Source organism: Petaurus breviceps, unplaced genomic scaffold, assembly GCF_028583685.1.
Source record: "Petaurus breviceps papuanus isolate PSGF00001 unplaced genomic scaffold, PetGlider_PUasm1.0 79, whole genome shotgun sequence".
Taxonomy (NCBI): Eukaryota; Metazoa; Chordata; class Mammalia; order Diprotodontia; family Petauridae; genus Petaurus; species Petaurus breviceps.
In genome coordinates, this window is record NW_027186523.1 from 6,158,811 (window position 1) to 6,230,899 (window position 72,089).

Genomic DNA, 72,089 nt, shown 5'->3' on the forward strand with positions numbered 1-72,089 from the left:
TAGGAAATTATTGATAAGAAAAGTGTAATTCCTATGAAGTCCCAAAAATACCTTACATTTTAGAGATGATAAAACTTGAAATATTTCTACTTCAAGACAATAAAACTTTTTACCTACCTGGAAAAAAAAAAAACAATACTAGCAAAAGACTCTTTACTGAAATCTGAGGTGCTGGGACTTTCTAGTCTCATCCATTAGTGGCTATAAAAGAAATAGGTTGGGGGCAGCTAGGTGGTGCAGTGAGTAGAGCATTGACCCTGGAATCAGGAGGACCCAAGTTCAAATTCCACCTCAGACACTTGACCCTTAACTAAATGTGGCCCTGGGCAAGTCACTTAACCCCAATTGCCTTGTCTTTCCCCCTCTAAAAAAAGAAGAAATAGGTTGAATTTAGATTGTACCACTTACCTTGATCTCTTTTTGAACAATTAAACATTATTTTTTAATACTCTTAAACCCTCCTTTCACAGTGCAAAGCTACTTGTCCAAAGTCATGGTATCAGTCTTCCATGATAATTAATGACTATTTCCATTCTTGTTTTTAATTCTAACTAATACATATTGATGTTTTTTGTGATTTTTATTTTTACCCAAAAATATAATGGCAGCATTTTGTAACAAGGAATCCCTCCCTTGGGGCTACACTCTGCTGTAAATATATGTGCCCACAATTAAGTTTTTGAGCACATATTTTGATATAAGTGGGAAGTTGGGATGGGCTGATCTTAAGCCCGAATAATGACTAATTTTTAATCCTTTTTTTAACTGATGTCTTTTTGGAACTCTTCTTTAAAAAAAATTTTTAAAGTAATAAAACAATTGGCTAACACGCATGAACTAACTCATTCAGTTTTTAAATTACGGATCATATCCGTATTAACATTATAATGACTCTGTACTACAGATTGACATGGTACACCGTCACAACCCTGAAGGAATCTTTCTTGGTGCACCTCGACGCATCCTTGAAGCAACTCAACATGGACTGGAGAGAAGGCACTTGGAAGCAAATCTGAATGTACACTAATAAAACAATTGACTTTGGGGGATTGGTTGGAGGGGGGTGCCAATATTTGATATTTTAACTTTTAACATTGGATTTTAAAATAACGAAATTGTCAGATTACTAAAAATTAATTAATAAAATGTGCTTGTGACTGCCAAACAAAAGCATGAAAGTGCAGAGTATAGCCCTCCACTCTCATTCATTCTCATGATATAGTGTGTACCATGTATTGCAGAACACATGACATCAGATTTTTTAAGGTCATATAGCATAAGGTAGAATGAGCCTTCCATTTCTTTGCTTTTGTTGACTGTTAGTGCATAAAGTTTTAGAGTTTTTCACTTTGTTTCATTTTTTAAGAACTATTGATTATCAGAAACTTATTTTTGTACTTCTGGGACATCACAGGAATCATTTTCTTGACAATAATTTAAGCTGATTTATCAAATAATGTGTGTTGAGGGATAATTAATGAAAAGTTAAAAATCATTGTTTCAGGATTCTTAGGTTGCTTCTCAATTTCATAAGGTCACAATTAAATCAAGTATTTCTTCCATTGAGCTTCAAGGTCAGGTGTGTCGTGCATTTTAAATGAAGTAGAAGTCCTACATCATAAAGATTATAAGGGATTGAAGAATTCATTGTGTTGTAGGGACTGTTATAACTTTTTCCCTTATCTTTAAAATCAATATTAAAAGCAGAGGCATTGCCTTTCACGCCTATTAAAAGGTCTGTGGCATTTTCTTTAAAGCTTTAAGTATTTATTTATAGATGATAAGTTTTTACTGCCATCTTGAGCCTCTAAAGTTATTCTTAACTCCTGTAATTTTAAGTTTGGTGTGAAGAGCTTGATACCTTTCTGTGACAATTCACTGTTACTAAGTGCTCAAGTTATATTAGCATTCAGTTGTGTTTAGAAGTGGGACAATTTGACTGGGGTTTGGAAATGTACTCTACATAAATTTTCCTTGTAATGGAATTTGCTGTGGCAGAATTTGGAATTATCTTTCATGCTTCTATTTGGAAGCTAAAGTATTTCCCTCACATGGGCTCACCTTAAATTCAGAGTAGGTAGGTTTGATGAAACGAACCCAAGAGTTAGTTACATAAATGTCAGTTTGATTGCTGCTGTTGCTTTTCTGCTTCTACTTCCTTGTGAATGTTACTTCATTTTTATCATAGAAGTACTTCTAGGAGCAGCTAGGTGGCACAATGAATAGAGCACCGGCCCTGGAGTCAGGAGGACCTGAATTCAAATTCGACCTCAGACATTTAACACTTACTAGCCGTGTGACCTTGGGCAAGTTGACTTAACCCCAATTGCCCTCCAAAAAAGCAAAATAAAAGTTTGTCATGAAGTCATAATCAAAACCATCAATACACTTTTTTATATATAACTTTTCCCACCAAACTAATAGATAAACTTAGCCTACGTTTCCAGTTGGCCAAAAAAGTTCTATGGTTGAGAATACTACAGATGTACTCATTTTCCCTATGTGTTCTATCATTTACTACAGTGGCCAACATTTATATGGTACTTTATTGTTATAAAATATTTATTAAATAAATCATTTCATTTGAGCTTCACAGCTCCGGGAGATGGCAATAAAAACATTCTCACTTTATAGAAAAGAGAAAATTAAAACTCAGGTTTTTAATAATAGCAGCTGACATGTAGCTGTGTAAGGTTTACAAAACACCTTATGTACATTGTGTGTACACAAAGTATATTTACGTAGGTATTCATTAGAGTCTCCTAAAAACTTAGCTACTTTAGGTAATATCCTTATTTTATAAATGAGGATTTAAAGCAGAGGTTAAATAACTTGAGCCCCCTACCTCCCCAGTTATACAGCTACAAAGTGTGAGAGCTAACACTTAAACTAGAATTTATTATTCCAAGGCCAGTATTATTTCTTTTATACTACATTGCCTTTTGTAGTCGACATATGGATCTTTAGGACCTTCGCTTTAATTCCCAGTATAGTTAAAAGTGTAGCTTATTTTAGAAGATAAATTATAATTTTATTTTGGTTAACATTTTTAGTAAAATATTCCTTGATGCCAATCAAAGATTTTAGTACATCAGAGTTATTCATAAGGAAAATGAATTATATCTGAAATGATGGCTCTTTCATTTTTTAAGATATTTTGAACTAATTTGCTTAAATATGATTGTGACAGCACAAATTTACAAGCTTTGAATTATGAAAAAATAATTGCAGAGAAAATCATACTTAGGGTAAAAGTAGGAGGTAGAATCTATTTCAAGTATTTCTTACTTTTTCAATGAAATTAGTCCATTATGATATTATAAAAAAAGAAAAAACAGATTTGGTCTTCTTTTATGGAAATAACAATGTAAAGAGTATAAACAATGAAAATGTAATTCTTTAACCACTTTTTTTTTCAACTGATTGAGTATGAGTTTAAGTAAGTTTTGCTGTTTTTCTTCCATTAAAGTATATGCATTTTAACCTGACAGTCCTATAAACAAATATGTTTGGCACCTTTTGGGATATAAATTTAGTATGGCAACAAAAGTAGGGGGAAGCTCTGGAAACATTTTAGATTAACTGAAGAAATAATATTCTAATATGATATTCTTTCTCCCTGCTTCCCGTCTTATTTTTAAGGAATTACAAGTACATGTGGACCAGATTACCGAAATGGCAGCAGTAATGAGGAAAGCTATTGAAATTGACGAGCAGCAGGGTTGCAAGGAGCAGGAACGAATTTTTCAGCTTGAAGTAAGTTTTAAATTCTGAGTCTAGCTGAAATAGCCAGTGCTAAATAAAAACTTTTGTCAGAGAGCAGGTGGCACCTCTTTGGCTTTTGAAAATGGCAGCCATGTTTTAGCTAGTAATGAAACCCAGTTGGTGTTTGGGGTGAATAGTTCTTTTTAAATCTGAACAATTTACGGGTGTTCTTCTGCCAGCTATTTAGAAATGTGTTTTTGTACTCAAATATGAAATGTTCATAATTCTCATATGGATGATGGTGGTATACATTAAATACCATTAAACGTAGATCCTCCTCATTATATAAAAAGTTTATAAAATTCTCCTGTTCCAGGTTTGGGCCAGTAATCATTTGACAGACTAGTAGTAGTAATTAGTGATAACTGATTTAAAAACCACCCCTGTTTAATTTCACTAAATCACTGTACTTCATACTTTTTAATTTTCTTACATCATTTTTATAAATTCTTCACAAATAGGCACATTATTTCTAAATCTAATTACATTCTTCAGTGGGATATAAATGCTTTGGGCACTTAGTTTGTAGCTACAGAAATATGAGCCATTGTTCTCGAATTCAGGGGAATAAGTGTCTCGTGGGAAAAAATCATTTTGAAACTAGTATAGTATTTGATTACAGATGGCTAAGTATAGTTTGTCTCTTTAATGAATAGCTATGTTCTTTATGCCACTAAAGCATAAAATAAGACTAACAAAGAAATGGTATAAGTTAATCATGAAAGATTAAAATAAAATTCCTTTAAAAATAATCCTGAGGGGCGTCCAGGTGGCTGAATGAGTAAGAGCACCAGCCCCAGAGTCGGGATGACCTAGGATCGAATCCAGGCTCTGATACTTAGCACCACACCCAGAAATAACTGGCCGTTTAACCTTGAGCAAGTTACTTAACCCTGATTGCTTAAAAATAAATAATTAAATGAAAGTTTTAAAAAATAATAATAATCTTGACTAGAAAGTTGAAGTCAAAAGTTAACCACCAAATCCTGCACTATAGTAACCAACATTCCTTTTACTAAAACTACAAACTACTCAACAGTCCTTCTTTTCGAGCATTTGTGAGGGATTTTGAGGGAAGCAAAAAAGAATGGTTTCTTTCTACTTACTATACTGTAGCATAGTATAAAGAAAAAGATTGGTAATTCTAAAACAGGCTGTAGTCCCAGGATAGGGTCATACAAGTGTGTGACCTCCTTGAAACTCAGGTTTTTCTCTAAAAAATGAGGGGGGGTGGATTATATAATCTTTAAGTTCCTTTTCAAATCTAAAACTAATGTCACTTAAAGAATATGGCACCATGGAAAAGGAAGTAAAAACTACGGCAGGTAGTTCACATTCTCCTGCCCCAGAAAAATACATTTTCCTGCGGAAGGCTGATAGCTGTATTTATTCTGTAGTATACTCTTTTTATGTGGGATAGTTTGGCACAGTGGATAGCAAAGCTGACCTTGGAATCAGAAGAGAAGTGGCTTTATTTACATAGAATCATGGGAGATGGAAGGGACCTTTGAAGGCATCAAGTCCAGTCCTGACATTTATATTTGAGGAAACTAAATCCTAAAAATATTTATTGATGTCTTCTGGTTACATAGCCATGGATGGATAACTTAACATATCAGGGCTGAAAGCAGCTCTTTAAAACTCTTAAGTTATAGGCATGTTATTAACCTGCATTGGTGGAGGAAGTTTACATAACAATATACCTCTACTGATGAAATCACAAATACATACATATTTTTACAGTTGTGAAATGTTTTTGGTTGGTTACTGATACATCATGTTTCCTTTTTTTCCCCCCAGAAAGTATGTGTGGTATTTGATTTTATTATTTATATTCTTATAGCAAGAAAACAAAGGCTTGAGAGAAATCCTTCAAATAACTCGAGAATCATTCCTGAGCCTCAAGAAAGACGATGCATCAGAGAGTACATCTTTGTCAGCATTGGTAACCAACAGTGATTTGAGCCTGAGGAAGAGCTAAAGAACGTGGAAAATCACAGAGCTTCTATTGCACAGCTCCTAATAAGGAACCAGGGTTTACTTAAAAAGTTGTTAATGAATTGAATACCAGAAAAATCACAATCTTAAATCAGCCCTTCATTTCATTCTTTTTATATTATGTATAGTACACTGGCAAATGACATTTTAAAAAGATATTAGCAGAAGATCAATATTTGGTTGTCATTGACTTTATTATTCCTCTTAAAATTTTTAATGGGAAAGTGGAAACTTTAAGCCATTGTTATTAGGTAAACAAATAAAAGTTCTCACATATAGAAACTACTGATTGTACTAGGCCCCTGCCACACTGTTATTTTTCTTAACATTTTTTATCCAAATATTAAATATATATGAAGTTCTACATAGAATTTATGCAGTTATACCATTTTTTTTAATCCACATTTTCTTAGATTGGACTTAAAAAAAGAAAATGTGTCCATTCCTAAATTTGATCTCTATTTGATATGAAGGCTAGCAAATGGTGTTATATTTTACATCAACTAGGCCTACCTTTACATGTAAGAAATGCCTTTCAAAGATGTCAAGATTATTTTTTAAAAAACTTAAAAGATTGCCGATGTTTTGATTTTGTGGCATAGGCCATAAATTGGATATGTGTTTGTTCTTCAAGCCTAGATCCTGAGAGGTGCTTTTGTTTTTAGCCAGCAACATACCATAGGTGATCATGACATTTTGGGTAATAACTGTCTATAACTTACTGAAGGTGAAGAAATGTAGAAACTGTCTTTTCAGTAATGAAAAAGAAAGCTATACTACTTTCTGAGAAAGAAAACCATATAGAAGACAACATTATTCAGTAGGTTGAACTACTACTTTAGAGGGGGAATAGGTTAGGTTTGGATTCCTGAATAAATATTAATTTGGTCAGGTTTTCTGGTTGATTTTAGGAATATTAACCTATCCATTACCCAGCTGTCCCAGTTGGAAGGCCTTATATAGGAAGCCAGGAATAAAAGAGATTGGATGTAGGCAAAAAAAAAAAACCGAACCAATGTATTTATTTTAACCTTGTTAATAGTAAATGTCAACTTTCATCTGGTTTATAAAAAAAAAGCTTTATTCCTTATAAATGCTTGTTTTTCTTATAACATGCCAACAGGAGCAAAGAAACTATAATTGTAGGTCTCTCTGAATCTGCCTTTGAACTTTGAACTTTGGCCGTCATACTGAAACAGATATTTGGGAATAGTTCATTTTCTTGGGTTTTACATAAACTGCAAGTTATTTACTACCACTCTGTGAATTTTCAAAACAGAAAACCAAGTAAAGAAGTAATTGAAGTAGACAGTAAAGTAGAAACTAAATTTTCTCAAACTAGCAGATTACAAATTCCATTTAGATCATCTGTTGAAGAATATACTATTCGTATAGCAGAATCTGTTAGTGTGCAAAGACACACATATTGCTAAGAGTAAAAAGCAACAACTATTTACTCAAACTTACCTTCCCCAAAATTGGGTATTTTTTTTTTAATTTAAAATAAAACCTTATTCCAGAGGCCTTAGTGAAGATTTTTAATAAAAAAGAGGTTTTTTCCTTAAAATTGTTTGGTAACTGTCTTCTATCTTACTCTGAATAAGAAACAGTACTTGACTTGGTGGCAGATTTCTCTAGATAATTTTGATTTCATCCCATTTAACTTAATAAAATAAAACAAGCTGCACTGTTAAGATTTAGTATGTGGCAATCTTGAGGCAGCTATTATTAAAAAATGCTTGATGAGTATTTTTGTAAATAAAATTGTGATTTAATTTATCTCTTCTTGCCCGTCATAGATATATTGTGTTTTTGAGACTTAATTTTAGGGTTTTGCAGAGTTTCATTTTGTGTAATAAGTTTTTGTCATATACGCATTATTTTTGTAATCCAGAAGCTTGAAATGTGTATTTGAAATGTGTACTGTATAATTTTATCAATAAAGATGATTGATAAAATTAATATTTTTCCAAGAAGGTAAAAAATTTTACAAATGCATAATTTTTCTTGTTCTCAAAGGTTTGTCAGTCACATACATGTGTATAGTCCTACAGTTCATTAAAGGCTTTCCTCACAACAAATTTCTTAAGTGGATATAGATGATCCTGAGGTTAGGTGCCAACAGCTACACACTTCATAGTTAAAAGTATCATAGAAGTATAACTCACACCCTGGTCTACTGACGCAAAATCCATTGCTTTGTTGATCAACAAGGGTTAAGCACCCATTATGTGCCAGTTATTGTCCTAGGGATACAAGTACAAACAATGAAACAGTCCCTGCTTGCAATAAGCTTACGTTCTCAAGGTGGAGAAAATGAGTACATGTGTATGTTGATGAATAGAAGTAAATGCCAAGAATACAAGGTAGGTTGGGTAAGAGGGCAGTAGCAACCAGGGAAATTAGGAAAGGCTACCTGCAGGAAAGTGGCACCCAAGATGCATCTTAAGAGAGGGATTCTGGGGAGGGCATTCCAGACATAAGATCTGGCCAGAGCAATGGCACAGAGATCTTGTTAGAAACAGAGAGGACAGATCATATAGTGCAACAGGGGAAGTAAATTCTAAAAGGCCAGAGAGATCAGCTGGGGCAAAGTTGTATAGACTTTGCAGAACTAAAGAGAGGAATTTCATTTCTAAAATGAATAGAGCACTGGAGTCTTTCCAGGAGTTTCTGGGACTCTATTTCCCAATGAACCAGCCCCTACCTAGAATATTTTCCAGGCAGAAAAAAGGCATGTTAGAAGGAGAGACTGCCCATTCCCATAGGTATCCTAAAAGTACCAATAAAGCAGGTTTACATGCTTATAAGCAGTCATGGTGTGAAAAAGCAGAAAGCTTTCTTGATGAAAAGGAAAAAGAATCCTCTTTCTGGTTACCTGGATTACACAGTTGACCTCTTTCAGCCTCAAACCAGACCCATGTTCTAAGTATGCAACAAGATACCCCAAGTTAAGCAGCTAGGTACATGCTACTGAACCTTCTGAAAGTGGGTGTTTAATAAATTTTTACTGATTGTTTTTAGCACCCTCACACTAAAGTGCATTTTAACCTGCTGTCCCCAAACTGAATTGTATTAATAGCGTCTGACAGCCAAACAGACCCTATTTTAAAACAATGCCAAACTTGACAGTATTTTCAAGGTCAAGTTGTGTCACTTAAAGACATATTGTAAAAAAAATGTACTTGGCCTATAATATTCTTCCTTTGCCCTCAACATCAATCAATGGTAGCAAAGATTTAGTATTTATCAAAAAAACTAAATTCATTTATGATGGGACAGAAGCCAGTTTTTCCACTATAGATGAAAACAGGCAAAAAAAATATATATTTACCAATTTACTTAGAAATACCTTAAGTGCTATTTGCACAAATTGGAATAAAGAAGGAATTCTAAAGACCTCTTTTAGAGCATACTGTGTTACTATGGACAGTACTATATGTACTTAAAATTTAAATACATTTTCTAATTCATACTTTCCATGAAGGGAGTAAGAATCCAGATATCAAATTTCACAGTTAAGGAACATGCTTTATTCTCATTTTCTTCCAAAGTTAGAAACACAGATAAGGTAAACAGCCTAGAGAAAAATTTTCAGAAACACGTATTTATTATAAAAAGATATACAAATTTCTGATTTTGATTGCTCACAAAATATGGCAATTTGAAAGTTAAACAAAATGTGTTTTCTTCCTTGAGAGCCTTAAACTTACAATCCCTAGGTAACAACAAACCTTGACTTTACAAATAAATATAAGTGGAAATGCATCCCTTAGGCATAGGCCCTTAAAGTAAAAAAGAGGAGGGGTAGGAGGAGGGTTTTTCTAGTGTAAAGTGTTATCAGTGAGCCATAAAAGGTTGCAGAATTTTATATTTGAAGTTCATTTAAACCCAAAAGGCCATAGGAATGGGATGATGTTGGACAGTAGTGGCAATTAGTAAAAAAAAACTTTTAAAAAATTTTTTCCAAGACTATTTTTAAAGGTAAAAATTAAAAACTACCCAATGAATAAACAAATTCCAACTATCACAACAACGATACTAAGAAAACTGCTGAAAGCTACACTGCTTCAAGCACCAGTGGTTAACCCATATATAATCTTGTGTAAGAAATTACAACTAACTTGAGATTCATACTGCTGAGCCAGTCTCCTGTCCATTATTATGGCAGAACTGGGACAAGAGGCCTGTTGGAGTTAGCAGTACAAGGTACAGTGCCTTCTTGTGGTGGGGAAAAAAATGGTTCCCAGACTACAAAGGAATAAAACTGAAAGTTGGTTATGTCCCAACACTAATGATCTTCATTAAAAATCAGGCACATCTTTAGAGTGTCATTGCATTTTACCCTCCCCTCCACTAAATTCACTTTCAACCACCCCGGTAACAGAAGCCTTGAGCAAGAGACTGTCAGGCAAGTTTTTTTATATTCGTGCCAACACCGGCTAACAAGAGTCAAAATGTAAAAAATACTTGATTTTGATTTTGCAAGAAAGGGAATGAAAGCTAATGAGTGTAAGTTCTTTTCTAAAAGAAAAACACAACCCACATACTCTCAAAAAACGTTTGTTTGAAGTTTTTAGTGTTATGTTGGAAATGCCCATAAAAAGGCAACACCGGCCATTTATTTGGATTTTGAAAACTAAGTCTGCCACAAAGCTTCATTGGATGTATAAATTTTTTACCTCTTTTCAGCAGTTGAAACATCAGATGTGTTTGTTCTATTTTAAACCAAAAAAGAAAGGTTGCCTTTTCCATGATACAGTCTAATGAGAAAGAGTAGAAAGGTCTAATGAGAGAGAACATATTAGGCAGCTTCTGATAATTAAATGAATCATTCCTCATCCTATATAGTCTCTAAAATTTTCAAAGAACACTCAGTATACTTTAGGTATACTGACGGTGGGTAGACCCTTAACTCCCTTCAGCAACCACAAATAAAGATTGTCTAAGATTTGCATAAACCACCACCATAATTAGACAAATTAAAAGAGAAACATCTTAAGGGGCTGGGAGAAATATTAAGGGAATTCAAGAATGAAATGACAATGGGCCTTAGCATACATTTCTCCACTCCATATCCCTACCAGCCCATATGCTTTTCCTTCCTTATTATCTATATTTATTGGATAAGTTGAACATTAAACTCAAAGTTCTCTTTTCAAATAATTTAAAACGGGAAAACTTACCATCAACAGACATTTCCTGCCATCTCACTCACCCCACACCACCCCTGCCTCCATAGACACCCTCCCCCTCAACAATGTCTAGACAAAAATGCTGCCTCTCTGAACACTGCTTTATCATGAGAATGTCCTGAAGGCACATCAAACTTTGCTAACAAGCACAGGGAGCCTAACACAGTATCCAAGCAACACATAGCATCTGACCTTCAGACACTCTGGACTTCCTAAGCAATCAAAGCATAGCACCATAATTGACAAGCACTGCTTCCAATGTTCATGCCGATTTGGTCCTTTGGATAAAAGGGAAACAATGACAGGGCTTCCCCTCCATCACAGCAGCAGAGGCGTTCTTTCTCCTGCTGTCTCCTCCCCTTTAAATAGTTGCTTCAACTGTGTTAACTTGCTATAGAGTCTCTCTCTCAGTGGACGAACGTGGTAGCTGGGATCCAGAATGTTCGTGACTCTGCGTTCCCTTTCTCGTTTCCACATTTTATATGGGTGGGGAGGGAAAAATGGTTGCCCCCTCTCTCTCCGGATCTGTAATGTAACTGCACTCACTGCCAACATTCCCCAGATAGCCAGAATAACAAAGTCTACAAAATAAGAGAGATGTACAGTTGAAATTTATATTTTAAAATTAAACAGATTTAAATTCAGTTTTCTCATCTGTAAAATGAGGATAATAATTGCACTTACCTCCCAGGTTCAAATGGATGAAATGAGATAATTATAAAGCCCTTAGTTCAGTGTCTACCTAGCATATAGTACTCACTATATAAATATTAATTATGATCATTATTATGTGTTAATCGATTAATCTCTTAATATACTGCTACTATGATGATCAATCACACTTAAAGGACGTTTTGCATACACTGAAGGCAAATGCTAGATGCCACCCTTTTCCCAGCCACCTTTATTGGTACCTGACTGGATGGGAGTATAGGTCCCCGTCACTGACATGAATAGGCCTTTCTTGCCCCTTCTGAGTAGTTAAAAAGAGACAAAATGTAACTAATTCACTTTAATATTTGTTGTTATAATTTCTTATAATTTGAAGTGAATGAATTACATGGAGGTATGACTAGAATGGGGGTGGAAGAAAAGGTTTACAATATGGATGCTGCTTCAAAAGTGATTTATGGAATACCTATTATAGTCTCTGTTCAATTCCCTTTCATTTTTAAATCTCCCCATTCCAGTTCTCAGGCCCTTCCAAAGGCAAGCCAGGGAAGAGGGAGGGTTAGATAAAGAAATAACTGGGGTGCCCTAGAAAATCAGATAGATCCTAATTGTGCCTATATCCTGTAGCATAGAGGAGCCAAAGAGAAGAAATAAAATAGCTAATAACTAATATTTACATAGCACTTTAAGGTTAGCAAAGTACTTTACAAATACCTCACGTAAACTTAACAACTCTAAGAGGTAGGTACTATTATTATCACCATTTTTACAGATGAGGAAACTGAGACAAACAGATTTTAAATGACTTGCCTGGGGTCATACAACTAGTAATTGAGGCAGGATTTGAATTTGGGTCTTCCCGATTTCTAACTCCAGAACTCTAGCCAGTATTTTCTTGATGTGTATTCATTTCAGTTGTATCCAACTCTTCATGACCCCATTTTGGCAAAGACAGTGGAATGGCAACATTCCCTTCTCCAGTTCTTTTTTACAGATTAGGAAACTCAGACAGAGTTAAGTGACTTGCCCAGGGTCACACAGCTAGTTGTCTGAGGTGGGATTTGAACCATGTCATGAGGATGAGTCTTCCTAATTCCAGACCCAGTTCTCTATCTACTGCAATATCTAGCTGCCCTTAATACAGACCAGCCAGTATACCATCTATCTATTCCTGTGGTCTAACATTTAACACCACGAGTAAATCAAGGGAGCCCACAGAAAAATAAGTCAGGCAGTTCCTATGCTCAGAAACACCATAAGTGCTTAATTCAACAAAAATGCACTAAGCATCTACTCTGTGTTGTACACACTCAGAGCTCTACAGGGAGCTGTTTTTATCTCTTCCTTGAGTTGATTAGATCTTAATTCTAGGGGGTGGAAGAAGTGGGGTGCAAAAACCCATTCAATATTATGAAATTTTACTCAAACTGGAACCCATCACATGAATTTAAACCCTTTCCTCCCCAATGCCAAAAGTTACTGTTAACAACAAGCTTTAAGGTCAAGAGTTTTGCAAACCTTAATGTGGAGGCAACTAGATGGCACAGTGAATAGAACACTGGCCCTGGAGACAGGAGGACTCAAGTTCAAATCTGGCCTCAGACACTTGAACCACTTACTAGCTGTGTGACCTTGGGAAAAATCACTTAACCCCAATTGCCTTGCCTTCCTCATAAAATAAAATAAAAAATCTTAATGTGCACTGTTGTATATACAGGCTGTGTTTGAAGGTGAAGGAATTTCACCTCATTGAGTGCTTTCTTGTAGATAGTTTTGAGCTAGCTGGAAACATATACTTGAACTTAAAACTACCTTAAGACTTTCGGGGACAACCTGCATTATCAGTGCATCGGCATTCCCAACTGGTCGCACTATTAGTCCTTTGGTTTATATACTTACCATTAGTTTGAAAAGGCACATTGGTGTAAGCTTTGTTGAAATTGGTGTTGACTGCTCTCTTAAGAACATTCAAAGTGATATATGAAAGGCTGGTATAAAAATAGCTGTCAATGGCTACGACCACAGAGTAGGAGCCGGTAATCCCACAAGTCAGTATGTTCAGCTGCAAGAGATGATGTGAAAAAGTCTTACACTCCAATCTCCAAAAGAATGCTGATCTCAGTCAAATGTTACTGCAAGTTAAAGGAAAAATCCTTGCCTAACCTATCAAGGGTTGCCTGTAGAAAAGCTGTGAGACTTCAGGAAGGGTTACTGTCACCGTGACAGACAGCAAAAATATTTTATCTACTTTATAAATTGCTTGCATTCTCATATGAGATCCATACTTGCTTGGGCATATTCAGGCATCAATTAATTTAATAAATATTTATTCTGAATAAGCCTTACTCTAAGATGATATTAACCTTGATGGAGGATTTCAATTTCCAGGCAATTCCTATGTGGTATGTTGACTCTTTACCCCTTTTAACAAATTACTTATTAAGTTATATGGTACTTTAAGGCTTACAACGCTACCTCCTTCCAGCAGTGCTGTGAGGTGGGTCATAAAAGCGTATATCCATTTTATAGGTGAGGAAACAAGAGACAGGTCAAAATGATTTAGCTACAATCATACACCAAGTGCCTTCTCCAATACGTCAAAGTGAAAAAGGTCAAACTTTTCATTATGTTACTAAGCCACAAAATATCACAGAATTGGAAGGTCCTCCAAGGCCATCAAGTCTGACCTATACTTCCCCAAAAATTGTTGTTCATTCATGTCCAACTCTTCTTGACCCACTGGGGGTTTTCTTGGCAAAGACACTGAAGTGGTTCATCATTTCCTTCTCCAGCTCATTTTAGTGTCTGAGGCCAGATTAGATTTCAGGAAAATGAGTCTTCCTGACTCCAGGCCCAGCCTTCTGTCCACTGTGCCATTTAGCTGCCCCCAAAATTACCTCAACAAAAATGTTTGAAAAGTGGCTATTAAAAGGGTAACCTACAATGACCCAAGGCAGCCGTTCCAGTATGGAAAACACACACACACACAGAGTCAATTAGTCTCTATAATCACAACAGTCTCTTTGGTTTCCTTTTGTATCTTCAAAAATGTTCCCCTTACTTTTTTAAACAAGTATTTATTACTTTAGTACACAAAACATCGATGTTTAGAACCACACAATGAGTAAAAATCATCATGACATACTTACAATTCTTAGGCAACCTATGAAAACTACCGGAATCGAAATAGTCATACAAGAAAAAGTCACCCAGAACACAGCATCATCGTGAAAAATCTTCAAGTCTCCTGGAAAAGAAAAATAAAAAATCATTAGTCACAAGTAGTCCACATGAAATATAATCTTTTCAACATAAAGGAAACAAACATACTTTAGCTCCTTATACACTGTTGCAAATGAAAGTTATGGACCTCGGATTTACAGTGTTTAGAACGGCATAAAAATCTGAAAAGGCAATAAATTATTTCTTTATCTTATGAGATCTACATGTACATGATTATATACACACATTATATGTCTATGTGTATAAAAATATATATACATACACACACATATGTCACTAAGTGATGCTATTAAGTAACTGGTATTATACTTAGCTATCAACTCTCACTAAAATGGGTCTCATATACAACATTAACAGAATAAAAGTATATTCCAAGAACAGCCTACAGTGAAAACTGTGTTCAAACCAAATCCCCATACATGAGTCGATGGAATATGTGTCTATAGAATAAGACCGAGCTCCTAAAGGTCACAAGAAATATCCTTTTTTTGGAGGAAGCAGAAGCAGCAGCAAGAAGGTAAGGCAGCACAGAAGACAACAAGCCATTTCCTTTTGTGTTCAAAGGGAAAAGGACAATAGTATTAAACATTGGGGCAGTTAGGTGGCACAGTAATAGAGCACTGGCCCTAGAGTCAGGGGGTCCTGAGTTCAAACCTGGCCTCAGACTTAACACTTACTAGCCGTGTGACCTTGGGCAAGTCACTTAGCCTTCCCCCTTCAAAATGCAAAAAAAAATTGTAAAAATTTAAAATAAGTTTTTTTAATTTAAAAAATAGTATTAAACATTCCTCTCCAGGGTCTTTTTAGATGTCCTAAGTACATAAGAAACTACCCATCCCCTAAATTTCAACTGAAATGCCTTTCTTCCAGGGAGTCATCCTTTAATTTCTCACCTTGGTAACAGCCACCACACTCCCCACCCCTTTACTCTCACAACATAATAATACACATTCATAAAAATGTTATCTACATGTGTGTGTTCTGCCCTTATTAGATTATAAATGCTTAGCACAGTACTCTCTTGCCAGTAAGTATTTAATGTCTGATGAACTGAAATTTTTTACATAAACAACAAAAGCAGCCCACATAAATTTTGAGGTTTTTTTTAAACAGGCTCTCTGTGTTCAGAACCGCTGGTAGAAATGCTACAAAATATAATACATGATACTTGCTCTCAATGAGCTTAACAAAATAAAGCCATCTCTGCATCCCAAAGAAGTCGAACAAAAGGGAAAGGGATCTATTTCAACTGGGGAATGGCTGAACAAGTTTTGGCATATGATTGTGATAGAATACTATTATGCTGTGAGAAATGGCTAGCAGGATAGTTTCAGAAAAACCTGGGAAGACTTATATGAACTGATGCAAACTAAGCAGAACAAGGAAAACACTGTACACAGTAATAGAAATTTTGTAAAGATAATCAACTGTGAAAGACACAGCTATTCTGATCAAGACAACGATGAAAGACAATTCCAAAGGATTCATGATGAAAAAACGCTATCCATCTCTAGAGAGAGAACTGATGAATTCTTTATTTTTCAGAAGTGATGAATTCTGAATGCAGACTGAAGCATACTTTATTTTTACTTTATGTATTTTTAATGTTTTTATTTATGTTTTCTTTTGTAACATGGTTCATATGGAAATACATATTGTATGACCTTACATGTATAATCAAAATCAAATTGCTTACTGTCTCAAAGAGGAGGGAGGGCCAAGAGGAAGGGAGAGAGAGAATTTGGAACTCAAAATTTTTAAAAATGATTGTTAGGGGTGGCCAGGTGGCTCAGCGAGTAAGAGCACCGGCTCCAGTGTTGGGACGACCCGGAGATCGAATCCCAGGCTCAGACACTCAGCACCACACCCAGAAATAACTGGCCGTGTAACCTTGAGCAAGTTACTTAACCCCGATTGCTTAAAAAAAAAAATGACTGTTACAATTTTTTTACATGTAATTTGGAAAATTTAATGAAATAATTACATAAATATGTAATATAAGTATATAAAATAATATAATAATAAATAAAAGAAATAAATAAAAATATTTTTAAAACACAACTATAAAAAGCATTCATTATGTATCTATGCATTCCAAGCATTTGGGGAAACAAAGACTAAAATAAAAGCATCCCTGCCCTCAACAGGAACTTACATTCTATTGAGGGAGAAAACATGTACATATACATACACACACACACACACACACTATAGATAGATAGATAGATAGACAGACAGACAGATAGATTGATATAGTAAAGAAACACGATTAATGCCCACGAAATAACAGTGAACAAGGCAATAACAGAATTAAGAATTGAGCAGCAAGGCAGCATCATAAATGCCACAGCAGTTCAGAAGACAGGAAGAGCTGTGAATGGAGATTAAAAGATGAATCAAACGTAGAAAAGTCTTTTCAAGCTAGAGGAATGTTAGAAACACAGACACCAAAGCAGGAACAAGTATGCTACAATATGTTGGAAGGATCTGCCTGATTGGATTAGTTTGTGCATGCTAATGACTGGTGAAGAAAGGTAGGTAGGGCTTTTGGAGATTGTGGTAGAAAGACTTGGGAAACTGGTTATAAATTCTTTCCCTAAAAAAAAAAAATTATACAATGGAAGTCACCCCTGATTTTGTAACAAGTTGAGGATACTTTTCCAATATTTAAATATATTTTATTGAATTTAATTTTTTTATTTAATTTAATTCCTTGAACAAAGGGCCTAAACATATAGCCATATGATCTCCTACCTAGTGGAGTAAAGAAAGCCACCGATGAGATGAGGAATCCCAGTACCAGTCCAACACAGAGCATACAAATCAGGATCAACCCAAATCTCCACCAAACCATCACCAGGAGAATTCCACCAACACCTCCAGCAACTGCAGTCAAAATCAGGCGATCTATACAAAGAGGGGGGAAAGAAAACCATTTTACTCACATTTCCATACTCTTTTCAGCAGTCATGACTTGAAGCAAACAAACTCAGCCTTAACTTCTATGACACACTAGGATTTAAAATCACAGGTGTGTTCAACTGCTCACAAAAAACATGTCAGCCCAGTTCACAGAGGTACTCTCCAAGAAGCCTGCCCCAAGGTATGTTAATCGTGGCCCTGACAGGAGCTCGGGTTTACAAAATCTTCTGACAAGTTTAGCACTAAGCAGGTCAGTGTCATAAAAATCCACTAATTTTGTTTTTAATTCCAGAAAAACTCTAGAACCAAAGGCAAACAAATGTAGTTCCATTATAAATGAGGCAAAGGCACCTCTAAAAACAAACATATTCACAACATGACTAACATGGAAATATTTTGTATGATAGCACATGTATAAACTGTATCAAAGTGCTTACCATCTCACAGTATGAGGGGGGCAAGGTAGGGCGGGAACTCAAAATATTAAAAAAATGTTATAAATTATCTTTACATAAAATTGGGGGAAGATTGTTTTTTTTTTAATCCTGTAGAAGTAGTAGCTTGTAGGCAGTGGACTAATCAACATTCCAAACATACTCCGACACTATCATTGGTAGTGATGTTTTCTATTTTATTTTTATTCTGAACTTAAAACACCAAATAAAACAGACATTTCCACGTACATAGTAGAACAGAAAAAGAGGAGTATACATGAAAATGCAGAACTCTATACAGCTTTTCTTTTCTAAGTTCAACCTATAGCTTTCCAAGCTGTCCTCTCATCCCTGGCATTCTTCTTGAAGGATTAAAATGTGACAGTGATCATCATACTCCATTCACATTTGTGTAAGGATATATAACAGCAACAGTCAGTCTGGACCTGTGACTTCACAGGTATAGGGAACTCCCTCCACCAACGCAGATCAGCAACTACCTGCAATTTAAAACTTTAAAGTGCTAAGTGACTTGCGTCCACAGATACACAAAGCAGTATGTGTCAAATACTGGACTCAAACCCTGGTCTCCCTGACTCAGAGGGCAGCTCTCCATCCACTATGCCAAGCATTCAGTATCAGCTATCAAGCAACTAACTCAACATTTCCCTTCTCAACTCAGCAAAAAGCTTATTTTTACTTACCATCATACTGAAGAAAAGTTAATCTTGTAATCAATATATAAAAAAAGAATCCCACGAAGATAAAGCCTATGAAGAACAGTTCTAAAAATAAACCACAAAAAGGAAACCACAGTTCAATATTCTGTATTTAAGTACAGTGGTTAATTTTTAAGCTAACGTTCTCTCCTCATTAACAATACACCCTCAAGTTCCTAGATATTAGAACACTTGAGTGAAAAAGGAACAAGAAAGGGCAGCTAGGTGGCGCAGTGAATAGACCACTGGCCCTGGAGTCAGGAGGACCTGGGTTCGGATCCGGTGTCAGACACTTAACACAAAAAAATAGCTGTGTGACCTTGGGCAAGTCACTTAACCCCAATTGCCCTCCAAAAAGCAAAAATAAATAAAAATATATATATGTTATATGGCAGAACAGAACTGAGTGGAATTATCAGCCATTCAATACTATTAATCTTGAAAAGTGCTCACAGTAATGACAGCAGGGCATAAGTCTAATATATACATATCATCTCTCAATTATCCACTGTGTGAATGAGGCAAATTTGTCATTATCTGAGCCTGTTACTATTTGTCATTATCTGAGCCTGTTACTCACCCTGCCACCTAGCATACATACACAGACCACCCCAACTTTGACTCCAGTCAAGGATTACACATTAAATTCTAGTATTAGTCTATGCAAAATGAATTAGAGAAGCAAAATGGTTGATGTGTTGGCTAATTTTGCTTAACTGATTTTTTTTTCCTTTCTTCAACATTTTGTTACAAGGGATAAGTCTTTAAGTAGGAAAAGTACAATTGAGTTTACAATCTACACATTTAACAATGAGGTGGTATAAAACAAAAGATATCAATTAAAAAAGTAACATTAAAAAAAAGGAGGTAAATCTATACCTTTTGAGTCCCAAAGCAGTCTAACCCCAAAGATGTGATACTAAATGACTTACCACACCATTCTCCCTTTTAACATGAGTAATCAAAGAAACTGTATAACTTTGATATAAAATCTAGTAATAATGTCTGAAGAAGCCAAGGGCTTAGCAATAACTGCCCACATATGGGAAAAGGTCTCAATTTGTCACATCATAAATTCACTATATTGTTCTTCTTTCCTAGTCAGACATGACAGGAATATGCTATGACTATGAATGAGGCAGCAATTAAGAAAATGCTAATAATATATGTCGAGTTCTATCAGCTCATTCTGATTCTCTGGTTGAAAATATAATAGTGATTTTTTTCTTTCCCAAAGGCCTCATAGCCTTAGGGATGTTTAAATACCAGCCAATTTCTTCAAGATTCAGGATAAGCTCATTGCTTACTCCTACTATCCCATCTGTTACCGTGGACTTCAGAGTTCTAAATTTCTCTACACAAATTCGTTGGTGGCCTGCATTTTTACAGGCACAGACTATGAGAAATAAAACACTCTTTAGATACCGCAATGGGTGTCTCATTTACACAACATAAAATACAATAATCATTCCCCCCCAAAAAAAATTCACATTAACCTAGAGCTTTTAAAAAATAAAAAATTCCGACAAAAGTCTGTAAGGCCACACAATGTGTGTACCCAAACCAACTTTCTCTTTTGAGGGGAAAAAAATGAAATTCTAAGTATTGAGGAAAGGCAAAATGCAAAGCAATTCCTAGTCCTCACACATTTGGTTAAACGTATTGAGATGTTATTTGTTTAGGCCATAGAACACTAGAAACATTCAAAAGAACACAGAAATACATTAAAAAGGTAGAGAATACCTGTTTTCCAGAATCTGTGTCCAAAGAAACAAATGAAGAGACCAAGAATAGCAAAAATGGTGAAAAACACTTTGGTTGAAAGCCTTCCTAGAAATAATTAAAATAAAATAAGAGTCATATTTGGTAATCATCTGAATTGCTACCTAGGCTTAATTAACAACCAGAAGGGCCAAGAGTATAAACTGACCCAAAAATTTTGCTTTTCAATAAAAATCCTCATCCTACTATCTCACTGCCTTTCCTACAGGGATTATTAAAAGTGCCTTATATAAAACTGACAGAGCTTGATGCTTTGAGGTCTTCTTAAGCTCTGGTCCTTCTAGTCAAAGGAAAAGAAAATGGAAAATTAACTGATAATATTAAATAGCAGTGATATCCAATCTAAGCACAAGATCCCAGAGCTGGAAGATATTCTGGAGTGCAGGTCCAACCCACATATGAACAAGAATTCCCTATACAGTCTACAGCATTCCCAAGTGGTCAGCCGGTTGTGTCTGAAGACCTCCACCTCATCCTGAGGCATGTATACATTCTGCTTGTACATGGTTCTAATTGTCACTAAATTTTTCAAGCCTCTCTCCATCTCCTGCCTCTCCCACTACTACTAATTCTGCCCACTGGGTCAAAGTATAGCATGCTTAATCCCTTGGGACAGCTGAGAGATTGAGCCTAATGCCAGTAACCCTGTTAGTTCAGGTTAAATGTTAGAACGAAATGAGGCATTTGAAAGTCAGTGAACAGTTCATAAAATTACAAATACATAAAAATACATAAAAAATACAGTTCATGTATTTGCCCAAACACCGCAAAGATATTCAACAATACTGTGGCCTTAGCTTCTCTCATCTCCATCCAGAAACACATCTGGTCAGCAAGGCAGAGTATGGTGCCACCATATAAGTGCCCCACTTTCCTGCTTGTCCATACCCTTTCTAAAATATAATAGTCAGAACTGAACACAATACTGCAGATGAAGTCTGACCAGGGAGAAGAACAATGCAATTACTGATGGCTTTCCATGTTCAAGACACTATGTCTTTAAATGCAGCCTAAATTTGGATTAATGTTTTTGGCCACATCTCACACTGTCACACAGAGTTTATCCACCATAACTCTAAATCTTTCTCAGATGATGTGTTGCCAGACCATGCTCTAACCTCTTATACCTGAGTGAAAAAAAAATCAAATTCATAAGCAAAGAATTTTACATGGATCCTTATTAAAGTTCATCTTATTTGATCTGGACCAATATGATAGCTTTTATGCCATCCTCCAAGCCCACAAAATAAGCACTTAATTATATTTCTGGACTTGATGAAATCGTTGCTTCAAAGCATAAATCCCAAAAGCATCTATTAATACAATGAAAGTCACAGTGCTAAAAATTAAAACCCATTTTACTAACTGCACAACTTGCAGTGAAGAAAGTTTTTTTTTCCTTATGTCTTAACATAATTAATAATGAAGTATGGTAATTAAATGTTTCCTGGTGTCAATGAAAATCTGATCCCATGACTCTACTCTCAAATTTACTCTAACTTAGTTTCTCTGAGATAAAACTGTTCAATCAAAGCATTTCACTTGCTTTTTTTCACAGCTGGTTTTTTTTGGGGGGGAGGGTTGGTTTTTTTCCTTCACAACATAAATAATATGGAAAAATGTTTTGCATGGCTGCACATGTATAACCAATATCAAATTATTTACTATCTCAGGGAGGGGAAAAGTAGAGAATCTGGAACTCAAAAATTTTTAAATGAATGTTTAAAACTGTTCTTATATGGAATTGGGAAAAATAATTATTCAAAGGAAAAAAGATAAAACTACTCCCTAAATTTGCCACTGTCATGCTCATGGCTCTTTAGAATCAAGTGAAAAGAGAATGATCCCTTGATATATTTTTAAAACAAGGTCACCTATTCTTCAAGTGTCATATTAAAATTCCTCACACTTTCATAAAACAAAACCAAAGTGCTTTTTTCCCTCAGAGATCTGTTTGTTGGGAATTATCAGCCTGTTTAGAACAGGGGTGAGGAACCTGTGGCCTCAAGGCCACATGTGCCCTTCTAGGTCCTTGGGTTCGGCCTTTTGATTGAGTCCAAGTTTTACAGACCAAACCCTTTTATTAAGGAGATTTATTATATGAAGTTTAGATTCAGTCAAAGGGCTGTACTTGAAGCCCTAGAGGGCCACATGTGGCCTTGAGGCTACAAGCTCCACACCCTTGGTTTAGAAGCTTTCCTGTTTTATCATGATGATGGTTATCAACCTACCAGTGGTAGGAGAAGGGGGGAATTATGAGGTTACCGAGTGCTCAGCCAGCTATCACATTTACCAATAGTCACAAATTTGAGGGTATTTCTATTTGTTGCAGGACCTTTTTACTCATGATTCAAAACTTCCTTATTTAGCAGACGAGGAAAATCATTCAAAGGAATTAAAAGAGTTTCCCAAGGCCATACATCAAGGTGATATGAAAGGATTCCCCCAGGTTCCATGCTTCCAAGATGCCTCCTTCCATCTCTGTTGCTGGTTTTCATTCTCATTTTTCAATCTCTTTATCAAAGATACTCATTCTACCCATTTAATAATGTGGTCTGATATTGATAAAGAAATCAGAAAATTTCAACAGGGGGAACCCAAGACCTTAACTTTGAAAGGGATTTTGTCCTAACCTGAGCTAGAACATCAGTCATCTCCTTCTTGCACATACTACCAGACTCTTGATATGCTGGTTAGTTCTGTTTAATTTTTCTTTCTTTTTTATTCTTTGTTACGGGGAGATGGCTCATGGAATAGGAAAAGAGACTGGAAAATAAGACAATTCATACAATGTTGGTGAAGCTGCGAATTGGTCCTGCCATTCTGGAAAAAAATTTGGAACTATGCCCCCCAATTTAAAAAATTCTCTTTACCCGTTGATCCATTGATACCACTAATAGGTCTATACTCCCAAAGAAATCAAAGAAAAAGAAAAATGGCTCATATGTAGAAAAATATTTATAGGAACTCTTTTTGCATGGTAAAAAAAAAAGTGGAAACTGGGGGTAGGGGAGGTCATTAACTAGAGAATGGCTTAACAAGCTATAGTATATCAATATGATGGACTACTATTATGCTATAAGAAATGAAGAAGGGTGTGGTCTCAAAGACATCAGAGAAGACTTATACGAAGGGAAACAGAGCAGCAAAATCAGGCAGGCAATTTGACACCATAGCAGTAACATCATAAAGATAACACAGACACAGCTCTGAAAGAAATAAGAAGTCTGATAGGGGGAATGACCAACCAAGATTCCAGAGAACTCAGGATGAAAAATTCTATCCACATCTTGACACAGAGGTGACAGACTCAGGGTGGAGGATGAAAGTTTGGGGTTTTTTAGTCATGGAAAAATCCAAGAATCTTCATTGCTTGACCATAGATATTTGTTACAAGGGTTTGGTTTGGTTTTTTTTTTCTTTTCTAGGGGCTGGGGAGGAGAAGTGGAAGGAAGCAAAAGTGGGTTTTCATTCATTGTAAAAAATATAAATTTAACTTTTTTTAAAAAGATGAAAAAAATTATTAAGCAAGTACAATAAAAAATGCACCTCTTTCATTTGCAGATACATATCTTACTGAGTTATCTTTTTTAGATTATAGCTACTAAAACTAAATATTGAAATTAACTTAGAACCATGTACACATATATAAAATTTATAAATAAATGCACATATATTTTTTAAAATAAATAGAAGAGATAAATTTGGAAATGAAGGTGATTTAAAAAACAAAAGATAAATAAAATTGCGGAAATGTTTTTTAAAGAGAAATTTCTCTCCAGATATTCTCTAGCGCATCTCAGGATGCTAGAAAAAAATATGGAAGAGAAATGATATGTAATATTGGTATTCTCTAGAGTATCTCAGGATGCAAGCAAAAGATATGGAAGAGAAATGATATGGAGTCAAGGAAAAGAGGCAGGTCTGTCTGAAAGGAGGAAGGTCTTACCGGACTTAAAAGGAAAGCACAGAAGATCTAGAGTCTCGAAGCAGCAGGTTCCCCACCCCCAATATAGAGTATAGTAAATGGGTAAAGAAACATCAGCTGGGGGAAACAACACAGACGACAAAAATAAAAAAGATAACAAATTTTAGCTCGTTGGGGCTAAAAATGAAAAATGATGGCAGGAACACTGATAATCACATTGAAATTCCTCATTTGCCAAGACCAGTGTTTGGAGTCGAAGGGTTCTTTCTTGATTTAGATGAATGGATTAATGCACTCACCAAGAGAAGAACAATTATCTAGGGTAGTATTGAAGTGGCAGGCATATGTGTGAGCAGGAACATATGCAGTTGATGTATTTAAAGCTGGGTCCCGTACAATGACGTTATAAATCACACCCTGTCCTGGGACAGATGAGAAGTAAACAATGGTCTTATCACTAGATTTCAGAGTAGCAACCTGAAATACAAAATGACAGCTTGATTACTTTGTGCCCAAAATTAAACAAAAACTCCACTCAACATATCACAAGCTCAATACACCCGTAGTAAAGATTTAAAAAACAATTTGTGGAAATAGTCTTCCACAGAGCAGACCCCCAAATGCTTCGGAGCATAGAGCTTTTGCACCACCCCCATCAGGAACAAGACGTAACAAGGCATCTTCACAAAGCCCTTCCAAAGTTTTCAAATTTTCATAACCTAGGCTGTGGAAATGACAAGAAACAAAATCCATGAAGGACATCTGATGATGAACTGAATTGTCTTCTAGCTCACCTGGGCCTCCATTTTGCAAATGGGCTATTTACCTCCTCACCTCCAAGTTTCCGTTTTTCCTTTGTCACAGGAGCTAAACAACACTGTTGACCACTCACATGGTTCAACATTACACAACAGTGTGCAATGCACCCATCCTAACGCCGATGCATCTGTTTTGAAATGCCAATCATGAATTACTATTTCTATCACACACCATAACCTACCTCTAGGGTGGCCTTATATGATACCACTAATACATAAATGTTAAACTATTCTAAAGTTTAATCATTTGCTTTCTAGATGATTTCAAAGTTTCAAAGCCTCCCTGATTTAGACACTAAGCAGGGTCACCTGCCTATCAATCAGTCCACTGATGGACATTTATTAAGTGCCTATAGCGTGCGAGGCACTGTGCCTATGCAAGAGTATAGTCACTCTGAGGGTTAGGATTTTATCAATGAAAGTTTTTGCAGCTCAATAAAACTTAAGAATTTATCTTGCTTGAAAAACTGAGATTTTTCAGGCTCTAACAGCAGTCCCCTCTTCCCTGTGCAGGAAGAAATAAAAGTTTCACATTTATGGTGCCTGGCTTATTTTGAGCCCACTATATTCCTCAAACTCAATCAAAGATTGTTTGTGCGACTATTATGATGGTAGATAAATAATGCCCACATTTATCTTCTCTGTATCACTCCATCAGGTCATCCCTGTTCTCAACCAATACTCATGCATTTTAAACAGGTCAATTCACAATATGTAAACCATCTTGTGATGGCATTAGTAAAGACTCCCAAAAATGACAGTTCAGTATTTCAAGGAGTTAAAGTTTTGTGGACAATGTGTAATAAGCTTCTCAGAGATTAGGCTGGACTTCAGACAGGAGACCAACAGTCCTATGCTGAGCACAACATACAAATTGCAAATTTGGTACAACATACCCAAGTCTGTCCTTTGCCAATATGACCTTCTAGAACCTACTGTGACCTCCATGGAACAACAAGGCATGAGACTAAGTCTTTTGTGGAGTAATTTCACAAGATTAGAAACCAAATAGAATGAATTCACAACCCTACAAGGGCTAACCATATCTCAGTGGCTTCTGAGAAGCTACTTTTTCTTTTCATTTTTTCTTTACTTACTTTGCATCCCTCAGACCATGCCAAAGACTGGGCACCTGATTGCAAAGAGGAAGATCCAGCATTCCTTTTTATCCTTGTTTTCATTGAATAGTATAAGTTCTTTTCTTGGTTCTGATCGCTTCACTCTGCATCAGTTCATATATGTTTCCCTAGTTTTCTCTAAAAGCATTCCTTTCATCAATTCTTACAGCTCACTAACAATCCATTATATTCACGTATCAAAATCTGTTCAGTCATTCCCTCTTAGTTTTCAGTTTTCTGCTGATAATACTTTTCTATATATGGGTCATTTTTTTCCTTGCTTGATCTCTTTGGGGTATCAAAGGTCTAAAAGTACAATTAATGGATCAAAGGGAATGCACAGTTTAGTGACTTTTAGGGTACACCACCAAATTCCGTACTTACTTTGAAACCACTGGCTTCTATCTGAGACACCACAGACATCTTCTGCATATGTCTTAGTAACACCTCTTCAGTGAGGTTGTTCTCAGGCAAAAAATACTGATAGACATCATACTGCAACCTCCATCTGGAGTCCAGGCCAGTCCCCAGATCACAAGGTGGAGGATCTGTGCCTCTGAAACAAAACACAATTAAGCAGAAGCAAAAACACTCTTCCCTTACAACTTAAGTGTCAAATATAAGCAAAAAACAGAAAACTAGCACTTAAAACAATTTTATAGACTTAAAAGAAAAAGCTTAAAATTATATTTAAATTATAGAAAATTCACAGTCGTACTTTTCATGTTTGAGGACTGGTAAATTCCATTTCTCTGTTTAATGATCCATTCAGTACAACCAGCATTTATTAACCTACTGTATGCAGGAAATCACCATGCAAGGCAGGGAGAGGACGAAGAGATAAAATGAAAACCAGGAATATTTTTGTACACATGGGGCTTTTCTTCTTATTGATGACCTCCTTTGGGGTATTAACTTACAAGTTAAATCACTGTATCAAGGAATGTAATAATTTTCTAATTTTTCTTGTATCGTTCCATATGGCTTTTCAAAATGGTTAGACCAATTAACAGCTTCACTGGCAGGGAATTATTGCCCAAGTTTGTTTTTTAAAATCATGCTCATTTAAATTATTCCATTCATATACATTTCTTTTTAAAAACTAGTATACTTTGGATAATTACTATTTCATAATAGAATCTGAAAGCTGACGATACCATTACTTCTTAACTGGTTTTTTTTTTTGCCAGTTTCCTTTTATATTCTTGATCTTTTGTCCCTTCACCGGAACATTATTATTTCATTTAATTCTATATAACATTTTCTTGCTATTTTCATTGGTATGGTGCTTGTTAAGGAGTTCTGTAATACTGACTATATTAGCACATCATAGTCAGGAACATTAAATACTTCTGTTATATGTAGATCTTCCTTTTATGTCTATAAAACCTGCTTGGTAGTTGTATTTAAGCCTTTTATGTGTCTTGCCAAAGGTGAATAATCAGATACTTAACACATTTTGTTGTTTTAACTGAAATTCACCCTTCTATCCATTTTACTGGTTAGAATAACTATTAGAAATTATTTATATAAGCTATTCAAGTTTAAAACTGCACCAGAACTTTTCAGACTCGCTGGATAAAAATGCTGATTATTTCTGTAGATTTATTTTCTGTCCTACTACTTGGCTGAAGATTTATTTTCTTAATTTGTGTTGATTCTCCAATATCCCCCTATAGTCTGGAGGGGATAGTTTCTTAGCCATTTTGGTGTCATGAATCCTGATGGCATTCTGGTGAAGCTTAGCCTCCTTCTCAGGGAAAAAAAAAATGTTTTTAAGTGAATAAAATATATGATTACAAGGGAAATCAATTATATTGAAATTCAGTTACCAAAATATGTTTAAAAAAGACAAGTTTACAGACCAGAATGTAAGAACCCATACTCTATGGTCAGATTGAAATTCTTCTTGGTATTTGAAAGAGTCCTCATAACCTGGCCCGAACCTGCCTTTCTAATCTCATTATATATAACTCTCCTTTATTTCGTTCAGCCCACTGAGCCTTCTGGCCATTCCTCACACTGACACTCCCATCTTGGTGCCTTTGTACAGTTCCCTCTCCATGACTGGAATGCATTCCCTTTTTCACCTTTGCTCAAAGAATCCCTTAAGACTGAGGTTTATTAGCCATGTGACCTTGAGCAAGTCACTTAACCCCAACTACCTTCCAAAAAGCTCCCCCCCCCAAAAAAAAGACTAAGGTTTGAGATTCATCATTTTCTATTTGAAGTTTCTCCCTAATCCCCAATATGCTGACATCCTACCTTCCAAAACTATTTCCAATGAGATCACATTTATAACTGGTAGCTGGCATAAATGCTAGTTATTGTTAACTACCACCACTAAAACTACTTTGTATATCTAAGTATATGTGTATATTTTTGTCTCCTCCAACACAATGAAAGCTCCCTGAGGGTAGGATGTTTCCTAATTTTTTTGGTCTTTTTTTTGTTTTTTGTTGTTCAGTTGTTTCAGTCACACCCAATTCTTCATGGCCCCATTTGGGTCTTTTTTGGCAAAGACACTGGAGGGGTTTGCCATTTCCTTGTCTAGCCCATTTTACAGAAGAGGAAACTGAGGCAAATGGGGTTAAGTGACTCGTCCAGAGTCACAGAGCTAGTAGTGTCTGAGGCCACATAAGAAATCAAGTCTTGGGGGCGGCCAGGTGGCTCAGCGAGTAAGAGCACCGGCTCCAGTGTTGGGATGACCTAGAGATCAAATCCCGGGCTCAGACACTCAGCACCACACCCAAAAATAACTGGCCGTGTAACCTTGAGCAAGTTACTTAACCCCAATTGCTTAAAAAAAAAAATTTAATAAATCAAGTCTTCCTAACTCCAGGCCTGTCACTCTCTATACTTTGTCACCTAACTGCCCAACATATTTGATCTTTAGAATCCCAGCAATTAGCAGAGTCCCTGAAACATATAGTAGGTAATTAATAAATGCTTGTTAATTATATGTATAATCTTGTTCTAATCTTGTTCAAATCCAACCTCAGACAAGTGTCTAGCTGTGTGACTCTGTGCAAGTCATTTAACCATTACTGTTTGCCTCAGTTTCATCAACTGTAAAGTGAGTTGGAGAAGGAAATAGCAAACTACTCCAGTTATCTTTGCCAAGAAAACCCCAGATAGGGTTGAGAAGAGCTGGACAGAACCGAAATGACAGAATAACAAACAATAACAACAATTCTGTGAGGCAGGGGGTATTATCACTTCCATTTTACAAATCAGGAAACTGAGGAACCAAGCATTAAGTGACTTGCCCCAGGTCACAAGGCTAAGTGCCAGGGGAAGGATTCAAACTCAGATCTTCCTAACTCCCAAGTCCTGCACTCTGACCACTGAGCCACCTTTACATACAGCTTTACAATAGAGTAGGTTTTAATCTAAAAGCAACCTGGAGAGTTATACATACCTGGCATGTCCTAGATTTGCTGGGGCAAATTTGATCATTGTTTCATATAAATTATACTCCAAGTAAATGTTGGGATCCACATCTAAATCAAACTCCAGATTACAGCCTCCAGGGATGGGATCTAGAAGTAAAATAAAGAGTTAAGTTACTAGAGATCACGTCTCTCAAATCCTCCAACCATGTACTAGTGCAGACAAGCAAAGCCTACAACTTTTCAGTGCCCAACATCCCCCCCTCTGGAGGTACACGTCCTTCAGATCTCACTGTATGCTATACCAGCCAATGAAAGAAATTTATAAAAGGAAAAGGGCATGGGGAAGAAGAGGGAAGACTGAGAAACTTACTTCAAAGTAGAAAACGAACTATGATGGACAAGAGAGAAAGGCATGTCCCTCAATTTACAATTTCCAAGAGAAGAAAAAAACGTAGAGTTGAACACTCACCAAGGGCTACTGGTGGTTAGTTAAAACCTGGATTAAAATTGGGGGTCATTCATTAAATCTAACAAGGCTAATAATGTAACAGATCTTCTTTCTCCAATAAATACCACCCACAGGAAACTACAGACAGGTGACCTAAGGGAGTCACCTTCAGGTTAAAGGCACTAACTGGCTTGCTGGAGGACAGTGTGTAGCTCAAATCAAGAGTTACCTTTTTCTGAATAAGAAAGGGGAACAGCCACACTCCAGACATTATCAGCACCTGAAGTCTCTAAGTACCAAGTACAAACACTCTGTTCTGGTCTAAGAATGGAAACTAGGCCTCTGTCCACACCTGTTCCTGAAGCGTCTGGAAAAGGATTCTAGAAATGAAGGGAAAAAAAATTTTTTTTTTGCACACCACCACAGACATACTGAATTAGACAAGGCTGACTACAAGTATGATCCACTCTTACTGGACATTCCCTGAAATGTTGACAATACAAGTTAATGTTTGGATAACAACTGGAGATCTTATGAAATGCATCTCAGCAAAGGCCACTATCAGAAGTATGAGGCAAGGATCAGGTCAAGAAGAAAACTAAATTATGAAAGGCATTCGTTTTTTTATACAATAAATTCCTCTAACAGATATTCTCCAAGGCAGAACCTGCTTCCATCAATATCGATCAATAAATCAATATTTATTATGTACCAAATGCTGTACTAAACACTAGTGATACGGAAAGAGGCAAAGTCTCCGCCCCTAAGGACCTGTGGCAGCAACCAACACTGGCATAGCCAGGATGGCTGCTAGCACAGGTTCTTAGATCTGCTTTACTAAGAAAAATAGCTGTACAAGGAGTCAACAATCTTTTTTAATAACAATCACTAATTCAGGAGAAAAGTCAGGACCCTGAACTTCAGAGAAAATATAAGCAGAGAAATAAAGAAAAACAGACAGGGCTCTGACGGCCTGAATCAAAGCAATATTGCTATACACTTTACATACATCCCTGGATCGAGAAAGTCTTTACATCTGAGCAGTCAGGGAGCTCTGAACATATTACTACTCAGAATCTCGACCAGGGAATCACAAGATCCTTCTCATAATCGAGCCCCGGAAGCAAATACTGACTCAGAGTATATATACACACTTCTCAGAGCCAGAGGGCATCACAACCCTCCTGACCCAGTGCCTAATTAGAAATTAGCAAAAGGTGTGAAAGCCTTCTTAGAAGCTAGTCTCCCCCACACAAGCTTCCCTTAATGGGCTCCACATGTCACCTATTAATGGGGGGAGATCTTAAATCCCATTAACATTGCAGGAGTTTACAATCTAATTAATTATCTAATGAATAATCTAATCTATCAACACAACTCACTCAACTATGGCTTCATCTTTATTTTTAAAATAGTAATAATCCAAAATTTTAAAAGTCCATCATTTAGAAGAGATTTAGTTCCATTAGCATACACAAAATGCTTTTTAGCAGATCCAAAAACATAAATCAATTCAAAGTGAGGGAACCCCTCATACAGACCTTGTAGAAAGAGACTGTTATGTTCTTGTACTGTGAATGCACTTGGAAGATTATAAACGTGATGTTGCTTGCAATATGACGCAATACAGCTTCTTCTGGAAAGGGCTTATTGAGCATGAAGTGTCTAAATTTCCCCAAAGAAAATTCAAGAAGACCTGAAATGGGAAGATTTTTTTTTTATTATTATTACATTTGTACTTATAATACCAGGTGGTAAAAGCATCATCATCGGTATATCACTACACTACTATATATATTAAGATATATATTCACCTTCCACAAGAGAAACAAAATGTAATGTCTTAACCCAGTCCCTCTATGAGAGGGGAGATAGTGAAGAAAAGAAGATGGAAGTCAAGTGTTCTACCTCTAGATAATACCCTGTAACATCATTCCCCTGTTTCAAAGTCACTGGACCCCGAAACCCGGTCAAACAAGTATACCTACTATAAATAATTTTTGAATGAAAGAACTTCCGTGTCTCCCTCACCTTTTCTATTCCCCTTTTCCCTACTATGACCTATCTTTCTTTCTCCAGTTCCTGCCTTAACTGGACAAAACACAGAACTCAAGTCTAAGACTGTCTTAGAGGATATCATATTTATTCAGCAAAATTTTAATCTATTCATTAAATATTAGTTTTTAAAATTCACTTCTTGTCCTCTACTCCCAAGAGAAATGAACATTCAAAAAAGAAGCAAAAAATTTTTATAGAAAACATTTTAATTTTTTTGAAGGGAAAAGCTAAGAAGGAAAAATGTTTTTCTGACTTTCTCTAGGCCTTAACCTCTCTAAATATATAAAGCACAATTATGTTCAACATTTTCTAATCCTAAATCACTTTATATCTACAAAATATACATTCCTAAGTACTATGCATATTTTGATTTCCTCAAGGAAGTTGAAATCTACAAGGGTGAAAAGACCTATAATTACTACAAATTCATATTTGATTAAAATAGGCAAAAATAGCTTTAACCAAAAAGATAACGCCTTCATTATTCATTTTAGGACTATAATGAATAGTTATGATGAATAATACAAAAAACCAAGTTACAAGGAAGGAAGGGTGAGAAATAATTGGGTATTTTCTTTCTTTTTGAGTAAGCATTGCTTCTTCTGAAACCATACCCTGACCTTTTAGGAAACAGGCCCAAGATACACCCCAGGGATTCTTCCTGTCTCACTTCTTTCCTGTTCCCTAATACCTGATGTAAATAAGTGAGAAGGCAATAGGCATAATTAGAACTGCAAAGAATCAATGAATAGCATGTTGGGGGGAGAGGAATATGCACATGAGGTGGGTTGGGTGAGTCAAGGCTGGGATCAGTAGCCCCAACAGGAAATCAGAAACATGGTGTAAACATGTATGATTGGGGGGTGCAGCTGGGCTATGCTGTGGATCCCACGGAGTCACTTACAGCAATACCAGTTTGGGTAAGATAAGAAAGCCTGGGCAAGTGTCTCTGCATGGAAAGAGGGTGCATGTATATGGGTGAAAGGCAGAAGGTAAATCACAAAGGGTCCACAGGCCTTGAGTGAGATCACCATGATGGAGGGTGAACAATCTGCAGTACCATGGCTGGGGGATAGCCAGGTGTAATGCCAAGCAAAGGCAACTTCCCAAGGTTCAAAATACCAGCATAGGTGCTCTCCATTTTATTCAGTGAAAAATTAAGAACAGATAGAATCAAAATATAGCATAATTCAAAATACAGCATTTACCAAGTGTGATTAAATAATCTCCAAGTACTACCCCATCCCTGGACATTACATTCATTTAATCAATCACAAAGTCCCTCTTCTAAATACTACTCCACCCCTAGGCTGTACATTCATTTAGTCCATCACAAAGCCCCTCTTCTCAAATGGAGATTAGTTTCATAAGTAATGTACATTCCTTTGTTCAATCACAGAGCACAAAAAAGTCAAAAGTTCTCCACCCTTGGATCACAACTGAATCTACCCCAGAGTTACAACAAGTTTAAGCACAGCATTTAATACCCAAATGGAGGTCTTTTCTTCATCTTGACACGAGGCAGGCTCTCAGCAATCTTTGTTCCTAGGGAGACAAAGCTTAGCAAGGCCACAAGATACATTGCCAGTGTCTTCATTAATTCATTCTCTGTCTGCAGAACAGTCCTAGGACCCCTGAAAACATTAGCAAAACCCCCTTCCAGGATTTCTGTAAACATACAACAAGAAAATCCTTCTTCAGGGCTTCTGAACCAACAGCAAGGTTCCAGAACCTCTGCAACAACAGCACTGTCCTTCACCAGTGGACAGAATTCACTCTCTGTCTGCAGAACAGTCTCAAGGAGCTCTGAACCAACAGCAAGGTTCCCTGCAGGACCTCTGCAACAACAGGACTGTCCTTCACCAGTGGACAAATCTGGCAAAACAACATCAAAACAGACAAAGTACCAGCATAACAGCCATGTCTCCTCAGTCTTGGCAGCTCTGGGTGGCAGCTCTCAAAAGTCCTGGGCAATTCAAAGTGGCCCTCAGCAATCCTCTCAGTCTCTCTCCACCTCCAAGATGCTGCTTCCAAAAAGTTCTTCTGCCTCTCTCTTTTCTTGTGTCTCTCTAAATTTACATCACCAGCTCAACCCAGTTCAGCCCTCTCTTTTCATGTCAACAAGTCCATCCCACAAGTGGGATTCACAAGCTCTGGTTTTTAACACAATCAAACCAAAAACCAAGCCAATATAGGGGGATCTTTAAATTCCATTACTATTACACCAGGAGAGGCAAAACATGAAATAAGGCTGTAAAGGCAGGTTTGGGCCAGATTGTAGAATACCAAGAATGCCAGGCATAGTTTTTATTCATCCTTGGGGCAACTGAGGACCCACTTGAGGAGGGAGGTGACAATTACATACCTGCACCATAGGAAAATGGGCATGGACTGAAGGAGATAGAGAGGGAACAATGAGGAGACTATTACAGTTGTCTAGGCTGAGAGTAATGAGGGCCCTCAACTGGCATGGGCTGTGTGGGCAGAGGAAGAAGATAAAGCCCAAGGCAACTGGGAAGCAAATGCAATCAGCAACAGAAATACCAGCGTTTGGAGTAGAAGCAAGTTTGTAGAATATTACAAATTCAATTTTTATAATATTGATACTGGGATCAATTAACAAGCACATATTAAACACCTGCTATGTACCAATCACTTTATATAAAGAGACAAAAATAAGACTACCTTTGTGACCTGGGAGAAGTCCCTTAGCTTCCATACAGGTATCAATGTCCTGAACTATAAAAGGAACAGGCTGGCTTTGATGGCCTCTGAGGGTCCCTGCCAGCTCAGAAGCTAGGTTCTTAAACAGTCCCTGCCTTCAAACACCTTATGCCAGGTGAGACAACACACAAAAATTGAATCCTATTGAATAGACTATTGAAGCAGGTATTTCATAAATAAATAAATAAATACTATGCAAAGGCATTTTTAAGGGGAGGCATAAGCAGGTGAGAGGTGAGAATTAGCACAGGCCTAATGTAGGATGGAATGGCTTTGGTTTTGAGGGAGGGACACTAGGCCTTCTTAGAGAAACAGATGACAAGGGAGTGAGTGCATTCCAGACTTTCAACAGCATGGAGTTAGGAAACAATGCTGTTTGACTGGCACCCTGTTGTGCCTTTTTAAATTAAAATCATGAAAACTTTTAAAAAAATATTTTAAATCAAAAATATGCTTACAGTAGCAGAGTTCACAGAAAATGGAATGGTCAGTAAGAATAAAAAGTCAAATAAAAGTAATAAGCATAAACTGAAAATATTCCCAAAGTTTCTAGGAAGTAGAATTGGTTATCTCCAGACTAACACTGACTTTCGCACATGTGTGGAGAAAATGCCTTGTCATTTAATTATGATTTTGTCCCTGAATGGTTAAACTGAAACCAAGAAGTGTTGTGTCAAATTGTTCAAGCTCGACAAAATAGGAGGAGAACTGAATAGATAAAAGTGCTTTAAGAAAAAAAAAATTCCTTCAGCTGACTTATTCTCAGGAAGCATGTCCTTCTGACAGTTGGGATCTATATACCACTTCCTTCTTCTATTTACCGATTTCCTGACAATGAACCAAAAAAGGGGCAGGGGAGCCTCATGTGCCTTGAGTGGCAAGAACCAAGCAAAAGGCACCCCACAAAATGACCACACTTTGGGAAGCTACAGCTGGCCAAGCTGGGAAGGAATAAAGATGTACTGAGAAGAAAAGCCACTCAATGTATCTGACTTTTCTTTACTTGTAATTCTTGATTTCTCCTGCTTTACTTTTCATGGAAAGGACACTGGCAAGTTAAAACCCATCAGCAATTCCTGCTGGACTCCTGAAACAAAGCAGCTGAAAGAGCCTTGCATATTTCACAAATGATTGCATATTTCCCAACCATCAAACAGTCTGTGCTTTTGACAGCATGTGATACATATAGGAAGACCCAGAAAACTTGCTACCAAAGTCCTGGCACCATCAATCGGTTCAAGATCAGAAACTGATATAATTTTATCAGTGGAAATGACATTAAAAAAGGAGGCACTGCCATCTGTTTTCCTTCTTCACTCTAAAGACCATGGGACCTATCCATCTGACTGACAGCAGGAATCTCCCATATGTTGTCTCCCCCATTAGAATAGGGGCATAGGATTATTTCCAATGTTTAGTACAGGGCTTTTGAACAGTGACTGTTTAATAAAAAATCAGAATTACAAATTGGAAATAAAAAAAAAAACCTGGAAGCATTTAAAAAATTAATCCTTGTGAAATAATACTATGCCATTAATTTTCACCCACGGAGATGGACTTTAGCAAAGGCAGACCTCCGCCCTAAAGACAACACAGAGCATGTAGAAATGGGACTAAACCTGATTCCTCTGAGCACATCTGAAAAATCATACATGAAAAAGATTTCATGAGGTTTAATTAGCTCTTATGACTTTGGGAGTAGGAGGCAGGAAAGAGGTGGAAGGCAGATCAAATGGTATTTACAGAACAACTGTCTTGAGACTGAGTCTGAATCTTGCCTGTGATCAAGCTTAAAAATTTTTTCTAGCAAGTCTTCACAGGAATCTGATTCAGCAGCAAGAGGCTACTTTTCATTTCAACATTTAAGCTCAACTTTTAATCATCACTCATGGCTATAAACAATGAGAACTAACCTACCTTTTTCTACCCCATCATGAGACCCTAAGACATTTCTAAACCCAGCTCATTATTTAACTACTAATTTTATTTATTCCCTCTATTTCTAGCTCATTTTTCTTGATTAAAAAAAAAATTCTCTTCCACTTGATAGCTATCCAGACGCTGTCTAGAACATGGTGTGTTAGAGGAGAAATATGGCCTCCCAATCAAGAACAGCTGGGAGTTCAAATCTAACCTCTGAAACTGTCTTTGTGTGTGTGTGTGTGAGACACACCCTGGGCAATTAACAATGTCTCAGTCCCCAAGAAATTCTGTTTATAATCTGCAAAACACTTGGTGATCTGCATTGATAAAAGAAGTTCCCTCACAGAGCGTTCCCACACAACTCAAATCCCAGTTCTGAGGAAAAACAACCACCACAAAAAAATTAATCTCAAATGATTAACAGACACTGCAAATTAAGACAAAGATCTTACACTCAACCAAGTCAGGAAAACTATCGATTAAAAAAACTGTCAGTCACCCACCTCAACCTGCTATTTTCTAATTTCAACTCAAAACGTTTCAGGGTCTGTTACTGAAAAGTCTATGCTAGAGACGAGGAATACAAGAGGAGAAGCAGAAGGGGAAGGAGAAGGAAGAGGAAGAGGAGGAAGAGGAGGAGGAGGAGAAAGAAGGAGGAGGAGAATCTTTGAGTTTATAGTCTAGGGAAGATAAAACACACAAAGCAAAAAATAGTTGAGTTTTTTCCCCAATTTTTAAGAAACTGAAGAGGAAGACATTATTTTTAATTGGGGGAAAGGAGGCAATCCAGGAAGGTCTCATGTAAGAAGAGAAATAAGAGAAAAAACATTTACTAAGTACCTGCTATTGTGTGCCAAGCATTGTACTGGGTGCTTTACAAATATTACTTCATTTGATCCTTATAACAACCCTGGGGGTATTTGACAGTTGAGGAAAGTGAGGCACACAGAGGTTAAGTGACTTGCCCAGGGTCACACTGCTAGTAAGTGTCTATAGCTACACTTGAACTTGGGTCTCCCCACTATGCCAGGCCCAGGGCTTATCCACTCTGCCCCCTGGCTGCCTCTTGGGTTAAATGAATTATCCAGTTATACAAATAATACTTAGGAAAGCCGGGATGTGAACCTGGGTTCCTTACACTGTCCCTCTAGATGATAGCAGGAAAAGGCTAATACATCCATTTTAGCAGAAATAGAGTGCTTAAAAAATAATAGAGTGAAAAAAAACTGGAAATGTAGGTTGGAGCCAGATCATAGAAAGCCTTAAATACTAAGCTTGTATACAAGTTTATATTTTATTCCATCAAGTTCTTGGAGTTAACCTTGTATATATGTATGTATGGACCCCTTCAACAGTCTGGTGAAGCCGATGGAGCTCTTCTTGGAGTAGTGTTTGATGAAGAGATCATAAAAATAGGAAAAGTACCCACGAGTACAAAAATATTTATAGCAGCTCTTTTCGTGGTGGCAAAGAACTGGAAATTGAGGGGATAGCCTTCGACTGGGGAATGGCTGAACAAGTTGCAGTATGTGAATGTGATGGAATACTGTACCATAAGAAATGACAAGCAGGAGGATTTCAGAAAAACCTGGAAAGACTTCCATGAACTGATGCTGAGAGAAGTGAGCAGAACCAGGAGAACACCGTACACAAAAATAGCAACACTGCACGTGATGACGGCCAACTTTGACAGACTTAACTCTTCTCAGCAATGTAATGATCTAAGGCAATTCCAAGACTCCAGACAGTATATAGCTTCCTCCACATCCAGAGAAAGAACTACGGAGACTGAATGCAGATCAAAGCACACTATTTTCTCTTTTTTTTGTTTTTTTCTTTCTCATGGTTTTTCCCTTTTGTACTGATTCTTCTGTCACAACAAGACTAATGTGAAAATATGTTTAACATGATTGTACATGTATAGCCTATATCAGATTGCATGCCATCTTGGGGAGGGGGGAAATCAGTTATTTATTTATTTGTTTTGTTTTTTGGAGGGGATAAGGAGGGGCAATTGGGGTTAAGTGACTTGCCCAAGGTCACACGGCTAGTGTGTCAAGTCAGGCCACATTTGAAGTCAGGTCCTCCTGACTCCAGGGCCAGTGCTCTATTCATTGCGCCACCTAACCTCCCAGGGGAAAAACTTTATAACTCAAAATTTTATAAAAATGAATGTCGAAAACTAAAAATTAGTTAAGTAATTAACTTTTAAAGAAAGAATAGTGCTTGATGCCTACATGCAAAATTGAAGGAAAATACTAAATTTCAGTCGGTTAGTGAAAAGAAATAGGGAATATTTTTTCCACCCAAGTTCGTGGACTCCCCTGAAATCTCAATGAAATCTTCGATGGTCCATGGACCCCGGGTTTAAAAAAAAAATTATGGAGTTGATGATAATTTCTGAAAAGAAGAAGAATGGCCACTTGTACCGTTTCCCCAAACTCCTTAATAAAAAACAAAAAACCTATCAGAATCACACCTCCCCAGGATAGGTTCGGTGCTCAGTGTTCTTGTTCCCTGTGTTCAATTTATTAAAAAAAAAAGTTCTCTCCTCCTCTACATACCTCATGGTACTAGTACCTCAATCCCGATGAAAGGCAGAAAAGCTTCCTGAAGAAAGGTCAACAGTCTATGGAATTCATGCCAATTACTATTTCAAATGAGATAACATGCTTAAAATACTATGTAAATGCTATCTATTATTACTATTCTCTCTCCTTCCTCCCCTGAAATGACTCTCTCTTAAAAGCATTTCCAAAACAGGGTTACTACCTTGAATACATTCCTTCTCCAAAGTTGCTCACTGGCCCTTGGAAGCCGTGGTAACTAATTTCAGAAAAACCTGGAAAGGATTTCCAGAAAGCACTTATGGTGGTTGAGAACTCAATATAAGAGCTATTTTTAGAATATCTTTGTCATAATTATCAATTACTTTCTGCAGAATCCCATGCTTTAATTAGCAGAGGGACCAAATATGACATTTTATTTCTACCTATTCACACTATAGCTGATGCTCAAATGCAAAGTTACTATATTCTTTGCAAAAAAAGGTCAAAGTAAACTGAAAGCCCCTAATTTGGACAAGAGGCATTACAGTAGGCCCCTACCCACTGAGAACTAATGACTCAATTTCTGAAGTTTTCTTGTGTGAAGCCTACTCTGCTCAGCCCTTTTAAACTCCCACCCCTCAATTTCAAGGCATTTTGAAATGTTTTTTTCTATTTTAAATGGGATACATGAGCAAAAGTATGTTCAATTAAAGCAAGACAGGAGTTTTTTTGGAAGCAAAGGTGGTAAAGGATTTCAGGGAAGAAGAGATGTTCAATGCTAAAGAGAGATCAGAGCATGCAGCCCTGGAGTCAGGAGGACCTGAGTTCAAATCCTGCCTCACACACTTGATGCTTACTATATGACCCTGGCCAAATCACTTAACCCCCACTGCTTCCTAAAAGGGGAGAGAGACAGACAGACAGACAGACAGAGACAGAGAGAGAGAGAGGGAGATCAAAGGGCATAAGAAAAGGGAAAAGGCCAATCACACTTGAGAATCAGGAGCCAACTGGTGACTGAAAGGTGGAGTGAATGCCATATTGCAAAGGGTTTAATAAATATTGAGGGAGCAGCAACACCAAGTTTTAACAGTGAAAGGAAAGAAAGACAGGGAAGTTGCTGGAGGGTATGACAGGGTCTATGCTGTGATTACCTCTCAGAAGCTTTGTTTGGCATAAACAAGGAGGCAGAGAAACTGATGATCAGGGGACCACAGATGTAGATCAGGAAGGGACTTGGCTGTTATTATCAGTCATGTCCAATTCTACATAACCCTAGGTTTTCTTGGCACAGATATTGGAGCGGAGTGTGTCCCAATTTTGCAGAGGAGGAACTCAGGCAAATAGGTGTTAAGTGACTTGCCCAGGGTCACACAGCTAGTAAATGTCTGTGATAGTAATGGCATTTAAAGATTACCCTGTATTGGCTTGGTTTTTCAAATTGATTGTGTTAAAACCCAGAGCTTGTTAATCCCACCTGTGGGATGGACTTGACTTGAAAAGAGAGACACGAACTGGGAGGAGCTGGTGACATAGATTTGGAGAGACAGGAGAGAGGCAGAAGAACTTTTTGGAAGCAGCACCCACGTGGAGGCAGAGAGAGAGACTGAGAAGGATTGCTGGGGCCACTTTGAATCGCCCTGGACTTTTGAGATCTGCCCCCGGAGCTGCCAAGGACTGAGGAGGCATGGCAGTTTTGCTGGTACTTTGTATGTCTGTTTTGATGTTGTATTGCCAGATTTGTCCACTGGTGAAAGACAGTCCTTTTGTTGAAGAAGTCCTGGAACCTGGCTGTTGGCTAAGAAGCCCTGAGACTGTCCTGCAGACAGAGAGTGAATACTGTCCACTGGTGAAGGACAGTGCTGTTGTTGCAGGGGTCTGGGAACCTTTCTGTTGGTTCAGAAGCCCTGAAGAAGGATTTTCTTGTTGTATGTTTACAGAAATCCTGGGAGAGGGTTTTGCTAATGTTTTCAGGGGTTCTAGGACTGTTCTACAGACAGAGGATGAATTAATGAAGGGATTGGCAATGTATCTTGTGGCCTTGCTAAGCCTTGTCTCCCCAGGAACTAAGATTGCTGAGAACTTGCCTCGTGTCAAGATGAAGAAAAGACCTCCATTTGGGTATTAGGTGCTGTGCTTAAACTTGATGTAACTCTAGGGTAGATTCAATTGTGATCCAGGGGTGGGGAACTTTTGACCTTTTTGTGTTCTATGGTTGAGCAAATGAAGGTACTTTACTTGTGTTTGGAAACTAATCTCCATTTGAGAAGAGGGGCTTTGTGGTGGACTAAATGAAGGTACAGCCTAGGGGTAGAGTAGTATTTAGAACAGGGACTTTGTAATTGATTGAATGATTGGAAGGTCCTGGGGTGGGGTAGTACTTGGAGATTATTTAATCACACTTAGTAAATGCTGTATTTTGAATGATGTCATGTTTTGACCTTCTCTGTTCTTGGTTTGTCACTGAATAAAATGGAGAGCACCTATGCTGGTATTCTGAACCTTGGGAAGTTGCCTTTCCTTGGCATTACATTACAATGTCCAAGGCTAAATTTTAACTCAGATCTTCCTGACTCCAAGTCTGGTACTCTTATCTACTGCGTACCCTAGAAGGAAACTGGGAGGACATCAAATCCAACCCCCTGATTTTACATGAGGAAACTAAGGCAGAGGGAGGTTGTGACTTAGTCAGGCTTACATACTTAAGTATCTGAGACAGGATTTAGGTCCAGGTTTTTCTGTTCTGCCCATGCTGCCTTTGTTCAGTGAGGCTGATGGAGCGACACCCTACCCCCCAAGCAGGTAGGCAGAAAGGCAGCTAACCATGGACTACTACTGTGCTGTAAGAAATGATGAGCAAGATGACTTTAGAAATAGATGGAAAGACTTGTGTGAAATAATGAAGAATGAGATGAGCAGAACAAAAGAACGTTGTATACAGAGGTGGCTGGGTGGTGCAGTGAATAGAGCACCAGTCCTGGAGCCAGGAGAACCTGAGTTCATATCTGGCTCAGACACTTAACACTTACTAGCTCTGTGACCTCGGACAAGTCACTTAACACTAACTGCTCTACCTTCCCCCTCCAAAAGAGACCCTAAAAAAATATTGTTTGAAGAATAACTGCTATTCTGAGTATTAAAAATCCTCAAATCAACTACAAAGGACCTATAAAGTAAGACGCTATCCACCTTCAGAGAAAGAACTGATAAAAAGAAGTGTGCATAGTATGGGTTTATACACACATGTATATATGTATGTTTGTGTGTGTATATATAAAATACACACATGTATACATACATACATCTACACACACATGTATCTGTGTTGAATGGTAGCCTTCTCTAATAAGGAGTGGGAAGGGAGGGAGGGAGGCAGTTCAGAACTTAAAATGCAATGAAAAAATTTCAATTAAAAAAAAGAAAGGGAGCTAAACGGTCATCTGCTTGAGGCCCTAATTTCCACCTTCCTGAATTCTCCAAACATGTGTTTGTCCTTTGTTTTTGAAGAGGACCATGGCATCAGGGAATGATGACAGGACTTGTAGCTGACTTGATTTGAGTGAGGGAGGGCTGTGCAAGGTCCCAGCTTCACTTCCTCCTCCAGAGCCATCTGGGTCCAGTGGCCAGATATCGATCAGGATGACTGTTGATGGCCCAGGATGCAATGGGAGTCCCTGGCCCTTTAGGCTAAGCCTAACTGTGAGGTAAGGCTCATTCTGTCAATAGGCCTCTTAAAGAAGTGAGTCAAGGGATGGCCCCTTTAGTTTAAAAAAAAAAAAATCAAGCTGGGAGGGGAAGACCCCTCAGACTTGGGGGCCAAAAGAGATGTTACTAGTAACATTAACTCTGAGCTGGGAGGGCCCAAAATACATCCATTAAGCTGTCCTTGGGCAGGAACCTACTGTGGTCCAATCTATGAGCTCCAATCAATAAGAAAAATGAAGACAGGAAGGGCAGAGAGTTATCTTTCCCACAACAGGCTAGTCATACGGAAATGAAAAAAACACCATATAAATATATATTCAGCCTTCTCTCATCTCTGCCCCCAATCTGAGATATAAAAACCAGGCTAAGGCAATTTGTACAAGTTAATCAAGGTTTTAAAATTATGCCCCACTTCTCCCTGATTCCCCTTTTTTTTTTTTTGCCTTTTTTGGAGGGTAATTTGGGTTAAGTAACTTGCCCAAGGTTACACGGCTAGTTTTGTGTGTGTGTGTGTGGTTGTTAAGTGTCTAAGGCTAGAACTGAAATCGTATCCTCCTCTCCTGACTCCTGGGCCGGCACTTTACACACTGCGCCACCTAGCTGCCCCACTGATTCCCTTTTAAGAACTGAATCTCTCTCTACTGTCCACTAGAAGCTATGAAGTTTTATTACAATAAATAAAAATACAAAATACAAAAATATTACAAATATTACAAAAATATTACAAAAAATAAAAATACAAAAGCTTTAGCTTCTCACAAAATAAACACCTGTGTGCCAAGAAGTGTAGAATTTTCCTGCTTCAGCTTAAAAAAAGGAAAAACAAGCCCACCCGATACTTCCCTTGTACATCATACCTTAGACAGCTAAGCTTGCTTTCCCTTTGACCCCAATTGTAATTAGTTCAGAATCTGTCTATCCAATTACAAAGCAATTTTTTTTCTTTCTTTTCTTCCTTTTAGACACTTCAAAAGAACCTTATAGCCCTCACCTTAAGAATATAGTATACCATATTCTAGATGAAATACTGACAGGTTCATAATTAAACAGAAAACATTCACTGTCAGGGAGAGGCTGAGGAGATCATTCTATCACAGATTCAGAGCTGGGAAGAACCTTTGAGGTTGTCTAGAGACCACTTGGATCAAACTCAGAGAGAAACATGGGCCACAAAATCACATGCAAGGATCCCTTCAGATCACAGAGCGATGTAGAAAACCACAGGCATTTATCTTTTTTTTTTTTAATTGAACGGCAACACAACAAAATCAGAGCTATAATTTAATCTAATCAGAGGCACACTCAGGAGTATTGCAGTCCACACTTGACCAGTACAAGCGTGACACCTGGGACCTAGTCAAACCTCAATTTCCAAATAAGGAAACTAAAACTCAAAGAGTTTAAGTAACTTGTCCATCATTGTATAGAGATAAGTGTCACAGGATGTATATAACCTATATGTAGGAAGAAAATTTTGAACTCAAAAAAAATTTTTTTAATGTTAAAAATGTAATTGGGGGGAAAGATAAAATATTAAATGTTTTTAAAAAGAAAAAAAATAGGTGCTACAGGGCCAGGATTTGCTTCCCTTTGACATTTTTTATTTTTAATTATTATTGATATTCATTTTTATATCACTTTCATTTTCAAAAATTGGGGAAAGGTAGGCAGGGAGAGCATATCCTCTAGCCAAAAAGCCAGAGCCTCTCTTGTCACAAATAAATTTTTTTAAGTTAAAAAAAAGCTCAGTGAAATGCAAATAAAAAGTATATCACACCTATGAGATTGGCTAATATGACAGAAAAGGAAAATGGTAAATGTTGGAGATGTGGGAAAATTGGGGTACTAATGCATTGTTGGTGGAGTTGTGGACTGACCCAACCATTCTGGAGAGCAATTTGGAACTATGCCCAAAGAACAATTGAATTATTCATATCCTTTGATCCAGCAATACCATTAGTAGGTCTATATTCCAAAGACATCATGAAAAAGGGAAAGGGACCTACATGCACAAAAATATTTATAGCAGCTCTTTCTGTGGTGACAAAGAATTGGAAACTGAGGGGATGCTCATCAACTGGGAAATGGCTGAATAAAATTGTGGTATATGAATGCAATGGAATACTATTGTTCCATAACAAATGACAAGCTGGCAGATTTCAGAAAAACATAGAAAGACTTACGGGAAATGATGCTGAATGAAGGGAGCAGGGCCAGAAGAACGTTATACAGAGCAACGGCCTCACTGCACAATGACTAACTTTGACAGACTCAGCTCTTCTAAGCAATACAATGATATAAGGCAATTCCAAAAGACTCATGATGGAAAAGGCTATCCACATCCAGAGAAAGAACTATGGAGTCTGAATGCAGATCAAAACATGCCATTTTCACTTTTTTTATTGTTTTTAGTTGGCTTTTCCCTTTTGTTCTGTTTCTTCTTTCACAACATGACTAATTTGAAAAAATGTTTACATGACTGCACATGTATAACCTATATCAGATTACAAGCCATCTTGAGGAGGGAGAAAAAAATTTGAAACTCAAAATCTTATAAAAAATGAATGTTGAAAACTACCTTTACATGTAATTGGAAAAAATAAAATTCTACCAGCCCCCCTCAAAAAGAGCTCAGCAAAACCAACTTAATGCATCAACTGATTCTGATAGTAATGCTGTGCTCCAAACCCAGTCATCCACCTCTACAAAGGAAGGGCTATGTATTTTGCCATCTTTGGGGGTCAAATGCCTTTGATTACAACGTAGAGAATGATAATATAGGGGTCTCAAAAGTCTTAATGAAGACTTAAGCTACTAAAAACTTAAAACTACCCTCTTTCCACATATAGGGTGTGCAAAAAAAAAAACAACAAACCTTAGTTTAGTACTAAGCTTTACTAATTTCAAACTGCACTAAGACTTTTAGGACACTGTACATCTTTGGCATCAGGTATTTTCCCAGACCTCTTCTTGCTCAAAGCATGTCCACAAATAAGGAAGAAGGCCATGGCTACCCTAGGGAAACAGAGGCACTTGAACTAATCCAATAAAACAAATATTTATTAAGCAGGTAATATATGCAAGGCAAGAGTCAGAGTGGGTACTGGTAGAGTTGGTTTCATAACCAGGAAGAACCTCTCATTCTCCTAGGTAGTTCTTTAAGAGTATAAGATACAGAGCAAGAAAAAATGTAAGCATGTGGATGGGTTATAGGGGTGAGGAACCTGAGGCCTCCAAGTCACATGTGGCCCTCAAGGTCCTCAAGTGCAACCCTCTGACTGAATCCAAACTTCACAAAACAAATCCACTTAATAAAAATATTTGTTAATAAAAGGATTCTAACTGTTAGAATCTCTACTACTGGGGAGAGACAATATTCACATCTTAACTCTCTACTTACAGCATCAAAGGATCTTAGATATGGAGCTGGATTTGAAGCTTAGAGACCAACTATTCCAACTTCTTCATTTTACAGATGAGAAAACTGAGAGGCCCAAAGAGTCACTTGTCCAGGGTCACAGAATTGGTAAGTGATCTTACCAAAAGTTGAATTTTGGTTTTTGATTCCAAACCCAGTGTTCTTTCTGCTGTGTGAGGCTGCTGCAGTGTTTCAGGATATCAATTTTTATACTGTCACACTGAGAATTTAAAGGGCACCAAAACTGGAATATTTATGCAAAATAAAAACCTCAACAGAAAAATTCTTAATACAACGTTTAAATGTTCAGTTTGAGAACTGGAAGTTTGGAGATTCAAAATCCAGAGTTATAAAAATTTAACTATAAACAGGCTAAAGAAAGAACCCTTTACGTGAAGAAAAATGCTTCTAGCATATTTCATTGCTAATTGGCATCTATATCAAAGAGCTAGGTGAATGGGAACTATTACCATCATACACGAGAATGAGAACAGGGTTAATAGAAGGAATTATTGCAAAACTCAACTTAAAAAAAACCTCTGGTGAGGACAGAATATTATAATGATGAAATTTTGGAAAAATCTGTAAGTTTTTAATTCACTATAGACTCCTGCCTAATACTCTAAATGACCTAATCTATGTAATGCTTTCTCCCACTCAAAGTTATCATAAACATATAATTTGACCACCTTCTGGGATGCCTTTTCCAGTCCCCTTTAATCTTAGTACCTTCCCTTTAGTGGTATTCAATCATTTTTCAGTCCTGTCTGGAAAAAAATAAAACCCATTTGGGGTTTTCTTGACAGAGATACTGGAGTGGTTTGCTATTTCCTTCTCCAGTTCATTTTATAGATAAGGAAACTGAGGCAAACAGGGGTCTCATCTCAGGCAGATAAGCCTTCCTGACTCCAGGCCCTGAACTCTATCCACCCACCCTTTCTTTCCCTGATACTACCCCCACCTGATCCTGTATATATTTCGTTTGTATATAGCTGCTTGCATGCTGTCTCCCTCATTAGACCACAAGCTGCCTGAAAGCAGAGACTTCAACCCGTCTCAGGAAGCTCTTTACTGGGCTGACCTCATCATCCTCAGCAGCCCTGGTTCTCCACTGGACTACTACCCTCTTGTCTCACTGAGTGGGCAACGGGGCCATGAACACCAACCTCCAATCAGGCATCTCATTTCTCTTCTGGCTGCACTACTTCAGAACTTCTCAGAGAGACCCCCACACCATACTCCTGATCCTGTCCATCCTCCCTCCGGCACCCCTTGAAGTCCACTTCTGTGTGCTGTCTTCCTCTAGTCTATAAACTCCTTGAAGGCAGAAACGATTTCTTTTTCCCTTTTTGGATCCCCAGTGCTGAACACAGTACCTGGCACATAGTAATATTTAATAAATGTTTACTGACTGACACAGTGCCTGGCACATAGTAAACCCTTAATTAATGATAGGTCAGTGACTCACTGACCAGCTAAGGGCCTATAAACCATAGGCTACCCTGTCCTAGAGGATGGAGGACTGGACTTTAAGTCATGGAAACTTCAGTTCAGACACTTGGCAAGTTATTTAAGTGCCTTCCATGAATATCCCCATCTACAAAGTAGGACTAATAAAGACTCAATAAAGATGTCTGAGGCACTCTTGAAATAATGCTTGTGAAGCAATGCTACGGCACTATTCAAATGCCCAGTATCAGGCTATCTGACCTACAGAATCCAGCCACCAGTTTTATGCCCAACCCCACCACTCTTAAGCCCATTTCTCACACCTACCTCTCCTTAGGCAGCAATCACATTGTCAGGAAGGCATTCTAAGTGCCAAGTGTTATGAACCTGGCATTTCCACCTCAAACTCTGGTTTTATGAGATACATAAAAATCTTGATAATGCTTGTGCTAAATTAAAGTCTTTCTTAATTGTTTATATTCATCCTCATATACATGTCAAAACAAGTCTGGTTACTCAGTGGGGACACTTAAGTTTTCTCTAAAGGAAATGCAAGAAGGGCCCAACAGAAGAAATGCCACAGGGGGAAGGGATAAGAAAAACATCAGCTTCAGCAATGCTCAAATGTCATGGGGTGGTTGGTTTGGGGGAGGGGGGGGAGAATAGCCTGTGATGTAATAAATTCCTCTACTGTGTAGATCAGTAAACCACACTGCAATCTGGTTTTTAGTTAGCAAAGTGCCAAGAATAGTAAAAAGAAAGAGACTGATGGGGTGGCTAGGTGTTAAAGTGAATAGAGCACTGGCCCTGGAGTCAGGAGGACCTGAGTTCAAATGTGGCCTCAAGACACAACACTTAATAGCCATGTGACCTTGGGCAAGTCAATTAACCCCAATTGCCCTAACTTCCCCCCTCCAAAAAGCAAAAAGAAAAAGAAAGGGACTGATTATTATCAGGCAAGTTATGTGTCAGAAGGGAGACTAAATTAAGCCCTGGTCTTCCAGACTGAGGTGAGCTCTCTTTCCATTAGAGCCAGGAACTTTGCATCAAGGATTAATTAATGGCTTTTTGATTCAGTTCTTGACCAGACTCTTCCAGGTTCAAAATAATGCCAAATTTCTACCAAAAAAATAAATGCCAAGTGCTTCTGATTAGTTGTTTGTTTTTTAATCTCTGACATGGTGGGTATATTTTGTTCTTGATATAATAGAAAGAACACTGAGTTAGGAGCCAGAAGGCGAGAGTTCTGGCCCTGCCTACATCACCTGATGGATGAGTAAACTTGGACAAGCTAGTTTTTAACATACAAGATCAGGATAAAATACCATGTGCTCTACCAATCATGGGGGGGGCATCAAAGATTTAATGGGAGGATACTTCTAAGGCTTTAAAGCACTACACTTTAGTCCTGGGATATTTTTATAAACTGCTTTGTATTAGAAACATAACCTCATCTTCTTGAGACAAAGCAACATAAAAAACTAGCATTCCCAGGGGTGCAACTCAGTTTTGCAAAAGCTGGACATTTCTGAAATTCAAATTATTCAGGTTGTTTCATTTGCTTGCATTAAAGATACTCCTTTAGGCCTCAAATACTCAAAGCAAGTTAATAGCGTTTAAAGGAGCCTGATGATCTCTCCCACATAGTGCTAAAGGAGAAAAAAAAGGAACAAACCAGGAATTGTTGTCAGACCCCACGCACCAAGCACATGACACACGACTTACAAAGACTAATTCTCTGCATGACTTTTCCTAACCAGACATAGCAAATTCCTTGAAATGACTGCTCTAATATGTGACCTGGAGGTTCCACACTGGAGGTCACCCTTGTGTTGTCGAGGGCCCTAACACCCGTTATTTCTGCACCTGGACTACGCTACCTCAGGTCTGGGCCCCAGTTTGAAGAAGTGGCATGGGAAAGCCAGAAACATGGCTGCTCCAGACGCTGGGCTACAATGTCCCCGGAGAAACGGAGCCAGATGACAGGGATTCTCAAGCTTCTGCCCCGGCTTTCGTGTATCGGCATCGGGGAGGGGGCTCAGCAGAGGCGTCCCGGGAGGTCAAAGCCCCTTCTGAAAGCAACCGATCTTTCTCCCCAGGGTGTAAACGAAGGCCTCCGTCTTTTCTCCTCCCTAAGACGCTCACTCGGTCACCCAGCAAACCTTTTAAAATGCACGTGAGCATTTTTAAATAGGGTATTTTGTAATGTTTTAAAATAAGATATAAAATATATTCTGTTGCAAGAAATAATGCATTAGCATGGCGCAAAAATATATACATATACACACATACATGTGTATATGTGTGTGGGTGGGTGCACATACATACATGCATCCATTCATGCATACAGGTCCAAGTTGCAACCGGCAGCCCCCACCCCGCTCCCCAGCCCCTACTCTCGCCTTACCTAAGCTGGAGTTCACCGGGGTCTCAGTTGCACCAGCCAGCCCCAACCCCAGCCCCAGAAGAACCAAGTGCAGGGGCCCGAGCAGCCCCATGGTGCCTGGAGCCTCGCTAGCCCGGAGCGCCCCAGCGGCCCCGCATCGCCGCCCGGCTGCGGCGCACCTGTCCGCCCCGCGCCGACCCCCGCCGTTTCCCGAGGCCAAGCTCAAGGCTTCCTCTTCCGGCGCTTCCCTGGTTGGGGCACCCCGCGGCTCCGCCTCCCGCGGGGGGCCAGGGGCACCGAATGGCGCGGAGGGGCGTTTTCCAAGGAGCCGGCGGCTCCTCCCCCTGCTTCCCAAAGTGTCCGCGCGCTCGCCCGCCAGCACCGAGCACAGTCCGCGTTCCGGCGCTTTGCTCAGCGCGTGGCACGTAGTAGGCGCTTAATAAATGCACGCCCACCTGCTGGGGGAAAGGTGATCCGGGTGGCAGCAGCACCCTGGCGTTGTTTTCTTGTTTGTTTGTGGGGGCGGGGTTGATCTAGGGTTCCCAGGTTGCTGACTGATTTAACCCAACGTTTCCCCAGGGTTTTGCGTTCTTCTTAGAAAGCCTAAAACTTGAAACAAACCCCGGGTTTCCATCTGCACGCATGTGGACTCCTGCACCTGGGAGCATTCAACTCTCTTGTAAGGAGAGGACGCTGGCTGGCCCGAACTCTGAAATGCTGAGTCTTGTGAAGGAAGAGAAATGGACCGGCCTCCTGCTTTCTAGGATTGTTTTTCGGTTTGTTGTGGTTTCTCTAGTTCTCCAAGGAAGTCAGTTTGTCAAAATGAAAAATGTGAAAGTCGAGGTGGCTTCCCTCATTGGGTAGGGAAATGTTACTGCTTCACAAAATTGGGATTATTTCATCCTGGCCCCCCAGTGTGTAAATTCTCAGTACTTGTAACCCCGGGATCTAGCACAGTAGTATCATAGATTTATAACTGGAAAAGAAAGACCTTAGGAGTACCCACATCCAATTCTCCCCCACTCCTTACAAGTAAAGAAACAGACTGAGAGTGATTACTTACCTAGGGTCACACTGCCAGTAAGGTTCTGAGGTAGGATTTGAACTCAGTTCTATCCTGATTCCCATTCCCTGGGCCTTCTAGGTTATGTCACCTAGACCAGGCTTAGGCTTGTTGATTGCTAGATTGGTTGGACCAACTCACTGATTTATATATGCTATAAGGGAACACTCTTTGGTAATCTTATTTATGAAAACATTAATTTCTGCTAAAATCCGGAGGAACAACTCCACTTATGCTCTGTTTTTATGCAATTTGACAGAAATTTTGGATACAGGGCTTGCTAAAGGCTTTGCCAAAATGGTACTCCTGGGCAGGAAGCTTACTTACATAATAATGGCTTCTGGGCAAAATTGCAATGTTATCAGTTTTCTTGGGCAACCTACCAACCCTTTTTTTGCCTCTAGCTAGTCATAACCTCCAGGCCTCAACTTCCTTATCTATAAAAAGAAAGAGGTTGGACTAGCCTCTAAACCCCCTTCGAATTCTAGTTCATCTCCTGAGTCTCCAACAAAGAGACTCTTTTCTTTAATTCTTATCTATAATGGTAATAGCTAATATATATATGTATATATATATATATATATACACTTTAAGGTTTACAAAGCAAACACATGTCATTAATTTATTTGATCCTTAAAACAACCCTTGGTGGTAGACATTATCATTCTCTGCCTTTTATAGAAAAGGAAACTGAAGCTGAGAAAGTGTGATTTGTCCCTCCTCACATGTGGTATGTATCTCAGGGAGGATCTGAATTCACATCCTCCAGACTACAATTCCAGTGCTCAACCCACTATGTCAAGTAACTGTCTCATTGTTAGCTATCTCCTGCAGCAGATGTCTATTTCCTTGCTTTGGCAATAGTTCCCATAAAGGTTATTTCCAGCTCCCCAGTAATGGTGATTATCAAGATCCCAAAGACCTGGGGCTTGAAAGAAATTGGTTCCAGGCAAAAAGAAATTAGGTGATTTTTAAGTAAGAACTTCAAAAGAAAAAAATCTTCTTGCTTCTGATGATCACTTTGTTGACACAGGGAAGAGGCCTGGTCTCATGAGCGATGTGGTAGATTAGTAATGTTTTTATTTTAAATCACCGCATACTTGGATGTTTACCTAAAGTCACCCAAAATGTTTAGGAAAAGGTCCTAGAGGATATAATGGACTGGGTGTCTCACTGGGAAGGGCAATGTTAGTGTGTGAATCGTGAACTATCAAAAGGAACCCTCATTGTTTAGACTCCAAAAGCTTCCAGCCTCTGGGAAGGAATGATAATCTTCCCCACAGCCTCAGGACAAGTCCCTACTGCTGCCAAATGATAAGATTCTACTGAAAACTAAAGATAACTGGAAATAGATGCTTAGAGAGGAGACAACTTGTTAGGGAGAAAAATATGTCTTCTTCACAGGAAGATTAGTCGAAAGATCACAGGACTCTGGAGTTAAAGGTTGTTGAGTCATTTTCAGTCGAGTTTGACGTTTGGTTGACTCCATTAGGGTTTTCTTAGCAAAGATACTAGAGTGGTTGTAGCAGCAAGCACCCCAGCCTAGGGTGTCTGCCAACACAGATTCTTAGATCTGCTTTGTTAAAGGAAAGCAACTCAAAATGGGTTAACAAGCTTACTTTAATCAGTCAAATATGTATCGTTACCTAGTTCAGGGGAAAGAGGTCAGCACCCCAAACTTCAGAGTACACAGACAGAATTATCAAGACAGAGAAACAGATCAAAGTGAGCCCCAAAACAAAGCTACACATCAGGGCTTATATAGCCTTCTCCTGGCTCAGAGAATGTAACAACCTTATTGACTCACTGGCCAATCAAGAAGTATCTACTGAAAAACAAGCCTCCCACCCCAGGCTCCAGGTGCACTTTAGCCTAGGGGCAGGGAAGATCTTTAAATTTGCATTTCCATTACAGTGGTTTGCGATTTCCTTTTTCAGCTCATTTTAACTGAGGCAAACAGGGTTGATTTGCCCAGGGTCACAGAGCTAGTAAGTGTCTGAGGCTAAATTTAAACTCAGGAAGATGAGTCTTCCTGACTTCAGACCCTGTGCTCTATCCATGGTAGCACCCAGGCTCAAACCTTATCTTAGACATTCACTATGCATGTTAATGGCAAATCACTTAACCCTCTTTGGCCTCAGGTGTAAAATGAGGGACTGGACTCAGAATTCCTTCGTTTCTAGCTCTGTATCTATGATCCTGGTACATAATTCTTTTAAGATTTGCAAAGCACTTGGGCGGCTAGGTGGTGCAGTGAATAGAGCACCAGCCCTAGAGTCAGGAGGACCTGAGTTCAAATGTGACCTCAGACACTTAACACAAAACTAGCCATGTGACCTTGGGCAAGTCACTTAACCCCAATTGCCCTATCTTCCCCCCTCCAAAAGCAAAAAAAAAAAAAATTTTGCAAAGTACTTTACATAATCTCATTCAGTCCTCACAACGATCCTAAGAAGTATTATTAGTTTCATTCTACCTAAGAGAAAACTGAGGCTTGCTAAAGAACACACAAAATGAGCATGTGTTGGCACTGGGTTCAGACCTGGGTTTCTCTCAGTCTTCAATGCAATACTCTTCTACATACGCCATGCTGTGTCAGTGAGGTATGTAGCTGATAGCTGTGGACTGGTCAGAGTGGTCTGGCAAAATATGCTGAAAACATAGCCTGGATTTTACAATATAAATGTTAGAACTAGCAGGGATCTAAGGAATGGGGGCAGAGAGCTAATTTATTTTAAATAAAATCCGATTTAAATAGAAATATTCCCCTGCATATTGACTTAGAAAACCACAAATTAACATTATATTGTATTGTATTTTTATTTGTTTCATCAAACATTTCCCAATTACATTTTAATCTAGCTCTGGCCTTATTGCAGGAGTTTTATTGTAGGAGTTTAACAACTTAGATTTAGAAAACTATGCAAAGTCTAAATACAATTTATATATAATCAAAAGCATTTGCTGTTGTGCCTGCTATGTGCTTAGCAGCAAGACATTGCAGTCTGACATCTGATCTCATTACTCAACTGAAACTATTCTCTCCCAAGTTATGGCTGATCCCTTTTTGCCAAATCTGATAACATTTTGTCTGCCCTCACCTTTTTTTTTTAACAACATCTATTATATTTTATACTATAGACCACCCTCTCCTCCTGGATATTCTCTCTTTTCTTGGTTTTTAATGATACTTCTCCTTCCTGGTTTTCCTCCTACCTATCTGACTGAAGGGAGCCAAAACATCTGATCCAGGAATCAGGCTGATCTTTAGCTCCAGGCTTTCTAGAGGCCGATCCAAAGTATCCAGTCCTGGTTTTCTCTGTGATGCGGCTGTAAATCGGAACCTTCCCCATATCCTTCAATCCAGGGCTGTACCCTGTTCTGGGATTCTAGCCAGAAGGTGTTAGCCCTCCCATACATTTTAAGATACTATTCTTGTGGTTTGGAAAATCATCAAAGCCATGATTATCTTCAAGACCTAATTGATATCACTGTCTGGCATCTTGAAATTTAACAAAGCAGTATTAGAAAACTAAGTGACCAAATTTACCTTCTTTGTTTTAATGCTCTATAAAAACCTTGCTCATGGTATCAGTAAACAGATTGCATTGATGATCTTGCCTGGACCACAATTACAAATCACACTTTCCTTAAGAAACCACTCAAGTTATCTCTACATCTGACCACTCATTCTTAGTCTCTTTTGCTGGCTCGAAATCCATATCACATTTTCTAAGTGAGGACATTTTCCAAGGTTCTGTCCTAGGCTGTCTCTCTCTCATGTTTGTGTGGATAGAGTTGTAATAGTAATGGAATTTGAAGATCCTTTTGTATTGGCAAGCTAACAGGTACTTAGCACTTAGTTTCAAGTTAATTATATAAAGCCTCCGTTAGGAAACAGAAGGTATGAACCCCTGTTGCTGACATAACAGGAAGGGGCTGGTACAGGGAGGAGCTAATACCTCATGTAAAGAAAAGCACCAGCTGGAGAGTCAGAACTTTTTAGAGCAAGCCTCCTGGAGGCTGAGGAGGAGAGGCCCAGGCTGGAGAAAGTGATTTTGATTTTGAGAACCAAGCTTATGGTGGCAGAGCTTCTTCTGTGAGCCAGCCAAAACTTCTGCTGAGAGCTTCTGAGAACCAGCCAAAGACTTCCCAAGGACCAGAAGACTTCTGAGGACCAGCCAAGCTGCCAGAGGAAGCATGATTGTGGTGTAGGTACTTTGTCTGTTTTGGGTCTATGTTGATTTCACAGGTAAAAAGTGATTTTGATAAGGGTGCCAGCAATGTGAATGAACGTTATTGTAGCTTTGTTAAGCCTTATCTTCCCAGGAACAGAAACTGTGAAGGACTTGAGGTCGATTAGACACTGTGAGCTTCAGTATGGAACAGAAACTGCATGGAGAGCTGGACAAGAAACTAGGAGCTATCTGCCTTTGAACTCAGGTGGTAGTTGGTTAGATTTGGGCAGGAGCTGGAACCATTGAAGAGTAACCTTGGAAGTTGAGAGACTGCCTCCAGTCAAGATGAAAAGAACTCTCCTTGGGTGTTTAATCATGACAGATGAGATTGTTGAGTTGTAACATGGTGAATGCTGTATTTTGATTTTCTGTGAATATTACGTTCTGATTTGTTACTGAATAAATAGAGAGTTTTCTATACTGTGAAATCAGAACCTTGAAAGCTATTCACAGCAGCAGTCCTCTGGAAAGCTGCTCATGTTTGACTTTACAAAAGTGCTGGGTCAGGAGACAGGAGAATTCATGAGTTCAAATCTGGCCTCAGATACTTAACTAGCTGTGTGACACTGGGCAAGTCACTTAGCCCTGTATGCCTCAGTTTCCTCATCTGTAAAATGAACTGGAGAAGGAAAAGGCAAAACGCTCAAGTATCTTTATCAAGAAAACCCCAAATGGCATCACAAAGAGTCAGACATGACTGAAACGACCCAATAATAATAATATATATAGCTGTGTATACATACATGTGTGTATTATTACTAGATTAGTAGACACTCTGTTTTCTAGAGCTAAGGCACAGCAAGTGAGTTGTGCCCTGAGCTTGGCATAACAAGAATCACCCTCTGGAGGATCTCACCCTTTGGTAAAATCACATAATTGCTGTGTTGCTTTGACAGCACCAGGTGGACATGGATATCATTGAGGGCTTTAGGAGAGAAGAGAAGGTTTGAAATAGCTACTGTGGGGAGCAATCAGGAGACAGGTATGTGACTTCCTCTACCATTTGTAACAGCATGTAAAGGAGCAGGGGAGATGTTAGATGGTGGGGATAACCCAGATTAGGACTTTGAAAGGATGAAAACAGCAATCAAAAAAAGGGCAAAGCAGTCTAAAGTAGCAGGCATGTGGGGCAGCTAGGTGTTGCAGTGAATAGAGCACTGCCCTGGAGTCAGGAGGACATGAGTTCAAATCCTACCTCAGACACTTAACACTTACTAGTTGTGTGACCTTGGGCAAGTCACTTAACTCCAACTGCCCTGCCTTCCCCCCTCCAAAAAAAAAGTAGCAGGCATAGTATATTTGAAGGAGAGGGAGAAAATTTGTAATTCCACAGACTGTGGAACTGAATGTTGTAAATTAGAAGTAAATTAATTAATTAATTTAAAATAAAATTAAAAAAAAAGAAATTGGTGAATCATAGGCCCAACTGATGGAAGCATAAAATAAATTCATGTACAGGTGCAAACAATTTCCTTCCCTTCCCCTCCCCCCATCTCATAATCTCTGGGTAAAACAGGGTAGCAACAAGGAATACAATAGGGAAAGCAGTAAGGGCCACTGAGGGAGCTAGAAAGGATGTCTAGGTAACCATAATAGGAAAGTTAAATGAAGTAATAAGGCCATAATAATACTTGTGCAGTGTTGGGATTCTTAAGCTGTGGTCCATTGTTGTTGGTTTTTGTTGTTTTTTATGTTGTTTACTGAATTTCAATATAATTGGTTTCCTTTGTAATCCTATATATTTTATGTGTCTACAAATGTTATCCTGAGAAGAATCCCTAGGTTTCACCAGACTGCCAAAGGGGTCCATGAAACAGACAAAAAATGTTAGCAACTTCTCATCTAAGGCTTTATATTTACAAAGGTTTTTCAAATACACAATCATTTCATCCTCATTATAGCCATATTAGTTAGGCAGAGAAGATACTATCCCTAATTTTAAAATGAGGGCATAGACTCGGAGCTTAAGTGTTATCCAAGGTCAGATAGTAAATCATAGGACTGGGGTTAGATTCTAGGTTTCTCTGACTTTTTGGAGTAGGTGTCTTTCCCTCCCATTACAACAAAAAGAGGAAAGGAGGGGCAGCTAGGTGGGGCAGTGAATAGAGCACTGGCCCTGCAGTCAGGAAGATCTGAGTTAAAATCTGTCCTCTGACACTTAACACTTACTGGCCTCATGACCTTGGGCAAGTCACTTAACCCCAATTGCCCTGCCTCGCCCCTTCCAAAAAACAAAAAAAAACAAAAAAAAAAAAAGAAAGAGTTAATGAATACTATTAGTAGCTGGCAATTCCCAGCACAAGATCAAGGTACCTGTTTATAGACCTGAAAAAGACAATAGAGAGGCCTGTTGTTTTCTAGGGCTTGTATCAACCAATCAACAAATATTTAATAAGCATCTATTATGTACTAGGAATTAGGGTTACAAATACAAAAACCTCTACCCTCAAGGAGCTTGCATTCTAACTGGGCAGTCAACCTGAACATTGAGGGTCAGAGTTGTGTGTGGGACAAGATGAGCCTTGCCCAAATAAAAATAAGCAGAGATATCTCCAAGTAGAGACAGGAAGGATTTATTTAATCATTTCTTCTTGCAATAAGGGCAGTCTCCTTACTAGAGGCAATCTAGTAGGAGAGACAAAATGCAAAGCTTCATCATATACTCAAAAGGCAAACCCCTTCTCCCCCCACCCTTGTCCTGTCCTGTTCCCATTAATTAGGAACTGAGGCACACAATCTTAACCGAAAAAATCTGCTGGCATTGCAAGTGAAATGTCAGTAATATCAAAAAGCAGAAGGTACATGTGTAGTGGACATGAAAACAGACAAAATATGTCATCAGTATCAACTTAGATTTGAAAGCAGAAGATAAATGTTTTAATAATATCAATATAGATATGAAAGCAGACAATATTTTATGAATCATGGGGATTTTAGGATATGGTGACCTGCCTGAAGTTCTGCAACAGGATTTCCAGTTTTATATTTGTACAGGTCAGATGGTGGTCAGTGGAAACAAGTCTGGGGCATTCGGGCCTGTGGTTAAATTTGCAGGGTCTGTGGTTAAATTTGCAGGGTCTGTGCTTTCCCCTCCTATACATTAGCTAAGCTTAGCTAAAACTTCAACTTATGACCAGGGAAGTAAGGCAAGGGTCCCAGGCTCCTAGCCCAGGTTGCTAAGTCTTTGGTGCTTTATTACAATTCTGTTCAGATTTTTGGAATGTTACCTGAGAAGTTTTCACTTTTATTCCATTCAGTTGGGAGAGCTGGTTCAGGTTTTGAAAGAATTCAATTAGATCTTCTCTTTAGCCAATGGGGTGCTTTATTAACGCAAAAGCACTAGAGCCTGAGACTTAGCAAGGAGCTAAACAAAAGGCATTGATATAGGACTAGGACCAGACTTATATAGGACCAAAAACTATACAGCCTGTAGGATGATAGTGTAATTTTAAAGTTTCTAAAGGGGGTTGGAGATTTAGAGACAAGATAAGTCTTGCAAGATAAAGGCACAGGATGAGGATGATGAATGACACAAGATAAGGAAGACAAGGAAGTTTATGGTCCAGGATAAGGGGAAGTTTTGTGGTATTTCAAGATAAGGGGAGACTTTAGGATGCCAGGGAATGAACAACTCAACCCTTGGGGCACCTCTGTATTTTAGGGTGCCTTTAGAGGATAAACCAGGGAAAGGGCAACTCAACCTTTAGCGCACCTTTGTATCTACATCATGAACACATGAGTATATAAAAACAGATACCGAATAACCTTGGAGAAGGCATTAGCCCTTCGGGGAACTAGAAAAGACCTTATACAAGAAAGTGGTGAGCCGGCTACATTTTGAAAGGAACCAGGATTCCAAGAGTTGGAGCTAAATAGGAAGAGCATTCCAGGTATGGGGGGACAGCCACTGAAAAGGCATAGAGATGGGAGATGGGAGTGTTACTCATGAAGAACATCAAGAAAGACTATAGGATAAAAGCCATTATGGTTGGACTATATAGTATGTGTGTGTGGAGGGCAGTAGTAAGAAGGCTGGAAAAGTAAGACACAGGGCCATGTTGTGAAGAGCTTGAAATTCTAAATGCAGTTTATATTTGATGCTAGAAGCAATAGGGAACAACTGGTGTTTATTAAGTAGAAAGGTGACATGGTCAGACCTGTGCTTTAAGGAAATCACTCTGGCCACTGTGTGGGGAGAACTGAGAATATTGCAATATTTCAGGTGAGAATTTGAACCAGGTTGGTAGCTGAGTGGAGAGAAGTATATTTTTGAGAGATGTTGTGGATAGTGGTCCAAGGAGGACAACCAGAATGATTAAAGGCCCTGGATGCATGTCATATGGAAGTGGGCATGGTTAGTCTGAAGAAGAGAGTACTCAGGGGTAACCCAATAGCTGTGTTCAGCTATTTGTGGAGCAGGGAAAAGACTAGTTCTATTTGGCCCTAGAAGTCAAAAGCAGGAGTAAAGGGGAGATATTGCAAATTTAAACTTGATGGCAAGAAAAGCTTCCTAACAACCAGAATTGTCCAAAATTTGAATGGGTTACTTCAAGAGGGTTCCCTCTCCTGTGAGATCTTCAGGCAGATGTGAGCTGTCCACTATCTTATACTGGAGGTTCCTTTTCTTTAAGGATTGGATTGATGGTTGCTGAGATTCCTTCCAGTTCTCAGCTTCTTTGATTCTGTAAAAAGACCACTACTCCTATTTTTGGAGAGAGGAATAATCTTATGGTTCTTTATGACTGTTTTCCTAATTATTTTGGTAAATTGCTGTATTCTATTTGCAATATTTTACTTAATATTTTCACACTGGTGTTAATTAAGGCCCAGACAGTATTAGCCTACTATTTCCCAGGTTGACGCATCAAAACTATATTTGCCTCATAGAAGGAATTGTGTAGCTTACTATTTATATTTGTAAAAAGCCTATGTAACATAGAGATTGCTTGTTCTTTGAAAGGTTGGAAGAATTCATTTGTGAATCTGGTCCTCATTAAATGTTTTTCTGACGTCTCCTTCTGAGACTGGTATATTTAGGTTGTTCATTTCTTGTGTTTGTCATTGAGTATTTAACATTTTTGTCTAAAAACCTTTACCCTCCAAAGGGAGCCATTCCTTGAAATAAAGAAAAAGAGAAAAAAACCTGCAAAACAATGTATTCATTTCATGTTTTTGTTTTTTATATTTATATGATTATTTTTCGTGCTGTTTCCCTCTCCACATTGGCTTGGGAGCTTCTTAGGGGCAGGGACCCTATGTTTTGTCCTTGTTTTTTGCAAAACAAGGCCTGAAAGGCCTAGCACATAGTAAGCCTATATAAATGTTGTTTGTTGTTTTTATTATTACTACTATGTACCAGGTACAGTTTACAGCATTCCACATGCATAATCGGTCAAGCAACAAGCATTTATTAATCCCCAGGATAAAAAACAGCAAAAAAAAAAAAAGGTGTAAGATATTAAGCTCAGTCTTAATGAACTCTTCACCTTTACAAATAAACAGCTGACCCACTCATTTTCAATTACTAAATTCTGAAGACATGTATATCTATGCATTTAAAACTATTCAACAGATAACAGACCCCCAGCAGACATACTAAAACACTGAGGACATTGTCGCAGCTCCCCCATGCCCGGGCACCGTTTGCAATGGAAAAGTGGTCACGTGCAGCAGGAAGGGTCAGCACAGCCCCATTTCAAACTGGAAGAGCTAGGGGTCAGCGTTGACTTGACGGTTAACCACCTGTGTGAACTAGTCTAACCTGGTTGGGAGGTGGGGGCTAAGTGGATAAGCCAAGGTCCCTTTCCCACTCTACACCTAGGACCGTTATGTCCCAAATAATGCTAGATAATGCAAGCGCTAAGTGCTGAGCACGGTGCAAAGGCAGTGCCTGCCCTTACATTCTAAAACAGAGAAGAAGGCTACACAGTTGAACTTGCTGGGTGGCGGTGACAGAGAGCATGCCCCGGAGTCGGGGAAGACTCCTCTTCTTCAATTCAAAAATGACCTTAGACACTAGCTGTGTAATCCCGACAAGGTCACTTAACCCAATTTGCTCCGTTTTCTCAACTGCAAAATGAGATGGAGAAGGAAATGGAAACCTCGCCTGCGACTTAGTCAAGAAAACCCCAAACGAGGTCCGGAAGAGTAGGGAACGACCGAAAAGACTAAACAACAACAAACTAACTCCCTTTCGAGCACCCTGCTGGGCAATAGACCCGCCCCCTTTCTGAAGAGCAGTCTCGTGATTGGTTGCCCGCGCCGTCCAATCAGGTGGGAGCGGGCTATAGGAAGGGCTGCGGCTTAAGCGACTACGCTGGCAACATGGCGGATCGTCTTACTCAGCTTCAGGATGCCGTCAACTCGGTGAGGAGGCGATGGCGTTGGGGTCGCCGCCTCTTTTATTCCTGGGCGGGGAATGGGGCGTCGGGGTTTTGGCGTTTTCTTTGGCTGGGCTGAGGTGACGAGGTGAGAGAGCTGGCGATACCGCCGCCGGCCCGGGAGCCACAGGCGGACTGACCCAGGCTGCGGGGCAGGGGGGAGGGGCCGCGGCGTGGGCTTGTACGAGAGACCTACGGGAGACGTCATCGCCTCGGGCTCGACTCCCCTCCCCTTCCCCCTCTCCCAGTGCGGCCGGTCTGACTCGGGAGCGGCCCGGGTTACACCGTGGGGAGGGGAGGGGGCCCAGAGGAGAGTCCTGCGCGTCGCCCGGCGGTCCACGGCCCGGAGGAGGGAAGCGCGCGCTGCTGGCCCTCGGCACGCGCCTGTGCTGTGGCGGCGGCTGCTCCTCCTCCCAAGATGGGCGCCGGCTTGACCCTCTCGGGAGGAGAGTGCCCCGAGTATCAGTCCACAGCCACAGTAGCTGACCCCCAATAGAGGAACGACCCCATAAGGGGCAGGAACCGTGCTGATCGCGTTACAGAAGTGAATCAGTAACCAACATCTATTAAGCGCCAACTGTTTTCCACCCACTGTGAAGCGCCTATCAGATAAAAATAAACATTAAGCGCCTAGCATGAGCTATGCACTTTACAGATGTTAATCGATAAATATTAAGCACCTCTTCTATGCCTGGCACTGTGCTAAGCCCTCTGCAGATGCCAATCAATAAATATTTTTAAAGCACCTTATATGAACGTGGAACCGTGCTAATAATAAGCATTTAATAAGAGACTTCTCTGTGCCAGGCACTGTGTAGAGGGCTGCTGTTTTTAATTTAATCCCCACAACAGCCCTGGGCAATAAGCGCTAGTATGGTCTCTATTTTACAGTTAAGGAAACTGAGGCAGACAGGTTAAGTGACCTGCCTCGGGGCATGGACAACTTGTAAGTATGGGAAACCTATTGTGAACTCGGGTCTTTTTGACTGTAAGAAGCAGGTGACTTCATTTAAAGCTGTCAGTGTGCCTTACGTGTTGTCTCATCTCTGTTGGCCCCAGAGCACCCGATGTGTCGGTATAACCCTTACATGTGAAGAAGCCGAAGGTGTGTTTTCTTAGTTGCTTTTCACAGAAGCTATTGATGTGGTTATTATTGTTAGAGGCAGCTAGTGATGATGGGTAGAGACTGGGCCTGGGAAACCCATAGGGGCTCTCTAACTGTGACATCTGCCCAGTTTGCTCTGTTTGCCTCACTGTTTTCAGTTGTAAAATGGAAATAACAACACCCACCTCACAGAGTTGTGAGGTTGAAATGAGATAATATTTGTGAAAAATATCTCAGCACAGTGCCTGGCACAGTGTCCCTGAGTCCAAGTCTAGTGCTCGTCACCCAGCCACTTGACTGCCCTAGTGAATTGGGCTTGCTGACCAGTGTGGCAGCAGGATGAAGAACCTTAAGTTCCTGATCATTGCAGTGTGATTGTTCAGCCAGAATTAAATTGGAGATGGTACTGCAAAATTGATCGCATTTATCTTATGTACAAAAAATATAGGGAATATTGATTCATCTTAGCCATTGTCTTCAGAAGGGAACTTATGGAAATAGAGGTGAAAGTGGAAGTTCGTTTATTTGACAGATAATGAGTGTATACTGTATGCACAGCCTCACTAAGTTCTGCAAGATACAGTTCTTTCCCTCAAAGAACCTAGAGTTTAGTTAGGACAAAATATATATGCATTTTTAAAAATAACAATACCAAAACAGCATATTGATTAAAATCCAATGTGAATGCAACTCAAGTCCTGTGGATTCAAGAAAGTAAAGATTAGCTTGCTCAAGAAATGTAGAAAGGGTTCATGGAGCCTAAATGAATCAGAAGATAAAATGGAAATAGTGGGTAGGGGAGATATTATTGAGAACTTTGAAAGCTCATCTAATGTATTTGAATTTTATCCTGAAGACGATAGGAAACTACTGAAAGGTTTTGAGCAGAGTGGTAACATGATAAAAGTGGTGTTTTTAAAAAATTAGATGCCACAGTTTTATATAGAACAGATTAAAGGAATGTGAGACTAGAGACATTAGGAATCTATTGCAGTAATGCACAAGTGAACAGATGATTAGGTAATAGGAATAGAAAATAAGGGACAGGTAATGAGATATTTTAAAGGAAGAAATTAATATTACTTGTTAACAATAAAAGGAGAATCATAAGATCATAGAGATAGATCCAGACAGTAGAGGCTGTTAAAAGTCCAAGTATGAATCAACAGTGACAGGGCAACCAAAAACTCTAAAATGAGCTTAGACTTAATTAAAATAGAATAATCTATTTAGAGCTAAAGGGGATAGAGGTCATCTGGTCCAACTATCTCACCATAGAGAATAAGTGATTTCCCTAAGGTTTTACAGTTAATAAGTACAATCATAGCATCTAGAAAAAGAGGTGATAGTTGTGTTGTGGGCAGCTAGGTAGTGCAGTGGATAGAGTGCCTGGGCTGGAGTCAGGAAGACTCATCTTCCTGAGTTCAAATGTGGACACAGATACTTACTAGCTGTGTGACCCTGGGCAAGTCACTTAACCCTGTTTGCCTCAGTTTCCTCATATGTAAAATGAGCTGGAGAAGGAAATGGCAAACCACTCCAGTATCTTTTCCAAGAAAACCACAAAATGGGATTATGAAGAGTTGGGAATGACTGAAATTACTCAACAAAAACAAGTTGTATTATATTCTGGTTGCACCACATTTGGAAATTTGTATTCACTTCTACTTTTTCAGAAGAATATTAAAAATTTGAGGATGACCAGGATCGTGAAGAGACTAGAACTGAGATGAGGTGCCTTAGCAGATAGTGAGGTTCTCATTACTGAAGGCTTTAAGTGGAAACCAAATGACCATTTGCTAATATAGTGGAGGTTGGTCTAGATGACCTCTGAGGTCAAGTCCCTTCCAACTCTTGAATTCTATGATATGACTCTTAGGTTTAGAGCTAACTGAAGAATGATATTAATGGTACCATAGATGGACAGGAATATCAGAAAGGGGAGTCAGTTTCATGTGGGAAGATGATTTGAACATATGCTGAGTCTAAAGGATGAAATACCTCCTTTGAAACATCTAGTAGGCAGTTGGAAATGGAGGCTAGGTTGAGAGATAAGCGCTGAAAGAAAGTTAGGAGTCATCAGCCTAGAGATAGCAGAGAGCAGTTGAGCAATTATGTCACCCTGATGCTCTTCTAAATGAGCCCAGAGTATCAGGAATAATAGTCTGTGAACAACGTATTGTACCTGGGTACCTGGTGCCTGGGTGAATTCTCAGGTGATTTCTTTGGTGCCTGTCCTAGGCATGATTGTAGTGCTTTCATACAGAAGAAAGGAAAATGTGTTTTTAAATCATTCTTTCCTATTTTGTCTAATTCTTCACTTGTATAACATTTTTACATAGGTAAAATATTGCCATTTAAATTCATTTGATTTATTTTATTCAAAATGACTTTTTAAAAGTTTATCAATAATTTTGGTTCTTTATCTAGGGACTATCACTAAAAAAAGTTGCTTAAAAAAGGGGTGGGGGGGAGGGGAGTATGAATAGAGCTAGGTGAATAGAGCACTGACCCTGGAGTCAGGAGGACCTGAGTACAATTACAACCTCAGAAACTTGACACTTACTAGCTGTGTGACCTTGGGCAAGTCACTTAACCCCAATTGCTTTGCCTTCCCCCCCTCCAAAAAAAAAATATTGCTTCCAATATCCCTAAACTTTGCAAAAATAACAACCCTGAGTCCCTAATCTTTTCATAATCTGTTTCTAGCTTGCAGATCAGTTTTGTAATGCCATTGGAGTGTTGCAGCAATGTGGTCCTCCTGCTTCTTTCAACAATATTCAGACAGCAATCAACAAAGATCAACCAGCAAATCCTACAGAAGGTAAGTTCTTTATATGTTTTAATTTAAGTTAAACTGCTTTACTATATACATTTGCTCAGAAGATGAAAATATATTTTCTTTTTATACACTTAAAATGTTTTAAGCTATTTAGGTTTATTTGTAGTGGGTTGTTATAATACATCAATCTTGTGAAATAAACTGTCCTTTTATATAGTTACAACATTGCTGATCCATTGTCAGGTAGATGGTTAATGGTTCCCAGTAATGGTAATGGATTTGTGCTTCCCTGTATACTCAGTCCAGTCTGAGCATGCATTTTAGTAATAGTATCTCTGGGGAAGGGTACAGCCTGTTAACTGTGAGGTAACTAGCTATAAATTAATCTTGTGAGGTAGATTATTGTTATTCCCATTTCATCTAGATGAGGGAAGTATACTTGTTCTGATTCATATAGTGTATCAGAAACCTGGTATCAGGTCATACTTTAATGCTTAGTCTTGAGTGAATCACACCTCTACTTTTCTGAGTGGGGACTGGGAAAAAGGACCAGGACTAGTAGAGGGAAGGACTTTTAAATTTGGTAAAATCTGGTGTTACAATCCATAAACTATTTGTATTTGTTTTATTTTTAAAAATTTAAAGTTTTTATTGAATATCTTTTTTTTGTATCACATTGTTTCCAAGATATCTTTATCCTGGAAGCCCTCTGTCATAACAAAGATTAAAAAGAAGAGGGAAAATTAGGGAGTAAAACTAACTAACACTGACCATATCTCATATTGTACGTAGTATTTCACATTAGTGGCCCCCCCACCCTTTGCAATTGAAGGAGTGTTTTCTCTTGTGTGTTTTCTTCAAACCTGAGAGATTTTTGAAATGACCTAGTTCTGGATATGATAAAAGTTGAGTTTACTTACTAGAGTAGCTGAACATGTGAAGAAATCCTATTAATTAAACTTCATGGGAAATATAATTGTGCTGAAGTGCTCCAGTGCTGAAAATTATAGTCCCTCTATACTTTGTCCTATGTGACTTCTCCATGTTTTTATTTAGATCCTCTGTAGAGGCTGCATCTAGCTCTTGTCATATTATTTGGGTACCTGGTTGGCATTTGGATGATCCATTTATTATTTCTCATTTTTGAGAGATACTGGCCCATCCTTTTCTGGTCAGACAGATTTTTTTTTTTATCTCTTTTGCCCTGAATTTTGCATGCAGTTTATTTTGGTAATATGATCCATTCTATTTACATCTACCATAGTATTTGGCTCTTCATTGCCTTTTCTTTGTGTGACTTACTTTGCTTCCTTGAAGATTGTGATTTTTTTTTTTTTAGAGCCATCAGGGTTAAGTAACTTGCTCAAGGTTACACAGCCAGTTATTTTTGTGTGTGTGTGGGTGCCAAGTATCTGAGGCCGGAACTGATCCCAGGTCTCCCAATTCTGGGGCTGGTACTCTTACTCACTGCGCCACCTGGCTGCCACATGGTTGTGATTTTTCATTATTTATATATATGTGGTATCAGAAGATTTTAGTGTTAATTGGATCTGTAAGTGGTAACTTATTTTGGACACTACTTGTGTTAGATTTGCCTTTAATTTCCAGGTTAATTAATAGCAGTTAATAGGGATAAATATAAATTTTAGTTAATATAAGCTCAGTAAGATTTGGACATTAAAATAAAATTTTAAGTATTGGGAACCTTTTATAAAAAGTCAATGATTTAGGTATTCAGGTTAATTATTTTAAAATATGTTTGATTTCTGAGAGCTTCAAGTATTCTGTAATTTCCTAATCAAGTTAAATTGTTTCTATAGAATATGCCCAGCTCTTTGCAGCATTAATTGCACGAACAGCAAAGGACATAGATGTTTTGATAGATTCGTTACCTAGTGAAGAATCTACAGCTGCTTTGCAGGTAAGGTTCCTTAGAAAATTTCTAAATAAGACAGATTATTGTCTTTTGTGGTAATATTTAACACCTAGCATATGAGAATAGACCTGGATTCTGCACTTGAGGGCAAACCTCAGTATGCTGGGTCTGACAACCCTTTCTAAGATAACCTTCATTTTTGTTAACTTTCTCAGCAGGTAGGAGATCTGGGTTTGCATACTATCTCAAATACTATAACATCTTCTGGATCCCTAACCATAGCAAGTCACTTGCCCTTTCTTACCTTTAATATCCTCATCCTTAAAATGAGAATAATATTACCAGTATCTATTTCATAGGTTTGTTGTGAGGAAAATACGTTGAAAACCTTAAAGCATTATGTAAATGTGGGTTATTTTCTCCTAATTAAAGGTTTGAGTAGGGTAGAAATATGAATATGGTATTAAAAATTATGAGCAGGGGAGTTACCTATAGATAGCCCATATTTGTTTTCAAAGGTTCCTAGTTTTTGAAAAGCTACATAGCAGAGTTTGCTCAGTGTATAAAATATTGACTAATTTTTGCTTTTCCCACAAGTCTGTGAACTTCAGCATGTGGAAAGCCATCCAGATTTAAAAGCATATCAGTTTATTGCTGAGTTCATCACTTTTAACCTTCATTAATCACCAATGGTTTTTTCTCCCCTTTTCATTCTAAAAGCATTCATTTGCTTTTCTTCCCCCTAAGGCTGCAAGCTTATGTAAGCTGGAAGAAGAAAACCATGAGGCTGCTACATGTCTTGAAGATGTTGTTTACAGAGGAGATATGCTTTTAGAAAAAATACAGAGTGCACTTGCAGACATTGCTCAATCACAGTTGAAGACAAGAAATGGTACTCACAGCCAGTCTCTCCTAGATTCCTAGCACCCGTGTCCATATAGCATGTGGCTGAAAAATTGAACTGTTTTAATACAACCTAAGTTCTGCATCAAATTTAGATGTGAATTGTACCAACATTTGCAAAAAACATAAAGCACTGTGAGATGACTTGTCTCTTTAGTAATTCTGAACAATCTGTCCATGTCACTTTTGATATAGAATAAGCCCTATAAAATGCTGAGTTGTGGTAAGTTTGTGAATTGAATCAGCTTTAAACTATTTTGTTGTCATTGTTGCCATTGTTATCTGTATAAAGTTAAATTTCCTTTTGCTTATTGAGGATAATCTTGCTTTCAGGGTCTTATTAATATAGTTAACTAGAGTCAGCTATAAAGTCCTGTGTTGAAACAATTTGCTGTCTCGTTTAATTGTTTCTACTAGATTAAATTCTCTTAGGGTGAGGAAGGGGCAGGGAAAGGAGTAAGTATTTATTAAATGCCTACAGCGTGTCAGGCACTGTGCAGAGAGCTTTATAAATATTATTTCATTTAGATAAGACAGGAAAACCATGTACTACCTTTTTTTTTTTTCCTTTTTGGAAGGGGGAAGGCTGGACAATTGGGGTTAAGTGACTTGCCCAAGATCACACGGTTAGTAAGTGTTAAGTGTCTGAGGCCGAATTTGAACTCAGGTCCTCCTGACTCCAGGGCCAGTGTTCTATTCACTGTGCCACCTAGTTGCTCCTACTACCTGACTTTTGTATCTTCCAGGGCACCAATATGGTATTCTTCACATAATAGGTACTTAAATGTTTGTTACATTAAATTTGTTCCATAGTTTCTGCTAAATTTTGAAACCAAAATTCTTTTTTTAAAGTGAGACTTCAGAGTTGTTTTAATTTGCCTTCCTCCAATAAGGGGTCCCTTGCCAGTAATACAGGTATTAAGGCAAGGCCCTAAAATCAGATAGTGTCAGTGGGAATGGAAAGAGATGAGTTGTGAGCTTCTTAAGGAAGAATCTGAGATTGGTTGTGATGTGGCAGAATTTATTAAAGAGGGAATTGTTAAATATGTTTTAAAGTTTCTAGCTTCTTGGGGAAAATCGATATGAGCAAGGGATTCAGGAGGAGGAACTATTATTAGGTTGGTTTTGAGATGATAATGATTTTTGTGGTGAACAGGAAGTGGGCAGTTGGGGCAGCCTGGAGGGAGCATGGAACTGAGAAGCAGACTGGGTTCTAGGCCCAATGCTGCCTCTAATTTGCTCTTCAAATTTGGGTGAGTAACTTATCCTGCATGGATAGATAGATTGGTTGGTAGGTAGGTAGGTAGCTTGATACATAAAACATTAAAACTTGCTAGGTGATAGGCACTGTGTCCTTTGGTTTCTCATCTGTAAATGTTGAACTGAATGATCTCATAGGTTTCTTCCAATTCTAAGTTCTATGATCTGATCAGTCACTGTAGTTATGTCACTTTGGCTTAACTGTTTTTCTTTGTTATATGAGAGTTTTAATGATAGGTGGGGAGGAGGTTTAAAAAAGCATCAGTAAAATACATGAAAAACCATGCATGCTCTGGAATCAAAGTCTGGCACAGACTGATTGCTTCACTTAGTATTGTCAAAGTTTTTCACTTGATCTTATTATCCCTGTAATTTATAGAATATATTCAAAAGGAGAATGCACAGGAAAATTCCTAAAGATAAGAAAACCAACAGTGTGGATTTGTAATAACTGCATTTACCTCAAATGTTTCATAAACAAAGCTTACGTTTGATAAGTTTGTAGATTTAGTACTGGAAGGGAACTTAGAAGCCTTTTAGTCCAACCCCCTCATTTTATAAATGAGGTAATTGCTGCTGCACATTAAGTGACTTGCTAAATACCACACAAATGGTACATTTTCTTTTGTTCCCTGAAAAATAGCAAGGAATTTCATTGATTTATCCATAGTAAACTAGTGTTTTGTTCTTACTCTTACTCTCAGTAGAGAAATTAAACTGAAAACTCAATGGAAAAGTAGCTCCCATGGCTATATGGAAAGTTAATTGTTTTGAAAACCACACTGTCCTGCGGGGTTGTGTCAACAAATTTTATCTATTCATGGGTATGATGGTGGAGGAAATTTACTCAAATCAATGCCACTGTTTTCTCATTTCAGGCTGGAAAGTGCTATTGGCCTTATAAATATTTTTCAAGCTATTCGACAACTTCAGCTTCTGTCTACAATAAATATAATCCTCTCACTAAAGCTTTCTATCAGTTATCCTCTTAACTATACAAACTTTTTCCTGAAATGCCTTATACATAGAATTGCCTAAATGGGAAAAGGAACCCTTCTTACCAATAATTGTCATTAATTAAGGAGCTTATCCCACAACATCTTCCACTAAAGATGAAGGTCAAAATGTAGGACTTATAAAATCATAGAATTTTAGAGGTGGAAGGGGCTAATTTTATAAGTAAATTGAGGCCAAGTGACTTGCACACACTATGTGGTAGAGCTGAGATTAAGTATAGTCCAGTTGATTTATTCTTTTGGTTCTGCCTGTTGTTTTCCATAGCTTTTTCCACTATGACAAATCACCTTCTTGTTTAGGATATTAAAAAAAAAAAAAGATACTTTGAAAAAGACCTGATATATCTTGGCTCTGCAATAAAAATCTTCAACAAAGATTAGGCCTATTAGACATTAAATCAATACAAAAAAAATATGGGATCTGTTTCATCAAATCACAATCCGCATCCACCTAGTTACTTTACATCGCCTGGAGGCATCTGAACTAAGAATCTCAAAATCAGTATACTATACTACTATCTACTGGCCTTCAAGTCAGTCTTCCTGCTTTCTTAACTTAGTATATGACTTGGAAGTTGTTTTCTTCAGCTCAATCCTTATCCTTTGGGTCTTCATTATACATAAAAAACATTTTTAGAACTGGAAGAGTTCTACCTCAGTGGCCATCTAGTCCAGCCCATGCCAGAAAAGCAGTCCCTACTGATAACACCAAAGAAGTGATCATTCCTTGCTTTTAGAGGGCAGCAATGAGAAAAGCAGAGTCTGGGACCCTATGTCCTTCAAGTTTTTGTCCAAGACAATTTTTTTATATCATTTT

The 72,089-nt window shown here is 38.4% G+C and overlaps 3 protein-coding genes and 1 long non-coding RNA gene across 6 annotated transcripts in view; 2 read left to right on the top strand and 2 right to left on the bottom strand.

Moving 5' to 3' along the window:
* The window catches only part of LOC138175804 (FGFR1 oncogene partner 2 homolog), a 35,574-nt gene extending 27,849 nt beyond the window's left edge, over positions 1-7,725 (top strand). Inside the window, exons 5-7 of one of the 3 annotated variants that reach the window (XM_069106299.1) lie at positions 905-1,018; positions 3,643-3,756; positions 5,609-7,725. In XM_069106299.1, the coding sequence (XP_068962400.1) occupies positions 905-1,018; positions 3,643-3,756; positions 5,609-5,746 (366 nt within the window). In that variant the 3' untranslated portion in view covers positions 5,747-7,725. Of the gene's footprint in view, positions 1-904; positions 1,028-3,642; positions 3,757-5,608 lie in introns of those variants that run through there. The other 2 variants (XM_069106300.1, XM_069106301.1) reach the window with 2 other exon arrangements.
* A 1,548-nt stretch (positions 7,726-9,273) lies between these two features.
* Positions 9,274-50,907, bottom strand: LOC138175803 (transmembrane 7 superfamily member 3-like). Its single transcript, XM_069106298.1, has 12 exons — positions 50,671-50,907; positions 31,979-32,133; positions 30,667-30,817; positions 30,016-30,136; positions 26,979-27,150; positions 24,958-25,135; positions 20,692-20,778; positions 18,934-19,014; positions 17,628-17,780; positions 14,780-14,877; positions 13,530-13,692; positions 9,274-11,539 (listed from the first exon to the last, which is right to left on the bottom strand). The coding sequence occupies exons 1-12, from the start codon at positions 50,759-50,761 to the stop codon at positions 11,277-11,279; spliced, it is 1,713 nt and encodes a 570-aa protein (XP_068962399.1). The 5' UTR covers positions 50,762-50,907; the 3' UTR covers positions 9,274-11,276.
* Positions 50,908-62,180: 11,273 nt separating this feature from the next.
* Positions 62,181-69,383, top strand: LOC138175805 (mediator of RNA polymerase II transcription subunit 21). The gene is made up of 4 exons (XM_069106302.1): positions 62,181-62,316; positions 66,145-66,259; positions 68,038-68,138; positions 68,841-69,383. The coding sequence occupies exons 1-4, from the start codon at positions 62,275-62,277 to the stop codon at positions 69,015-69,017; spliced, it is 435 nt and encodes a 144-aa protein (XP_068962403.1). The 5' UTR covers positions 62,181-62,274; the 3' UTR covers positions 69,018-69,383.
* LOC138175806 (uncharacterized) overlaps positions 69,118-72,089 on the bottom strand; it is a 17,228-nt gene continuing 14,256 nt past the window's right edge. Inside the window, exon 2 of the long non-coding RNA XR_011172096.1 lies at positions 69,118-69,471. This is a non-coding gene — a long non-coding RNA (uncharacterized lncRNA). The remainder of the gene's footprint in view (positions 69,472-72,089) is intronic.

Excerpts from the sequence above, each read along its gene's own strand:
- LOC138175805 (XM_069106302.1), top strand. The coding sequence starts at position 62,275 with ATGGCGGATCGTCTTACTCAGCTTCAGGATGCCGTCAACTCG. Across the intron at positions 62,317-66,144 it reads TTCAGGATGCCGTCAACTCG|CTTGCAGATCAGTTTTGTAA; the intron begins GTGAGGAGGCGA and ends ATCTGTTTCTAG. Across the intron at positions 68,139-68,840 it reads AATCTACAGCTGCTTTGCAG|GCTGCAAGCTTATGTAAGCT; the intron begins GTAAGGTTCCTT and ends CTTCCCCCTAAG.
- LOC138175803 (XM_069106298.1), bottom strand. The coding sequence starts at position 50,761 with ATGGGGCTGCTCGGGCCCCTGCACTTGGTTCTTCTGGGGCTGGGGTTG. Across the intron at positions 32,134-50,670 it reads CCCGGTGAACTCCAGCTTAG|GTCTTCTTGAATTTTCTTTG; the intron begins GTAAGGCGAGAG and ends TTCCCATTTCAG. Across the intron at positions 13,693-14,779 it reads TCATAGGTTGCCTAAGAATT|CTGAACATACTGACTTGTGG; the intron begins GTAAGTATGTCA and ends CATCTCTTGCAG.